At 37.5% G+C, this 72,089-nt stretch overlaps 2 protein-coding genes and 1 pseudogene across 3 annotated transcripts; 1 reads left to right on the forward strand and 2 right to left on the reverse strand.

The window, feature by feature from the left end:
• Nucleotides 1–6,638: 6,638 nt before the first annotated feature.
• Nucleotides 6,639–43,512, reverse strand: LOC108989697 (oligoribonuclease). 2 transcript variants are annotated; one of them, XM_018963404.2, is made up of 9 exons: nucleotides 43,196–43,512; nucleotides 38,169–38,384; nucleotides 35,919–36,053; nucleotides 23,675–23,751; nucleotides 22,585–22,666; nucleotides 22,380–22,435; nucleotides 16,310–16,396; nucleotides 9,046–9,136; nucleotides 6,639–7,034 (listed from the first exon to the last, which is right to left on the reverse strand). In XM_018963404.2, the coding sequence occupies exons 1-9, from the start codon at nucleotides 43,326–43,328 to the stop codon at nucleotides 6,913–6,915; spliced, it is 999 nt and encodes a 332-aa protein (XP_018818949.1). In that variant the 5' UTR covers nucleotides 43,329–43,512; the 3' UTR covers nucleotides 6,639–6,912. The 2 variants fall into 2 exon arrangements, with proteins under 2 accessions (XP_018818949.1, XP_018818950.1); XM_018963405.2 differs by lacking the exon at nucleotides 38,169–38,384 and having other exon boundaries at nucleotides 43,196–43,508.
• A 12,005-nt stretch (nucleotides 43,513–55,517) lies between these two features.
• LOC108989676 lies at nucleotides 55,518–55,997 on the forward strand. Its single transcript, XM_018963373.1, has one exon. It carries the CDS (start codon nucleotides 55,518–55,520, stop codon nucleotides 55,995–55,997), a length of 480 nt encoding a protein of 159 aa, XP_018818918.1.
• Nucleotides 55,998–68,173: 12,176 nt separating this feature from the next.
• Nucleotides 68,174–69,639, reverse strand: LOC108989677 (annotated as a pseudogene).
• Between the last annotated feature and the right edge of the window lie 2,450 nt (nucleotides 69,640–72,089).

Genomic DNA, 72,089 nt, shown 5'->3' on the forward strand with positions numbered 1-72,089 from the left:
CTTGATTACTCAAGGATTAGACTTCATAATGTCCCTAAAGACGTTGGTGATCATTAGTGATTGAATAAAATCTCATATGCATGCATTCATAGGGATCAATAGTTGAAAATACACATAGGCATCAACTAGGATGCATGCTACGGGTTGGGACTAATTGGACATGTTCCACTTTGAATTTTGAAAATCTAAGGGCATAGATGGTTTTAGAATGCCAAAAATATGAAGTCCATGAAATTTGGTTAAATTGGGAGTTTGTTTGCAATTAGTGAAAATTTAGAGCCTAAATGGTAATTTTTAAAGTCTAGGGGTATTTTTGTGAATAACCAATTTTTTTGAAACCTTTGATTTTGAATCTATCCATAAGAGTATTAACTCTAACTTAGTATACACACAATTTACGCAGCTACGACGCTAATTTCTAAATTTCCTAGAAATTTGTAAGTTGGCCTCTAACTTACACCTTGATAAATTTCTTATGAATTATTGATAAATGCTTCATTTATTCTTCAATTATCATTTTGGGCATAATTTATCTAGTTATATGACACATTGAGTGCATACTTATATAACATATGATGACATTTTCACCATTTTTGCATATTACATTCGTAAAAGTCATTTTTTTTTTGTATGAAATTACTTACTGAGTAAAAACTGGCATCTTTATTTTTTTTAAATATGTTATGGAATCTGGATGGGAGACATGTATACTAATTTTCTGCATCTTATGCATCACATATTTATCATTTTTCCTGATTGATTTATCTTTGTGTCAGTTTGTTGTTTAACTTACTGAGATTTCGAGTAAATCTCACCATTTTATGGGACCACTATCATTCCACTCGGAATGATAGAAGTTGTGTTAAGAATTGACCAGGATGAGATTGATGGAGCACTAGATTCGCATGATTGAGGAGGAGTCAGATTTGGAGAGGAAGCTGGACTTAATTTTGATGTTCATAGCCCAAGTCCTTTATGCTTTAGATCGCATTAAGAGAATGATATGACTTTGTATATAAGTCTATGCTACTTTCGTATTTCAAACATGATGATTATCTAATGAAGTTGGGATATTTTAGTTATTCTGGCATATTTTTCACCTTAACATTTTATTTCCGCTGCGATAATTGCATACTTCTAATTACATACTAGGATGCATTGCATATTAACTATCATGAACGGGGGTATGTAACCTAGTGTTGCATGTCCCGACGCTCTAAGTCTCTGTTCCATCCCAAGCGGGGATTGGGGGTGTCTCAATGAGTTTCAAACTAACCTACTGATTTATAAAACGTTAGTTACTAACCACAATTCTAGAAGTACTCAAGATGCGGGTTCCTTTGCACTCTATTCTCACAAAAAGAAAAATGGCCCTTACAAGCCTCAATGCCATAATGGTCATCCAAAACAACAGTACTCACAACAAACTAGCCACCCTACCAAGACCACTGCATCTTCAGGTGACAAGCACTCAAATAATATATTTTATGCTGGCTACCGTGCTCCCTACCAATTTGTGGCAAAAGTGGACATCATGCCTTAGATTGTTTCGATTGCATGAACTTCTCATACTAAGGACGTCACGATCCATCAAAGCTTGTTTCTATGGCCACCAAACAATCTAGTTTAGATGAAAAACAAATTTGGTTTGCAGAAAGTGGTGATAATGCAAGCAGCATTGCAAATCTCAACAACGTTACCATCACCGAACCTTATAATGGAGGTGAAGAATTTGTCATTAAGAATGGTTCTAGTTTGTATATCACATCCACTAGTTCCATTTAAATGATATCCTACACTGCCCTAATTTGCTGTGAATTTTTTATTCATTTGCGTTTCTTGTGAGGATTATGATGTTGGTTTGCACTCACATCCAAGTTTTTTTCTTGTGAATGACAATCTCACGAGGCGGATTCATTTACAAGGGCCTAGTAAAAATGGTATCTATCCCATCAAGTTTGCAAATTCTGCTACTAAAACTGTTATTCTGCCTTCCTTTGAGTCTCCGCTGATTCTTTACTTGGCACCATCAGCTTGATCTTCGAGCTGCTGATATCCTACAAATGTTGAAGGTGTCTTATCTCCATGTGTCATTTGTATGTGAGTCTTGCCAATTAGCCAAAAGCAAGACTCTCCCTTTCTCTAGTTCCTCTTGGATGTCTACAATTCCTCTTGATGTAATACATTCAGATGTTTGGTGTTCTCCCATTCAATCAAAAAGTGGTCCAAGTTCTATGTTACATTTATTGATTACTTTTCTAGGTTCACACAGATGTTTCCCTTATATGCCAAATCTGGTATCTTTAAGTATTTCTTAAAATTCAAATGTTTTGCTAAACAAAAGTTTGGCAAATCCATTAAAGCTTTACAAACTAATGGTGGTGATGGATTTGTGGCGCCCCTGGCCCCCTGAATGTGGTTTGGCAAGGAATCGCAATGTCTAGAATGCATGCTAAAAGGCTACATCCCTTATGTTCGTGGGGATCTTGTGTGCTCGTATGCTAATCACACATCTATATCAATGTCACAGCGAAATACAATAAGGCCATCAAGAAGACTAATATTAATTGTACTAGAGATTTGTAAACTGCTCTCCCATTAATATAAATATCCTCAAGTTACTACCACTTCATCCATAATATAAATAGAAACCAATAGTTGTTCATTGCCCAACTCATATAAAAATACACCGTAAATTCTTCGTCGCCCAAATACAATAAATATCCTAAACTTAATGGGATCAGGCCCCCATGGCTATTCCTCGGGCGGCACTGGTCCCTCCTACTCAAAGCCTCCTAAACTTCATCTTCGTCAAAATCTACGGTTTAGAGGGACAAAACTATAGTGGGACTACTACCACGACGAGATTGCAATGAAACCTTAGTAAGTTGAAACCTAGAACAATACTAACAATATAATACAATATAAATATATAAAGTTTTGGTACATAAAAGTTGAAATCATATATATCAAAAGTATACTGAGGAACAAATTCTCCAAGTAAAACAACATAGCCACGAATCATTGTAAATCTTAACAAGCATTTAGTGCCCAAATACACGGTAAACATCTCATCTCATATCATATCATTTCCCGGATCTCAGATCCAATTCAACACGTGGAGTCTTTCCACGACATCAACGTGGGGAGTTTCTCAACCCGAGTCAACACGTGAAATCTCTCCACCAAAACAATACAGAGAATCGCTCTACCCAATATGGGGAACCTCTCAACCCAAGTCAACACGTGGAATCACTCCACCACATCAACATAGGGAGTCTCTCAACCTGAGTCAACACATGGAATCTCTCCACCAAGACAATACATGGAATCACTCTACAAAATCAACATGGGGAATCTCTGAACCTGAGTCAACACGTGGAATCTCTCCACCGCTGACACCCATTTTTGGTTTATTAAAACATGTCACTACAGCCCCCCAACAAAGTTTGTGCACACATCTGGCTCATTTCGCTACACCATGGGTAACAATCACGTGAGTGACTTCATAACAAGTGATGCTCAATTTTGCATCTAGCGCGTTCATGACCTACCATCCTCTAGCCTCCACAAGTAGAGAGACAACAACGTCGACCTAAGAGCGTTTCCATCTTGCCTGATCTCATTGTCACCTGACGACAACTCAAGGGATCTTAACTCAAATCTTAAGCGCACCTGAGTAACCAGAGAAGCTCCATCGAGATAATGCTCCATTCCAGCTTGGGGGTTCTTGATACACACTTGACCTATAAATCCTTTTCAAACTAATACATTAAGTACTTTTTAATCACATCATCAAAGTAATCCATTTTCATAATGAGAAAATGTACCCTTTCATGAGAGAAAAAGACTCAAAAGTAGACAATGAATGCCCTGAACATACCCATAGACATTTACCCCACATTACTACCTTCATCGTAGAAGTGAACCTACCCAAACAATGAATTAACACTAACCATTGCACTGAAGTCGTTTGACTCTTAGTCACTAAAGACCTTGAGCTTAACCTCCTTTTTGAAGTCCTGAACATAAGAAAGAGAGAAAATGTATCGAAATACTTAGAGATCTCGGAAGTGAGATGGGGACTGATGACGAAATGTCTCTCATATGTGCAGCGCTATTAGTCATGGTCCTGACAACTCTCATCTTTGATTGGTTAAGGATTAATTGTGAATCTCGGTCGTCGTCCATGCGTACGCTGGATTGAAGAATGGTAGGACCGAATAGAGGGGACAAGACTCATATGTCCCTACAGCTTGCCTAAAAAACATATGCACAGTCTACTTGTGAGGGTCGCGCCAACGCATTTGGAGAGACCACCAATGGAGTTGAGTGGAAGGAAAGATGACAAACCATTTCATTGGTTATGTGAAATATAGTCGCAGGTGCTGCGAATTGTCGATATCCTACATATGGGTAGGCAACATTATGTAGAAAGCCTAACTGACACGTCATGGCGAGGGCTGATAAGGGACTTTTCACCTTATAGTAGGCGAGCTAGAAAATCCGTCTAACGTACAAAGGTGAAGAACGAGCTTAAAGCGAGTAACTATTAAGGAGAATACCCTTCTTGACACGTGTACCAGCTTTCCAGGGCTACACAGGAACACTCAAATGGTGGCAGTGTTGTACGCAAAAGCCCATACTCCATATAAAGAGTCACATCAGGAGTGGGTCTGTTAAAAGGATTATGACTCGACATATCATATCATCTGAGCCCAGAGGTATGGTCTACCACCGCATGGGAGACCCCCGATCGGAGAGAGACTAAGCATTGAACATAAGGCAAGCCGAAAGGACATGTGGATCATGCCCTGCCACTCTGTCTTTGTCGTCCTGCACTAGGAAGATCAACACTAAAGGACTCCTATTCAATCACATCTAGAGTTAGAAGGACACCTAACGAACCTATGCTATATAAGGCTTAAGGCAAAAGCCAAAGTCTCACTTTTGAGATCATAAACATATGAGAGCCCTTGGAGTTAGATTCTTTAGAGAAAGCAAGTGACTAAGGAGACAAAGAAATGAGCATTACAGCGTCGTCGTAACTCTAAGATAGTGAGGTAGGTTAGCTTCTAAGACAGTGTAGAGGAATGGGGGGTAAATGTTGTGTGAGGATGTTATGGAATTTTGTCTCATGTATACTCTGTAATCTCCCCCCTTTCAAAGAATGAAATAATAAATGTTTTGTCCTTATGTATACGAATATTTTTACTTCGTGTTTTATGAGATTTGAATGCATTTACTTTCGGTGCTATATCTTTGTGTGCGTAATCGTATCGCGTGTCAATCATCACGGGAAGAGATGAAGAATTTCTGAAACCAATCCTGCGAAACTTCGCCACGAGATTCATACAAGTAGAGAGAGTCCCCATGAATTATTGGGGTGGGGTAGTGTTGGACTAACTGCATTTTTCATGTCCCGCTACTGCTTTCCCTAGACCACAGAGTATTTCTCATCTTTTGTCTTCCACTCAACTCCAAGAATGGTCTATTCCCTTTCACGTCAAACGGTTCCTCACATTAGCGGTCTTGTCATAGCTGCCTAACCTGCTTACAGTTTTGTTATCAAAACCGTAAACTTTGGTGCAGAGGTAGATCCAAGAGTGATACTCGAGGAGGAAGAGCCAACCTAACCCAAGCAATAGACGAATAGGCCTATTTCATGTTGTAAACCTGTCCATTCATGTAAGCTATATTTGTAAATATTAGACAAGCCACCTTAAGTATTCGGTTAGCCTTACTTTGGAAATACAAATCAAATAGCTGGACATGTGTATAGCTATTTAAGGAATGAAATGGCTTGTAGATATTGTGAAAGGGTAATGATAGCCTTACGTTTCCTTTATTATTGTTTTAGTACTCAACTATTTTTTTCTTTTTGCTCTTTGACCATCAATTTTTAAAATGACCATCAATTTTTATAAAATTGAATTGATTTTTAATTAAATTACATTATTACGTTGATTGATTGAATTTTTTTTCTTTTAGATTATACAAGAAAGTCATGTTTTGAGATTTTTAATCCAGATTCATAAAACAAAGAAGAAAAAAAAATAACTGGATAGTAAATCAATAGTAAATGAGGTATAGGTGTATTATATTACCCATTGTGAAAATGTATTAATGTAAGCATGGTGTTTTACACTTACGGTGCCATCACGTTTAGCCTTCTAACTAAATCTTTACTAATCTGTTGCAACCCGATTCAAACCTTGTGAGTCGTATTCCCTTTACGGTATTTTTTGTATCCTCCGTTTAAGTAGCAGTTGAAGTTTCTTTTATTTAACGTGCAACCTTAATTTAATGTAGTCGTATTATTCTTACTTAAATCCACTCCGAGGAGATAAAAAAATAAATACTAGAATTTCACTGGGACTCGGACCTCATATGCATCGCATATTGTGCAGTTTGATAGGTTATCCATGAAATTGAGTGCTTTTGAAAGATTGATATGTCGTTGAATGTCCAATAACACCAAAATTTATTTACTCAACCAACAGCAAAGTAACCTGAGAATGCATTCACGTAGACATTTATGATCACTTGCAAGATATTTAAATATAGAAGAGAGAAGAGAATCTGCCTATTTAGGACTAGCGTGGGAAAGAAGAATAGTGAGTATTACTGCCAGCAAGTAGGAATTAAAAACTTCCAATGTTAAAGCATTAATCATATAAATCAAAATACAGCCCATGAAATGGCCGTAGCTTTGCATAAATTATCATGGAACTGCCATATGTCTGGTTCAAATCCAAAATCAATTTAGAATCTGAGATTGTAAAAGCAACAATCAGCCGAAGAATTTACACCTGACTGGAACCCTTCTTGAGAAAAGTTAGTGATGATGAAGGAATTTGAAATTGAAACTTTCCATAAAAAGAATCCAGCTGCAGCAATTTCCCGTTTGCATCACTTCCTAGATTTGGATGCTTTGAAAATATTCTCCTTGTAGTATTTAAGCTCCATTATGCTTTCTCTGATATCATCCATGGCTCTATGTTTATTTTCCTTTGAAGGGGCTTTCTTCTGATCTGAGAAAATATTGATAACTAAATGAACACACCGCTTTACCAAGCTTAAAGTATGGACATGGCTGAAGAACCCCAATGACGAATGCCCGCCCAGTTGTGCCCATACGCTAATTAAAACTAATGGGAAGGGAGGAGGAGAATGACTGACCAGTCACCCATGATACTAACCAACCCAAAATAGAAAAGATTAGAAGGCAGCAGAAATTACAAAGTATAAATCAACTTTTGGTCAAAACAGCAACATCCTGTCAAGGAATCATGTATATCAAACAAGATATCAAATTAGGATTCGTCAGTCAAGTGACCCTTTCTCCCGTAGGGTCTGAATCCAGACACCATAAGAACTAGGATTCACTAGTCAAGTGACCCTCTCAAATATTTGTAGAATCCAGAAAGGGGAAATTACGACATCGACCCTCGCAAATATCTGTTTTCCACTTTGCTAATTAAACCTCCATAGTATCCAACATCTTAATGCAGAATGCATCATAGCCAGATAATATGTTATCGTGTGATAAAAACTGAAGTAGACCAATTACCATTGGCTTACATCCACCAATTTTAGTAGAAAAAGGGATAGGAAGCAAGACCAATTGAACAGCTCAAAAATGCTAGTCAATTGTAAGACATCAGAGTCGAGAGAATCCATTGAATACTGTATAATGAAGATGCTTACTGAGTATCAAACTCATGTTTTGTTTTTAACATGTTAACAGTATCAGGTGATAATCATGTGAGGATGAGCCCAGCCTATGGGGAGGGATGAAAGATGTGTTCAAATTTCATCTGGTAAAATAGGCCACAATTTGTTCCCAAATTTCAGGAGGAGATTTCAGTTTCCGAAATTTACAGGCTTTTTAACAAGGCATTGTTGGGCAAATGGCTATGGAGATATATCCCATAGAACATGGAGCTTTGTGTAGAACAGTTTTGGACTCAAAGTATGGTAGAGCATGGGGAGATTGGTGCTCGAACGAGATGAGTGGATCAAATGGGATGGGGCTCTGAAAGCACATCAGAAGAGGATGGACTATATTTTCTAGTTTTACCCGTTTTGAGGCAGGTGATGGGTTCCGAATCATATTCAGGCATGACATATGGTGTGGTGAAAGGGCACTTAAGGAATCCTATCCAGACTTCTTTGGTATAGCAAGAATAAAGGAAACCTCGATTGTGGACCTCCTTGACCAATATAACGGCAATCTCCAATGGAATGTCACATTTTTTAGAACTGTCCATGATTAGAGTACTTCATCTCTGAATTTTACAACCTACTCTATTCAGTTCCTATGAGGGGGGAGGTGAAGACAAGTATTTTTGGTGCCCCTCGCCCTCTGTGAAAGGGAAGTTCACAATACACTCCTACCAATCCATCTATAAGCATAATGCAAATCCATTCCCGTGGAAGAGTATTTGGAAGACAAAGGCCTCCTTAAAGGCATCATTTTCTGTATGGACAGCTTCTTTTAAGAAGATTCTCATTGTCAACAACCTAAGGAAACACTGAATCATAGTCATGGATTGGTGCTGTTTGTGTAAAAAGAGCGGAGAATTCATCAATCATCTACTAATACATTATGAGATTGCCACGACTTTGTGGAATGACTTTTTTACTATCGTGGGTGTAACTTGGGTGATGCCAAGGGTGATCGACCTCTTATTTTCATGGAGAGGTCTCCAAGGCACTTCTCATATTGTCACAATTTGGAAGATGATTCCAATTTGCCTATGGTGGTGTCTTTGGAGGGAAAGGAACGAGAGAAGCTTCAAAGAGAGAAGCTTCGAAGATTGTGAGCGGCCATTGGATGAACTTATAACTTTCTTTTTAACATGGTTCCAATAGTCGATTGTAATTGCTTTTAATGGCTTGTACTACTAGACCATCACTCCCAGCTGTGGCTCTTGTATATGATCCATGTACTTTGGCTTTTGCCGATTTTTCTATCAATAAAATCTTATTTACCAATAAATAAATAAAATTCCAATAATCGAGGTAGCATAAGATTTTCACCTCTAGGATACCACCGCATGCATAAAGCTTTCACACTGCTAACATCGACAAGTACATGAGAGAAAAGAGCAGCCAAATCTGGCATGTATTTCTGCAAAGGCACGTAGATAGGATTAGAAAGAATGCAACATGCAGTAGGTACACACCACAAGTTAATATAGGAAAAGCATCCACAGGTACCAAGCAAATAGCACGAAACCATGCTATAAAATAGTGTTCTCAATACTCATTAGAAATAGAAGACAATACAAGAAGACTCCACTGATATCAGGATCGGCAAGTAATAGTTAATATTATAAGGTCCAACTCACATTCTTTATAGAGTGCATGTAAATCAATGAGATAGCAACATTGAAAGGTAAGAAGACAAACATGCTGAAAACTAAACACTATATTGATACTAACATGGTGTCGGTAGGGGTCAGTATGAACCATTTTTTAAGTTAAACCAAAATACAATGCAATGGCCTTTTCAATTCTTTCATTTTCTCTTTATGCTATAGTTGAAGTAATAACATGCCTTGGGTATTACTGATGACAATGACAATATACATTATCAAGTGATGGTTAATTAAATTTAAGGGAGGTTTTGCAACTGAGGATGAACAGAAAAAAAGGAAAACATTGCACTTCTCCACCCTAAATTATGCATACATTTGCACCGTTTCTTTGTAAACGGAGAATAAGGAAACGAGAGAATTATGGGATAGAAACTTCTCTACCGATCAACTTGCCACAACGTGGCAATCTACTCAATATTCTTAGTTCGTTGATGAAAAGCTAGATTTGTGGCTATGTAGATTACTTCTGGATTATCATAAAAGAGTTTGAGAGGTGTATCCACAGTGCAATCCACTTCCCAAAGAAAAATTATTAACCATGTAATCTGACGTGATGTGTGGGACATAACTCAATATTATGATTTGGTGCTAGATCTTTTTTTGATAAGTAATTGAAAATTTTATTTATTTTATTTTCTAAGAAAAGGCAACTTCAGCACTAGATCTTGCAGCTGTTTGTTTCTAGAGTTAATCTTTAACACCGGTCAAACTGTTTTTCCCCCATCAACAGCCCTCCAATGTGTGACTACCATGTGCCTCAACCCCACGGTATGACGCACGATTTCCCTCTATCCATTCTCTCCCCATGGACTCAACCCAAAATCGGTTCCATTCCCTCCCACGGAACCGTCTCCGCCATTAACTCCGTCGATCTGAAATTCATCCCCTCACCCCCTCTTGCACGAAAAATGATACTTTCTGAGATGGCAATATCTCATTTTTCTTCATCCCTCGACCCCTCTCGCACGGCCCTCTCCCAGAGATCTTCGCCTCCTCCCTCGCGATGGTGGCAAGAAAACCTATAGACCTCTCCGCCCATCCTCTCCCAAGACCAGACCAGAAACCTTGAAGCCCCCCCCAGTCGTGACCCTCCCCTGTCTCTCTCGACCAGATCCAGAAACCCAAGCAGCGGTGTTTGAATTTGTAGATTCGCTACCAGCCGCCGCCGCCGACAACGTAACCCTTGAAGCCGTGACACTTCGAGGACGGATTTGGTGTCGTTAGCCCTCTAGCAGCTACGAATTCCCCCAAATATTGTACTGACCTACGAATTCTTCTGCAATTTTTGCTTTTATTTCCAAATTAATCTGATTCTGCTTCTTTAGTGGTAATATGGCTATATATTTTGACGTGAGATTGTGGTGTGAGGTTTACAAGAGGAGGCCACTTGGAAACGTTGGTTCTATGTTGGCGTGAGATTGTTGTACGAGGAACATAAATGGTGTGTAGAAATGTGGGTTTTGTTTGCTTCTGTACGAGGATCATTTTCATTTTCTTTTTCTGGAGTGTTTTTCTTATATCTACTCGAAATTACTGGTGGGCAACAGATATGGTGTTTGAAATTACTTGTGGGTGAAGGACAGGTGGCGACGAAACTAGTTGGTAATGGAACATGTGTCATGCGGCGGTGGGAGACGAAGATGGTGTTCTTCGGTGGTCTGAAATTCTGACTGAGACTCAAACTATCGATTATCCTGTGTTGTGACCCTATTGTGATTTGTGTGTAATTGCTGACATGACGGACTACTATTGGGGGCTGTTAAAGCCTTACTAACGGATGGACCGGTGCAAAGCGGCTCTCTTGTTTCTACTACTCCATGCCACTAAATTACATCCCAAGGTCAACTAGAACAGCCTACACTTGGATGTCCTTCAATATGCAATCCCTTATGATACGCCAAATCCGGCTTGGTTATTGATAGTGAAATCACTCGCCTCTCTGAAAAGAACTAGAACAGCCTGCACCTGAATGTCCTTCAATTCGCAAATGGCAACTAGATTTATGTATTAATCCACATCCTAGAGACCCTTTTTTAGATACCTAAGAGTACCGTATTGAAACCCTAATATGACACCCTCAACATCTCCAAAACGGTCTAACCACATTTACAGAATAAGACATGTCAATTAGGTATTAAGAGTAGGGAAATGCTATGCATCAGCCCCACACCAGCACACACTTCACATCACTTTTTTTTTTTTTTTTTTTACACTCAATAGGTTGAGTGTGTGCTGGTGTGGGGCTGATGCAAATATTTTTCCTTAAGAGTAAGATAATTAAAACTCCCACCAGCCTCCTATACTTATTTGGATCATCCATAAGCTCTCCCAGATGAACTATTAATTTATGGTTCAGAATCTTGGAGTATCAATTAGCTTGGATCCTAATAGACTTGTATCTAGCAAAAGATCAAAAGTATACTTCCTTCAGAAAGATTGGTAGCACTAACCAGACCAAACAAAGCTAGGCCAAGAAAATATCTAAATTTGCACCGATCCAAAGAATGAAACCCAGACTGTAGAAACTGCTTCAACTCTTACAACTTTTTTGGTATCATTACCAGTCCAAACAATATTGTCAACATATACTACCGTAACACAAGCTAGAGATAGAATGACTAATGAAATTGCACAACAAGAGATAGAACATAGAAGCTTCAGCCACCAGAGAAAACGTTTATTCAAAATCCACACCATAAGTATGTGCCTATCCTGTTGCAACTGATCAGGCTTCCAGACGTTTGGCTTGTCCATCAAGTCAGTATTTGAAGCTATACATCTATTCACATCCAATTATTTTTTTAGCAGGGGCAATGGAACCAGATCCCTCCCATGTACCATTTCAATTCAAAGCAGTCATTTCCTCCATAGATTTCTTCCAACCCATCCAAGTGAACGCCTAAGAGAAGTAGGAATAGAAATGGAAGACATCCCAGCAGTAGAACAAGAAAAGGGAGTAGACAACGCATGAAAGAAAGTGAGGAAAATGTTTAGCAACAGAGGTTAAGCAGAAAATGGTACTTTTATTTCCCAACAAAAATATGTTCTCAATCTACTCAAAGAAACAGGGATGCTAGGAGAAGGTGATTTTAACAATTCTAGAAAAGTCCAAGCCATATGGGGGCCTATACACAAAACAAATTAGTCAAGGTTACAATTGAAGCTCCTCAAAATCATTATAAAGACTGAACTTCACCTTCCCAAGCAATGTAGGATCTAATTCACCACTTCCCAATCTCCCCCCTTAAACTATCTCACGTTGTTAGGCCATTTCATGATAGGTGACACAGTTCATGTCCCACACTTCTAGTTGAGTTTGACCTGATGCCATTTGTAACAACCCAAGGAAAACCTAAATCATATATGGATATACTCCAAAACAACTACTCAATGTTACAATTGTAGCTCCTTGAAATCATTATAAAGAGCAAAAACTTCTCATTCTCAAATCATATGGGATCCCATTCACCACTTTCCTCAATCCAGTGTACTACAATTATGGGAGTCATATGATGGATAAAGGCATACAACAATTGGTTGGAAGACTAATTTATCTGGCCCGCACTCATCCAAGCATTGCCAATTAGTTAATATAGTGAGCTAGTTCATGCAATCTCCAAAAGAGTTCATACACTCACCACACCATAACTATGGGTGTATCCTTCAGTTACAGATTGGAGATCTACTTCAAAGAATTGTACCTTTGTGGGAAGTAACTTGTTACCTGACATGGGGAAAAAAAAGCAAGTACGCACTAGATCAAGTGTAGAAGCTGAATTTTCGAGCCATGGCATGCGGAATAGGTAAACCATTATGGCTAAAAACACCATTTAAGGGACTTGAATAGATTTAAAGATCAAATGAGGTTGTCATGTGACAATAAAGTTGCGATGAACATTTCAAATAATCCACTCCAACTTGATCAAACCAGACACGTCAAAGTTGAGAAACATTTAACAGGAGACATTGCATGCAGAATTATTTTTACAACAGTATTGACTAGTCGGTCGGGTCTTTCACACAACTTTACACAAGTTAAGCATTCAAAAAATCTTTGCCTCAGCTTGAGGAAGAGTGTTGATAAATTAATATTTTTATAACTAAGGGCAATTATGTAATTGTAATATTGGTGATGTTAGGGGCATGCTGCTTTCTGCAACAGTTTCCTCTCCGTACGAAGCCGTAACCTGTGTGAACAGTGAGTTGAGAGAAATCCTAACCCTACTTCCCGCCGCCACCCCCACCCACCATCGATCAAAGAGGGACGCCGCAGTCACAGACGAGGCCGACGTGCCCCGGCATCCTTGCTGAGGGCCGTCGGCGTCGGTTCCTCGCCGGCAAACTCTTTCTGTGTGTTTCTTTGACGGCGTCGGCCACCGAGCACTTTGATTCCGTCACAGAGTTGATCGACTGACCCAGACGACTCCATTGTGGGTCTCCGACGTCAGTGCTTCTCCGACGACTGGGATTTTGCTGCTACTCTTCCGTTACCTCCTCCTGCAAAACTGTGATTTAAGCCTTTCCACTAGCCACCGATACAGATTGCTTCGACGGACTCCGGCGACCATCTTGTGGGCCTTCGGCGTAGGTCATCCTCCGGCGACTGGTAGTTTTCTCCAATAACTCAGGGATTTTTGGCAAAAAATCCATTAACTCAGGGCCTCCTTCAAATCTTTTTTTTTTTTTTTTTAACCTTAAGAGGATGAAGCGGGAACAATAGAAAGCAGTGGGAACAGATTTGCAGTGGGTTTGACAATGACGATGAAGCACGATGCGGTTTCGTCCCAATTGGAATGAGAGAGTTGGTTGAAAGTTGAATAAAAAACTTTCGTTTTTACGAAAGAGGGAGGTAATATTTTTCGTATTTCTGAATGTAGCAAAAGGATAGCTAAGTTCATGTATCTAGGGGGGGACGACAGCTTCGTGGGTGGCTAAAGGGATTGATGATTGTTTAAAACTTAACTGCCATGAAGGTTTCTTCAAAGAGTTAAGGATGGTTAATGGAGTTTTTAGCATTCAACATCATGTTAATGCAAGGGGTAGTTTTCTGCAACTCTCTGAATTCCGAAATGGAAGGAGGAAAGGTTTGTTGGTAATTCCGGAGGGCGCAAATGGCATTGGATGGAAAGGTTTTCTGCAATCCATTCTAAGTGTCACTGATTCCAAAGCCACTACTAGAAGTGGGGAGTTTGTTGATAGAAAAACAGTGGGAAGGCCTTCCTCAATCAAAGGTGCTTCGTACGCAGCGGTGTTGAGGTCACTAGTGGGTAGTCAGGCCGAGATCAGCTCAACTGTAGAAAGAAAGGGCAATGCACTTGTACGAGACAAAAAGATCTAAGGTGACATTGGGTGAGTTGGAGGGAGTCTTGTGGGATGTCAAATCCCAATTGAAGGGAGTTATGGATTATGTAAGAGATCTAATGATTAAAGTGGATCAATGACCGAAGGTACAAGTGTGCCGGAAAGTGTGCAGGCAAAGGGTGTGTCGAAGATTGGATCGTTGGACGCTGGCATCTTTGTTCATGCCAATGTCACTATGCCTTCTGAGGGAGCTGTAGGGTCTCAGGCACCAGTTGCAGATGAAGTTGGTCCTTTTGTCCAGGGTTCATTTGTAGTTGAAGACGGGGGTCCCTCCAAGGTCTCGAGTATTTTGGAAGATACAGTCGAGCCTCTTTTAGAAGATGCAAACGGGGCAACAGAAGGTAGTGCTTCCCCTCTTGAGGAAGCAGCACGGCAAGGATCGTCGAGGGGTGGAGCTAATACACACAATGTTGATGGAGGGGAGGAATTTGCAATGGTAACAAATGGAGGGGACAACCATACAGATGTTGAGCAACCATTGGGCGGGAAGGATTTGTCATTGGTGCCTCGTGTGGGGGAAGGTTCAGAATTGGCGTTGGTGCCCCGTGTGGGGGAAGATTTAGAGTCGAGGGCACAGTCGAGTATTGTGGCTGGGGATAATGTCGTTCCCCTGGTTTCTCTTCCTCCAATCAACGATGTAGCGGGTTCAACATTCTGAATAAAGATAACGGGTTTCTAATTGTCATAATGTCGAGTATGACATGGTTAAACACCTAAATTTCTAATTCAACCCTCCTAAGGTAACTGAAGTGCACATCCTAGTCCAGTTGACAAGATGATTCTTGGCAATATCTGCAATATTGCTCCACAAGAAATCCCATCGAAACATCTCAATACTATTTGCTGTGCTATCTGGGATAGGGAACAATGACAAGTACTATGTTGGTGGGGAGTAGATATAGTGCTTTTGATTAAAGTTAGCCAGTAACCTTTTCACAGGTAGAGTTGCTTCCACCCATCCAGTCTACGCTTCACTTACTTAGCACTGCCCCCGAAGGCAGTGCTAAGTATTTCAATATTAAGGCTGCCATTCTACACCCATAAACGCTAGCTGGGTCACCGTTAAATGATTCCCCTTCTTTCTTTCGGCTGCTACAAGAATGGAATATTCCAAAGCATTTGCTTTTGAAAGAATTTGAACTAATTGTGCCATATTCAGAGGTGCAAAAGAAAACAAAAGAATATTTATCGGACATTGTGGCTCATCAAGTCTTTTAGATTCTGCACATGTTTTATATATTTGACATCATTAGCCTTTTCACTGCTAGTTATATGAAAGGAAAGTTGTATCACTTTCCCCACATATTACTTCACTTATCAACAACTAAACATTGGCATTCATTCAAGCTTCAATCATACTAACAAACTTTTTTTTTATAAGTATCATACAAAGAAATTTTGATGTCCATCACAATGTGTGTGCAGCCCGCATGACTTGAGTGAAAATAACTATGCTTTATAAATGTATTTTTTTTAATTAAACTTTATAAATGTATTTCAAATGGCCAAACAGCTGGTAAACGAAAAAAAAATAGTAAAAGACTGTAATATGTAAGATGTACCTTGAGAAATAGAAAATCCACATAAATTGAATTTCCTGCCAAAAGGGGTGTGTATGTACCAACATTTCTCTTTACAAATTCCATAACCTGCGATGTTCAAGTATATTATCACAATAACTAAAGGACCAAAACAGAAAATGAACAGCTCAACTAGAGTTTTAAGATTTTGAAGTTTCATTTACACCATAATAGAAGGCCTAGTAAAGCATGAAAACTCAAACCTACAAAATCTGATTCTAGATGAAGCCAGAATGGAAAGAGAAAAAGGGATGTAATTATCAACAATACGTACAAACGAGAAATGTTTTAATAATGAGCGCACTATGGATGAAATCTGGAAATTCTTTGTGTTTTCTTTATTTCAATGGTTTTCAGCTTTAGTGCTTAATGGAGATTCAGCTCATGATTTTCTGTTTTCGTTTCCTTCTTTATAGAATGTAATTAGGTGTTTTCTTTTGTATACTTCCTGTATGCATGGGCTGCGCCTATTTCATTCGATGAATAAAATTCTTTCTTACTTATAAAAAAAAAAATATGTACAAACACAAACATGTAGAATATTAAAAAATATATAGTGATTAATCCTGTTGATACAAGATTGGCACCATCAGGTTCCTTTGTGACCAAAAACTACGACCATTCACCAGATAACCTACACAACAAAGCACACTGATTTTGCTTCTGTTAAGTGGTAGGTTGTCCAGATTGATGCGGTTCATGGGCCCATAAGTATGAATGCATTTTTTTAAAGGCAATTGAACATTATATCGAATAGCAAAAAGGCTTATCTCGAGTACACAAGATGTTTACAAGGAAAACACCTAGGAATAGAAAAACATACAAGAAATCGTGAAGACTCGGCACATTAAAATCAATAACAGATGCCAACAGAAACAAAGTATTGAAGAAGGTTTTAAGTTCTTCCATTGTCTGCTCATGGTCTTGTCCTCGATATGCATGATCTCAATAGAGGAGTATCTTTATTCCGGGCCCAAGATACGGCTTCTATTGACAGAGCAAAAATAGGGAATCTGCATAAAATATTTGAAATATTTAAAAAGCCATGGACCCCACATCCTATATTTTTATCAGTTTCGAGTAGAATATTGTCAATAGGGGATTTCTTGCTCAGATTTTGATTTCTGCAAACTGGACCAGTTTGTGATCCAGGTCATCCAAGAGCCCTCAAAAGTTCTATCATTCTTTTCCCTCCAAATACACCACACTAAGCAGATAAGAGCCATCTTCGACACTCTTGCAATTTGGGGAATGCCGTATAACTCTCTCCAGTTTCTAAAGAGGTCTACTATCCTTCTAGGCATAATCCATGACAACCCAACTCTACCACAGAAGTTGTTCCATAAGGCTCTGGCAACCTCACAGTGTAGTAAAAGGTGGACTACATATTATCTCCTCTTTCTGCATATACAGCACAAAACAGGTACAATGATATGACATATCTTTACGTTATTGATGGCAAAGATCTTCCCTATGGAAGCTGTTGAAACAAAAAAAAAAAAAAAGATGCTCTTAGAGGTGCTTTTATCCACGAAACACTCATCCAAGGAAATAACAAGAACTCCAATCCCAAGGTACAAGAACCAGATAGAATGATCAGACGATAAACTTTCCTTTCTTAGGTGTCCATAGAGTCTCATCTACACGACCAAGACATAATCTAGAAAGTACAAGTGATTAAAAATTTTGTGACGGCTTCAGCTTCCCAATAATGAGCTATCTGAAAGGACTGATATTCCACTAAAAAGAGCCATAGGAATATTCCAATAATTCAGCCACTAAAGTCTGCTACACACTTGTGATACCATATGCCTCTGTGAAAGCTCCCTTGAATGCCCAGTCTCCGCATCATAAATCATGACAACTTATCCCAGAGTCATCACCCACCAATCTGATGTGGCTGCATACAGTCCACATTACCTTTCCATATTTGTTCACCACCCCACCCCATGCAACCCATATTTGTTAAGACAATGGAAGGTGAACATCATTTGTTAGATGGAGACTAAATTGAAGCTTATCACAAGTATTATCCGGAGCATTTGGGGCTGTCAGTACGTAGCCTGGTCATATTTAGATTTGAACGGGGCATCGGGTGGAGTCTTGGTAATGTGGGATAAAAGGGTAGTGGAGAATCTCAATGAGTTTGTTGGGGAATACTCGGTGGGGTGTTCGTTTAAAAATTTTGAAGATCGTTTTTTGTGGGCATTTGCTAGGGTTTATGGTCCTAATTTGGATACCGAGAGGCAGTTATTATGGGAAGAGCTTGCAGGGTTGTGTACTTGGTGGGATGCCCCATGATGTACTGGTGGGGATTTCAATGTAACAAGGTTCCCAAGTGAGAGATCAGGGGCGACAAAACCATGCAATGGTTGAATTCTTTGATTTCATATTCGACATGGATCTTATGGACATCCCTCTTATTGGGGGTACATCTACATGGTCTAATAATCATGCCTGGTCTAGATTGGATACTATCCCTAGTTTGGGAGATGCATTTTCCAGATGTATGCCAGAAAAGACTACCACAATTATATTCATATCACTTTCCTATATTGTTGGATTATGGAGGCATCCAAGGGGGACAAAGGCCCTTTAAATTCGAGATCATGAAGCTAAAAACTGATGGGTTTGTGGAATTGATTAGAAAATGGTGGATACTATCCCTAGCTTGGGAGATGCATTTTCCAGATGTATGCCAGAAAAAACTACCACAATTATGTTCATATCACTTTCCTATATTGTTGGATTATGGAGGCATCCAAGGGGGGACAAAGGCCCTTTAAATTCGAGAACATGAAGCTAAAAACTGATGGGTTTGTGGAATTGATTAGAAAATGGTGGAGCTCATATCAGTCACAGGGTACTCCGAGCGTCATATTTGCCGGTAAATTGAAAGTTTTGACGAAGGATTTGAAGTTGTGGAATGAACATGTATTTGGCAATTTCAAACATCAAAAGAAGACCCTACTCGAAGAGTTACAAAGATTGGAGGGTGAAGAAGAAGAGAACACCCACAAAAGCCATGTCATTTCAGAATTAGAAAGGGTGATCCTAATAGAGGAGATTTCTTAGAGGCAAAAGTCAAGGGCCTTGTGGCTTAGGGAGGGGGACAAATACACAAAGTTTTTTCACCAGGTTGCCAACTCACATAGGAGGAATAATGCCATCAAGACCATGACCATAGATGGATGTGTATCTTTAGACCAACCAATGATCAAGAATCATAATGCTGGACATTTTGAAGAGTAGCTTTCGGAACCGTTTGATTGGAGGCCTAGATTAGATGGTCTATCTTTTGAGGCCAGTGATCAGACAAGTATGGTTTGGCTTGAGAGACCCTTTGAAGATGAAGCGGTACAACAAGTAGTTAGGAAAATGAACAGGGACAAAGCTCCGGGCCCTGATACTTTTACTATGACATTTTTCAAACTTGTTGGGAGGTGGTGAAAGAGGATGTCATGCGGGTTTGTCATGAATTTTTCACTTTTGGACAGCAGGATCAAGTCAAGAGTCCCAGGTAGTTTATGAAATTAGACATGGAGAAGGCTTATGATCACATTAATTGGGAATTCCTTTTTTATTTTTTGAGGAGATGTGGTTTTGGGGAGAGATGGAGGGTGTGGATGGGGCATTGTGTGTCAATAGTTCGTTTCTTGGTTTTGGTGAATTGTGATCACGTGGGTTTCTTTAACAGTTCCCGAGGGTAAATCTCTCTAAAACGAAGCTGGTTGCTTTGGGTTTCGTGCGCAATGTCAAGGGGCTGGCCAACATATTGAGCTGTGTGGTCTCTTCGCTGCCTATGAAGTACCTTGGCCTTCCGTTGGGAGCATCATTGGCCAAGACTATTTGGGATGAGGTGTTAGAGAAGATATGAGCGTGGGCTAGCTGGGCGGAAAAGATTGTATTTGTCTAAAGGGGGTCGGATTACATTAATAAAGAGTACCCTCTCAAACATTCTCACATATTTCTTGTCATTATTTCCTCTTCCAACTAGTGTTGCCTCTCGGATATAGAAGCTCCAATGAGATTTTTTGTGGAGTGGACTTGGCAACAAGTTTAAGTTTCATTTAGTTGGGTGGGATAAGGTGTGCTCTCCAATGAGGGGTGGTGGGTTGGTGCTCTAATGCAGTTAGAGGGGATATGGAGTGGGGCTATGGTTGTGGAGATAAAATTATTAAAGGGAAACATTATGGAAGGTGGTGATTGATACTAAGTATGGGAGTACAGGGAGGGGTTGGTGGTCTTTCTCTAGCAACACTAGGCTGTGTATGGGGGATGGCAATAGAATCAATTTTTGACATGATGTTTGGGTTGGAGATATGGCTCTTAAGGATGCCTATCGCTCTATTTTCACAATTGTACAGGAACAAGATGTTTTGGTGGCTGACTTGTGGAAAATTAGTAATGGTGGGCAGCAATGGAATGTTAGCCTCAGTAGGGAGGCACATGATTGGGAAGTAGGTGTCCTTGTTGAGTTCTTTAACTTGTTATACCCCATTGGACCTGTTGATGCATTGGTGTATAAGTTGGTGTGGAAGCCTTCCAGCAAAGGAAAATTTTCGGTACACTCTTTCTATGAGACTCTCACTACTCAAGCTAGTAATCACTTTCCTTGGAAGAGCATTTGGCGGAGTAAAGCACCTCCTAGGGCTACTTTTTTTGTTTGGACAATATCCTTACAGAAGATTATGACTATTGATAATCTATGGAAACGTGGGCTATCCTCATTGACTGGTGTTGTATGTGCAGAAATAGCAGTGAAACAGTGGATTATTTACTTCTACATTGTGAGTTTGCAAGGGCCATATGGAATTACTTTTTCAGCAAAGTGGGATTAGCATGGGTCATGCCGGGGAGGGTGGCTGATCTACTAGCTAGCTGGAGAGGGATCATGGAGACACCACAGATTGCAATTGGGTGGAAGATGGCTCCCATTTGTCTACTTTAGTGCATCTGGAGTGAAAGAAATGCTAGAAATTTCGAGGATCGTGAGCGCTCTTTGGAAGAGTTTAAGAGATTTTTCTAGAAGACTTTATTTATGTGGACCATTGCTATAGGGGTTGGCTCAAGTGGTAAAGGTCTTGGGCTTAGGGGTATGCTCCTCCTAGGTCTAAGGTTCAAATATCCTTAACGCAAACAATCTCTAAGGGCGATCGGACTGGAGGATTTTCCCATTGAATTACCCGAGGTGCACTTGCGGAAAACTCATTGCCGAGGGCCTGTGCACCCCTAGGATTAGTCGGGACGCTGTTTCGAACACCTGGTGCCAATAAAAAAAAAATGGTCTTAACTTCCATGATTTCCTTGTAACTGTTTCTAAATCCTAAATAAGTGTAGTCACATGTATACTTCATGTGTACTTGGACTATGTCTATCTCTATATCAATAAAATATCTTCTTACTTATCAAAAAAAAGAAAAAAACTTTGCCAAATATGGGGCCTATGCTCCAAAATGATCAATCAATGGTACAATGAAACCTTTTGGAATCATTGTAAAGAGCAAGAACTTCTCTCTTCCATGTAATATGCGATCTCATTCACCCACCTATACTTACTGCGGGGTATCACAAAGTGATGGAGTCTATGGGGATTATACATTGGCTTATTCCTATAGAAATGTCAAAGACAGTTTTTCTTGGGCTTTTGATGGTGTTTGCGAGCCTAATTGTGATCGCAAAAGAAGTTTTTTGTGGGACAAGTTGGCAACATTACCCTTCTTTTGTGGGACAAGTTGGCAACATTACCCACTAATTGAGTAGTTGGCAGGAAGTTCCATGATGTATTGGAGGTGATGTCAACATTACCCACTTATCTTGAGCTGGCATAAACAATTTTCTTCCAAGTAGCATAAACAACACACATTTAAAGATTCTAGACATGCATAAAAAGAACTATAATCTCAATATCTTCCATATGAAGAGAGATAACATAATCCTGTCCAGGCTATTGAACGTAGTTAAATTAAGCTCGCATGCTAGTTAAATGAATACATAATAAGAGAGAATTAAATATGAGTAACTTTCACCACTTAGTAAGATTCTAACACACCTGCTTTTCAGCTTCTTTTTCACAAGTTGTGCTGTGGAGAACTTTCTTTGTCAACCCTATATTTATTTTAAACCATTAGTTATAGTTCCCTGCATGATTAAAAAAGAAAAGAAAAAAGAAAGAAGTTCCCTGCATGATATACACAGAAAATATGGCTGATAGAAAGACAATTTACAAGTGTCAAACCAACATATGCACCACTTACCGCTAGCTGCATGATGGTTTTGACACCACTCACCCATCCTATCTAAATTCTCTTTGCTTTGATGGATGACTAAATCCGGACCCTAAAAGAAGAAAAATAATTTGAAACATAAGATAGAAGAATAATGGATGTAATGATACTTCTTAGTCAATATGTGATTGATTGATGATGATATAGTAGAGTTCTGTTTTTTTTTTTGTGACAACTATAGCACAACCAAAAGCTTTTCTCACCAAATTTTTACATGTTATCTTCACGCTCATTTTTAACTGTAATCTTCATGTGCATGCTTGCTTTAGGAGAACATGTCTATTACAAGTACAGAGGAAGTATGCAAGAGAGACACCTTAGCAGAAAAAGAAAATATGGCATAATACCTTATCCATTGTATCATCAACAGAATCAAGTTTTTCCTTCTGTTTAACCTCTTAAACTTTAGTTCGCAACAAACAATCACTGAATCTAAGGAGTGAGGTAAATAGATATAAGGCAGTTGGAATGAGGTAGAAAGAGCTGACAGGCAATTCAAAGCAAGAAATTAAGGTAGGTGCAAGTCTGCACACCAAGCAAGAAAATGGTTAGATTAATTATCTAGCTCATACACCAAAAAGCCTTCTTGTTAGTAAACTAGATTTGCAAGCTATGCAAGCCCGGCTCTCCTGGCACTATGGTAGGATGTGCATTGTATATGACATATGGCTGTAAGGACAGGTAACTATAATTTAGACCAAAATGCATAAAGCTGAGTACCCCCGACCATCGTCAAGAACCCCCATAGTTGTCAAGCTGCAAGGTAGGCTTGAAAGAAGGTTCTCAAATGGATTAGCAATTGGCTGTGGAAGTACATTTCATTACACCTTGAACAACTACAATAATCTAGTCAAAAGGAAACTAGATAACAACTTTGATATAAGGCAAGTTTATAGGGTAAGTTGAAATCGTATTGCCAAAAAAATAAGAAAACAAAAGCACATAACCACACATGTTTGAAAGAAAAATATTTTTTTCAAATAAAAATATTATAAGAATACAACAAGAACAAAATAAAACAACAGTATGCAAGAAAATACACCTATGAATAAGAACATACCTCCAATGTCTTGGTTAGTTTTCCATCGGTAATAATGCAAGCAATCTCCAGGATTCTATCAACTTCAACATTTAAACCTGCATAGACATGGACGTACAGAAAGAAAAATGAGAAATTAAGGCTGTGTTTGTTTCAATGAAAAACGAGGAAAAACAGATAATGTATTCAGATGAAAATATTTTCTGAAAAAATTGTTGACTTTCAGATGTTTGGTTGGCATGTTGAAAATGATGTGAATAAGAATTTTCAGTGTTTGCATCTATTGAAAATCATGACTGTAATTGTATGACTTTTTTTTTTTTTTTTTGGTCGGAAAACCTCTCCAAGGCAGAGTCCTTCGGACCCACCTCTGCAGAGTAAACCCCCGTCTCGTGCACCGCGCCCTTGGAAGTTTCCTTACACAGAACTAGTTAACTCGCTGGCTTTTCACCAGGGAGTGTAGCCCCAAAGGATTGTTTGCACCCATGAAGTGTTGAACCTTGGACCTTGAAGGGAGTGATACCCCAAGATCAAGGCCTTTCCCACTTGGTCCAACCTTTGGGGTTAATTGTATGACCTTTCTTTTATTATATTTCTAAAATATATAAATATGATGAATCAAAAATATTATTTGTGAAGTCATACAATTACAGTTAATAGAAATAGAATAATCCGTTAATTTTCTCATATGTCACAGTTAACGTAAAACATGTACCCAATCATAGACTGCCAATGTCAAGTTAATTTTAAAGAAAAATAATTAAATATTTTTTAACAAATAAGAAACATATTTTTATAATAAAAAGCAAATTGTATTTTTAAAATTTATTTTTATAATAAAAAAGATGTAATTAAATTTTTAAGAAAAAAATAAAACGATATGGGGTCACATGTTTTATTTGAGCAGAAGACAACATCTATCTTTTGTCTAGATGCAGAGGAATGCGTGAAGGGGTAGAAATGACTTACGCCCTCGAGAGGGGTAACTCATTTTCCACAGAGACACAAGAGTTGCCTATTAACCCACTAGTCCTTTTTCCATTGACCTCTACTTTCCACCCATTCCAAAAAGACAGATGAAAACATTTTCCACAAAAATATCTTCAGCCAAAACAAACACAGCCTAAAAGGAACTTAAATTTTCTTTTGCATTGTCAGGTAACCACGCATTTGGCATGAAAAGTGAATGTCATAACAAACAACATCAAAATTCACTAAGAAAATAATCTTTTGCTTAGACAGATCGCCAGCAAAATGTAATACAATACAGGAGGGATGTTTCCTTTTCTTTATTCATCTATTTATTATTTTTTTGCAGGGGGGCCAGGGGGCATAGAAATATACTATGAAGTGGAAGATCTAGAGTTAAGTGAACACAACACAGGAAAATTAGATCCGAAGCCCCATCCAAAAACGGATGTTAGAGGGTCTACCCCAGGAGGGTATAAATGTCAATTGTGAGTTGAGTAATATATAGTGCAACAGTAAGGGGTAGGACAAGATTTTTTAATTACCCATTAGTTCTCTCAAGATCCTAACCTTGAGGTCTGAGGGGCTTAATGGTGAGTTTTACGGCTGAACAGAGAGTTGTAGGTGAGCTAGTGTGATCATGGGGGTCCTGAAACAACTAGTTATAGAATCAAAGGTGTTTGTTCTGATGAAGGATGGAGGCTCCTTGCTCATAACAGAGAGGAGTTGGAAGATAGTGAAGGAGATGAGACTTGGAAGCACTGGTGAGCATTGGTTTATCAGAACGCTGGAGGAGGTCTGAGGGGTGGGACAAAGGACTTCTACACTACGGCTAGAGAGGGTGCTAGAAGTTTCATGGCACATAGGTGTTCAAATGCCCGTGGTAGATTCATGGCGCTAGTGGAATATAGTGGGGGTGGAGCATGAAACTTTATCTTCATACCGGAAGAAATGGAGGGGAGGGGAGGGGATGGAGGAGGATGGCTGCTACGATGAGGGAGGCCATGTCGGAGGAGGAAGTCGTGAACCATAATAGAGGTGAGATATCGTAGAGGTTGCCGATGGTGGAGGCTCAAATGTAAAATCGCTTGTACAGGAAGGCACTAGTGCAAACGCCGTCGCCAGTGCAATCTAGAGAGCACGGTGGTGGGCCAGGTCAACGCAAAACTACCGTGAGACATAACAACGGGCATACAACTAAAATGGCTCCTCAACTCAATCGTACAGTACGTACACAATGGAACGATGGCGGTGGCAAGTCCTTTGTCGGTTTTTCAGGAGGTGGCGTGCATAGTACTTTGAAAGATATGAAAGCATAACTAGCGGCACTGCAAGAACAAGTTAATATATTGATACAGTGCGTTGAGGAAGAAGAAGAGGTGGGTTTGGGCTACGCGATCCAAAAGACTATTGGGCTTGACAAGACTGGGCATGGGCAAGGGCCCCAATCCATGGGACTTAATGAAAAAAACGTGGGCCTTAAGCGTGTGGATGGGCAACAGTTAATAAATCAAATGGAAAAGGCCCGAGTCTCTACGCCTCAGCTCGTGGGGCAATCTAAGGGCAAGGCAAAGATAGGAGCCCAGCCCATGTGGCGTATCAGAGAGGGGGGCGAGGCTAGGCCTTCCACAAGTGGGAAATAGCCAATCGTGCGGGAAAACATTCCGTTACCCTTGCTCCTACCAAGAAACCTTCAACAGTGATCCAGTTGGTGGAGACGATGAAGGTAGTGTCCCGCCAGTAGCACCAGAAAGGTGTCACGTTGACGCCGCACCGTTGATTGTTGGATCTCAGGCCCAACAAGGACAGACAAGGCCGACGAACAGTGAGGAAGAGTCCTCTCTTGAGCTTCAAGTGGCATCTTCTTTGGCGAAGGGTTTCCAGCCTCTGGATGTCGACCGAGTATTATTTTCAAAGTCTAGGAGCAATGAGGGAGAGGTTTTGGGGCCACCACTAATGTTAGCCCCACATTTGACTACTCTAAGAGGTCTTCTATTGCTGAGGAGGAGACAGGGCTGCTGGTGGCCTCGCAATGGGCATCAATGGAAGGGCATGAGATGGATGGGGAGCCTATACCCCTGAAGTTTCTACCACCGTGTCAGCATACTATTCGGACTAGGTTATGAATAAGGTGCAGGAAATCCAGCGTTGTGTGGGGATTGAGTGTGAAGGTTTTGAAGAACAATTTATGGATTTGCTAACCGCCATTGAAGTAGGAAATATTTTTTTTATAGGTAAAAGTAAAATATTATTGAAATAAGGATAGTAATAGAATACACCAGAAGTATACAAGCAGGTCATGAAAATTTTACAAATAAAGGCTGAAGCCCAAGAAAATAAAGTATTGTAGAAGAATCGCTTCAACTCATCCACAGAACGCTCCATGTCTTCAAAGCACCTATTATTTCTCTATAGCCTCAAGCACCACATAATGCAATAAGGGATCATTCTCCACACAGCAGCTATTTGTGAATTCCCCCTAGTTCCATCCAACACCCCAGAATATTCCTAACTTTTCTGGGCATAACCCAAGCCAACCCTGTCCTATTAAGGATTTCATTCCATTAACACCTTGCCACCTCACAATGTAACAAGAGATGATCCACTGATTCCCTATCATTCTTGCACAAGAAGCACCAATCTGCTATGATAAGACCACGTTTTCTCAAATTATCCAACGTGAGCATCCGCCCAAGAGATGCAGTCCATACAAAGAAAGCGATCTTAGGCAGTACTTTACTTTGCCATATAGCCTTCCAAGGAAAAGTATGATCATTAGATACTCCCAAGAGGGCCTTGTAGAAAGAGCGCACCAAAAATTTGTTATTTACATTCAAAAACCAGATCATTTTATCCTCCGTCTCACTGCCCATCGATATTGCATATAGCGAGTCGAAAAAATCAGCAAGCATATCCAATTCCCAATCATGAGCAGCTCTCGAGAAACTTACATCCCAATGGACAACACCATTAGAAATTACCATTAAGTCAGCCACAACAGCCTCTTTTGTCGCTGGAAATCTGGTAAAGCATGGGAAACACCTACTTAAGGACCTGTTCACTGCACCAAGCATCATGCCAAAAGTAAACTCTATCACCTCTTCCAATTGCAAATCTAAAACACTTGGAGAATCTACCCCATCCTGCTTTAATATTTTTTCCACAAGCTCACACCATGTGACCCTCTAACTTCCTTAGAACACCATCCCCCATCATACTCCCATACTTAGCATCTATAACTTATTGCCATAGACCCTACCCTTCCTTATGGTATCTCCACAACCATTTCCCCAAAAGTGCTTTATTGAAGGACCCTCACATTGCGCACCCCCAACCCACCACATTTAATTGGTAAGAAAACTTTATCCCTCCCCGTAAGATGGAACTTAATTTCTTCCCCCATGCCTCCCCAAAGAAAGTTTCGAAAAATTTTCTCCATACAAGAAGCCACACTAGCAGGTAATGAAAAAAGGGATAAGAAATATGTAGGGAGGTTAGAAAGAGTGCTCTTGATAAGAGTCAAACGACCACCTTCGGACAAATATATCCGTTTCCACCCAGCCAATCATCTTTCAATTCTTTCTAACACACCATCCCAAATGGTTTTTGTCTTGAAAGCAGCCCCCAATAAGATGCTAAGATATTTCAAAGGCAGCGAAGCAACCTTGCAGCCCAGATATTCGCCGAGTCTTGGATATTATGTACACCACCCACGGGAACCATTTTAGACTTTGAGAGATTTACCTGCAAGCCTGACACCACTTCAAAACATAGTAGTACAGCCCTCAAATACTGCAAATTATCATTATGCGGCTCGCAAAACAAAAGTGTGTTATCAGCAAAAAAAAGGTAGAGATATAGAAACCCCACCCACTGAAAATCCAACAAGAAAACCTCCATTCATCGCCACACACAACATTCAACTTAGTACTTCCATAACAACAAAAAATAGCAAAGGGGAGAGTGGATCCCCTTGCCGTAAGCCCCTAGAGCTATTAAAGAATCCTTCCGGTGCTCCATTCAACAAAACCGAGAAGCAAACATGATATCCATCTATCCCCAAATCCACACCTCCCAAGTAAATAACACAAAAAGTCACAATTAACATGGTTAGAAGCCTTTTCCACGTCTAACTTGCACAAAAGCCCAGGTATGCCCTCCTTAATTCTACAATCCAAGCATTCGTTGGCTATCAATACCAAATCCAGAATTTGTCTCCCCTTCACAAAAGCATTTTGAGATTTTGAAATAATGTTACTAATAACTGTGTTCATGCGATTAGCGAGCACCTTTGAGATGATCTTATATACTCCATTTATAAGACTAATAGGCCGAAAGTCTTTCATATCCACAACACCAACTTTCTTAGGGATAAGAGCAATAAAAGACACATTAATACTTTTTTCAAATTTCCCAAAGGTGTATAGTTCCTGAAAAACCTACATAATATCTTCACCCACTACCTCCCAGCAATCATGATAAAAAGCCATTGAAAACCCATCCGGACCCGAGGCTTTATCCTTGGCCATCCCACAAATCACCCAAAAAACCTCCTCCGACTCGAACTCTCTCTCCAACCACGTAGAGCTTAGCTGGTCAATAGTCTCAAAAGGCATACCATCAAGTTTTGGTCTCCAAAAGGCTTTTTCCACAAGAAGATCTGTATAAAAGTTGACAATTAGGTTCTTAACAGCATCATCATCCGAGTAAACTTGGCCCTCAACCTAAATCACCTCAATAGCGCTATGGCTAATTTCCTACAGGAGTCCTTAAACGAAAGATGAACATTCAGCTCCCTTTCCTCCAAACCCCTTAGTGCCTCCATAAGAGACAGTTTTTTATCATTAATGTGTCCAAAAACTTCAATATTCCACAATTTCAAGTCCCTCTTTAATGCTTTCAGCTTACCCACCAATACGAAGCTCGGTGATCCCTCAATGGAATACAAGGACCACCATGACCTCACCTTGTCTACAAAACCCTTGGTTTTCAGCCACATATTTTTGAACTTAAAATATCTTTTTCCTTCGCTAATGCCTCCACAATCCAGTACAACAGGGTAGTGATCCAAGCATACTCTATCCAATCTCTTTTGAAGCAAGGTAGAATAATGTGCCTCCCAAGAGGGGACACCAAAAATCTATCCAAGCGAGACCAAGCCCAGTTATTAGACCAAGTACAGTGAATACACCACGACAAATTCCACCAGCTGTCCAATCCCGCTAATTTCTCCCATAACATCTTCCTAAGATTGTCCACATTTGGCCCATATAAACCAACACCGTATACACCAACAAAAGCCCAACAAAAACCATCATCTACATTTTTGAACATACACGCCACCGTATAATTCCCAACACACTCCTCAATAGATTCAACCACCCTCAAATCCCACATGACAAGGATACTCCCGGATGCTCCCTTGGATGACAAGTACACCCATCTCACATATGGACAGTCCCAAATACTAGCGATGGTGCTACGATCCATGAACTCCATTTTGGTTTCCTGCAGACACACAATGTCCAACTTTCAATCCCTGAATGTTCCAAGAGAGGATTCTAAGCTTCATGGATCGACACAGCTTTTCCCTTGATTCTACCCTTGCTAGTACTCCCCTCCCTTCCATCATAGTTAATTGAACAAGTGAAACACTTCAGTTCCCTGTTTTTCCTAAAGGCGGATGATGTAGGATAATAGTGGAATAAGAAAGAGAAACAGGACAATAGTAGAACAGAGAAGAAAAGAAGCCAGAAAATGTAAGAGAAGAAGAAGACAGAGAAAGGAGGTTGGAACAATGGCGGCTGTAACAAGTGCTCAATTGTTTAATCTCCACAAACGACTCTTCAATCTTTCATTACAAGTATTTAAATAGTAAAATAACACAAAGCCTAAATAAACCCTAGAAAGTCTATGGGCTAAAGCTCAAACCCATTAATACAAACCCAAATAAAATAAAATAAACATGAGTAAAATAACCAAAATAACAATAATAGGAGATGTCCTCATCAACTCTCCCAGGGTGGGAGAAAAACTCAACTCTGTCGAGTTGACAAATCACAATAAGCCTGCAATCAATCACCCAACCATAAGCTAAGTGGTTGAGCAAGTTTCTTCCGACACCCATACACACGTGAGTGGAGGCCTAAATCTGGTGTCTCCACCAGCAGATCTAGGAGATTGAACTTGACCCTCTTCGAAAGCAATGAGTAGTGCCCTGAATTGCTCCTCGAATCCGTCACATGAAATCCCCACATACTCCTGAATATCCTTCACTTTCTAAATCACCCAATCCGATGGCACACCCTCTGTTGTGAGCAAAGGAGAAAAAGTACAAAATAGTACAGGGTCCACCTCTACCTCCTTATTCACCACCTGGAGAGTGTAGTTCAGTTCCTCAAGCCTAGACAAGAAGTTAAGGGGCTTCACTGCCCCCTGTCGCTGCCCAGAAGCTTTCGTTGGAGTAGAAATCACCAGCACATCGTCCCCAAAACCCCTCGATCCATGGGATTTTAGCACTGTCAACGAGGAAGTAGCCTAAGACCCTTTCCCCCTACCTGGGGGCCCTATTTGTGTCGATTGTGACTGAGATTCTACTACAGCCGGTGAGAAAACACTGAGACTCATCACTGGATCTACCATCGGAACCACAGACAGCACCTTTTGGGCCACCGTCGATGGTGGATCAAACTATGAAGATACTACAAAACTTTCAGATACTATATGTCTCTTGCCATTTTACTCTCTTTTTTATTTTTCTTTTTTGGTGGATCAAACTATGAAGATACTACATTTTATCGGACATCTTTATGCTATATATTTCAGTTAACATGCATTCTCCTTTTTTTCTCTGTACTAAGTAGAATTCATTCCTTTACAACTTTCAGTCATGATTCTTTCCTAGACATGTAACTTAGTTCTTTGACTCTTGGGCAGCTCAAAGTTGCTCCATCTAGTGTTTTTTGTTTTTTAAAGATAGTCTCGGCATAGATTTATGACAACTTTTGAAGACCATGAAGTAGAACAACTTGAACTTATAAGTGTCACCCTCTCTTAGCAAAACTGTCGTAACAGGCATTTATGTAGAATTTAACTAATTTCAACATCAGAACAGGAGTCTCACCAAACATGAAAAGATTCTTGCAAGTACAAATGAAACATGAGAATGGAATGGGAAAAAAAATTAGTTATCACAAAAATAGGCAAATGGATCAGCAAAAGATGCATCGAGAATGAGAATTACCCAAATTACAACAATGGTTAAAGTTTTGATTGCCTAAATAGAAAAACTATTCCAGTCCCCATCAGATGAATGCCTTGGTGTATCACTATTTAAAACCAAAGACAACCTATAAATGCCCAAACCCCATCAGCTTGCTATTAGATACCCAATTGTTGCCTTCTCTAACAGTATGTCACTAAATGTTATATGTTAAAATTATTCGTTTTACTTTTACAGTGGGTTTCCACTTTTGGTACATCTTGCACCTTGTTACATGCAACTCTAACATTTAGTAGAAGAAAATCAACAAAAATATGTTCATGTCAAAATTCAAAAGCCGATAAAATAAAACTTCACAACATAGACAACAGAAACACAAGTAATTTCAGCTTCCTAAAAGTAGCTGCTAACTCATAACAGCAACTGGGTAATTTTTCTCTGCAGTTCTGTGATTACCTAATATTGTTTAAATGCAATTTTTTTTTTATAAGTAATAAAAATTTTTTATTGACAAGTAAATAGGCATAGCCCAAGTACACAGGACGTATACAAGAGAAAACACCTAAATACAAACTAGGAACTAGAGTGGACTAAAAGCAAATCATGAAGATTATCTCCATTCAATACAAGAGCTTTAGCCCAGATACACAAAATCGTTTAAATGCAATATTAATCTCTTTATTATCTAATTATGCCTCTATACAAATTTAACTAAGAAAAGCACGTCACCGAATTTCCAAAAGGGCAATAGAATATCAATATCATCCCTTTTCACAAACCAAAAGAGACAAGCTAGATCAGCAGAACCTTATCCCAAGTACATACATCAGTTAGAGGAAGTCATACACCATTTTTAACCAATCAGCCATGTTAAAGCCGCATTTTCTGAAAATGATAGGACATAGCTTTATGGTATTTTGACCTTACAGTGCCTTGTTTTATAAGGGTTATTCCCCCTACCAAGCATATCAATCAGCAGCATTTAAGAGGTTCCATTAAGTTCTCCAAATCTTAAAGTTACTATTATTCAGAACATCTGACGTATTTTGGTGGTTCTGCTAAACAGATACGATATTCCAAAATACTGTTTGATTCTAGGCTATATTGCACCATAACAAGTTTTTTGAATAGTACCAATGTAACATCCAGACCCCAAAAGTGTATTTTATAATTTTTATTATTATTATTATTACTATTTTATTAGATATGTTTTGAGGTAGTAATTTGTTTTGAATAGGATTTCTCTACTGTTAAACTATATGCCTCTTTTATTTTTCTGTTTGGTCTCCCAGATTAGGTAGTTTCCTGTTTAAAACTAACTTCCAACTCAAATGCTTCAAAACTCTTATATCCTCTCAGTGTTTCTTTCCTTGGGGGAGAAGTTTTCCAAAGTTTAGTCAAATTCAAACCTCTCCAGATCACTCACGATAGCTCTCTACCCCTCATCTATAAAACCCACGAGACCCTTAGCAAAAAACCATGAAACTTTCACACACTAGCCACCATAGCAGCCTTGACAGACAGATAAAACTACTTCCCAACAGCCACCGTAGCACTACTCTTCATACCAAGTCAGCCACCTTGCCGGAAACTACCATAGAGCACGCCGATGGTAAGCTCTCCTTCCTCCACGATGTGCACCGATGCCTCTAAGCTTCTTTTCTGTCGTTCTCTCTCCACCGTGAATACTAGAAACAACGGTGTTTTCTACTCAGTCCTCCGTCAACCACTAGAAGAGTATGATCACCTCACTACAGCCATAGAACCCGCCAACCAGGCACCTCCCTCCGCCTCGCACTCCTTCCGATAAGTCCATGCCAGAATCTTTCTCCCTCCTCTCTCTGTTATTCTCGGCTAGGCAGTTCTCCCTCTAACTCTCTCTCACTCATTCTCTCTCTTGTGCCGCACCACTGCCCAGAGAAGCCCAGTAAGATACCGACCACTCCTAGCCACCGTGAACCCCGACCAGCCACCACGACCCTTCGTCACAGCTGATCCCTCTCTTGGTGAGTCCCAATTGCACGACCTGTTGTCTTCCCCATAAGCTTGTGTTTTCTTTATTTCCTTTACCTTCAACCTTCTCAAAATGCCCCTGCCCAGTTATGCTTGTTTTCCCAAAATGCCCTCCTATTAAGCTGAGTCTTGTTGGACGTGTTTCATATGATATAGTAGGTTGGGCTGGGTTTATTTTCATAAAACACTCTGATACGTCGTTTTAATGGGCTTAGCTTTTAATTGAATAAATATATGAGGCATAGACTTATTTTTTACCAGAAATATTTAAGGAATTTAAAGCATAATTCTAAAGTATCTTTTTTTTAAACTATTTTTGAGCCTATTATTTAGTTAATATTCCAATTAAATTTTAACTCAATTTTTATAAAATTGTTAAGTTATATTTTTAATAGAAGTCAAGGAATAGGTTAGGAGTTTTGAATAGTATTATTATGTATTAATCTTAATGTAATTAAATTATCTTTATATATGATTTTAAGCAATTAGAATGCTACGACACATCTTTCTAGGAAAGTTAGTGAGGATTAGTGCCCCGTATAGGTCACAAGCTACGACGTGAGATTGTGGAAACAACGCTAAGAGGTAATTAGTATGATAATATAATTGCATGTGTACTGTAAATGTTCTACTTTTATATGAAAATGTGATGTTTGTCTATTCTATGCTACAAGCTAAGTCAAGGTTAGATCCCTTTCATGATCTTCGATGAAATATAATGATATGCATGTAAGTGAGCGTATGAATGTTATGCTATTATTGATTGCAATGTGATGGATGATGTCATGAAAATCACATGTATGCCATGCAATGTAATGTCATGAAGTATTTAGATCAAATAAGTCATGTAATGTTCATGTAGTTCTCAGATCATGTATGCCATGGAATGTTTATGTTCAAATCACATTATGTCATGTCATGTTATGTTATACTATGTACAAGTATATGCCATGCAAGAAAAGTTCATGAAGTCCAACAAACTTCTCATGCATTAAGAAAGATAAGACATTAAGGATGACATGGACCTAAGCGTGTTCATCACAAGTTATGTTAAGAATGACACGGACCTAAGCGTGTTCATCACAAGTTATGTTTAAGGATGACACGGACCTAAGCGTGTTCATCACAAGTTATGTTAAGGATGACATAGACCTAAGCATGTTCATCACAAGTTATGTTAAGGGTGACACGGACCTAAGCGTATTCACCACCAGTTATGATAAGCGGTGCCACAGACCTAAGCGTGGTTCACCATATGTTAAGGGAAACACGGACTTAAGCGTGTTTACACCAATCAAATTATATGGTGCCACGAACTTAAGCGTGGTTCACCATATGTTAAGTAAAAGACAAGATAAACAAGTCATGTATGATTGTTAGAAAATGCATAAAGTCAGTCATTTATGCAATTGCGTCACATGTTTGCCATGATTATGTATGATTCCACTCATGTTAATGATGAATGGATATGCAATGTGAATCTATGATGCTATATGTATGTATGTAAAGTTTTTCAGAAATTAGCCTATGTTAAATTAAGTTATGTGTACGCTATGATTGCAAATATGTTATGATGTATGAATGTTATGAAGAGTCTTTCAAAAATTAAGTTTATGCTAGGCTAAGATGTATTTTATGGTATGAAGTACTATTTACTGAGTATTCGACCATTTTTTGGTTGTTTCTCTATTTTCTTCTATGTTTAACTGTTACAGATTATGAGTATGAGGACGCAGAGCTGGACGACCAGGAATAGATCTAGTGTAAAAACTTAGAAAGGAATTAGTGTTATTTACACAAAAATTAGTTTAGTTTATGTTTTTCCTTTATGTTTTCATTTTCGCGTTTCAAAAATAGTTATGTTAAGTTTAGTTGATGTTTCAATAAATGAGGTATTTCAGGATATGAATCTCTTCACTGGGCACTATGTTATGAATGTTAGTAATATCTCTATCCTATGGGAAGGGAGTGTTACAACCAATGACAAAATAAAATAAAATTTCAACAATCTAAATAGCTACATGCATGTATATTTTCTACAACTAAACAACATATGCCTACCAGTCATTTCCAAGTCAATCCACACAAGGGGCAACTTGTACTCTATTGAAGGAGTCACTGGATTTGATAGACACCATTTTCCATTTTCTACCAGCAATTTGTCATCAAGGCCAATAATTTTCTCCTCACTTTTACCTGTGTGAACAAAATAAATCATTAATATGACATGCCATTCCATCACTCGGCCAACTTTTCCAACATTTTGGGCTGAAAAATAAAGAGACAGAAAGCTAGATAGATAAACATGTAGACAACTATCTATCTATTTGTTTCAGAGGAGACTTGCCATATTTAACAAGAGACACTAGCAACATAAACTATATCACAATTAACCTAGTTTACAAAGAAATACATGCCATTTTTTTTTTCTTGTGTGTTAAGTAAGATAATTTTTTTTTTTTCAAGTAAAATTTTATTAATAGGAAAAGGCATAGCACAAGTACACATGGAGTATACACAGAATATGCCTCAGTACCACTAAGCACTAGTGAGACATACAAGCAAATTATGATGACCGAGACCCAAAAAAATAAAGTATTATAAAAGAATTTACTATGATTTTAGGGCTATTAGGGTTGTAGGTTTATGAAAATATAGATTATCTAAGTATTTCGGGTTTTAATTACAAAGTACGTGTTTAATTAAGAATTGAAGTAAGTTGTGTCTATTTTATAGATAATCATCAACTTCGTCCCATAAATATTGGATTAACGCTACAAAGTAATTAGCATGATCATACCCTTCCACGTATGTACGGTAAACGACATTATTTTATAAAAGTTTTATGTATATATGCCCTCTATTGGAAGCCCCTTTTTACGTATCAAGTTGTGATAAAAGTGATTTTTGAATGTTAAGTTAATATGTGTTACATGCATTGTGATATGTATTCATCCATGATTATGATAAGCTATGTCATTATGGAGAGGTTTGGATTCATAACCCACATCAACTCATCTCAACTTATCTCATCATTACAATTTTCTCAAATTCCCACACAAAATATAATAAACAATTCAACTTTTTCAAATCTCAAAACAATTTTTTCAAATTCTCACATCAAATATAATAAATAATTTAATTTTTATTCTAGTATTCACAAACCGTCTCAATCCATGTCAACTCATCTCTGAATCCAAACCTCTCCTATGTGTTCTACATACATCATGGTAAAAACGATAAAAGTAAAGTTATGAAAAAAGATTTTAAGAATGGCCATTAGAGATGGATGGTACCAATACAGTCATGGGTAGATATGCAAGCTACGGACGTAAGCATGGTCCACCACAATATGTTATGATCAGATCAACGGTTCCTTTTGTGGCCACAAGATGTGGAACCGGTGCACAAACTTGCACGTGGGATTAAGGTGTGTTGGCTAGTCAAATAATTGAGATAAGTTAGATAAGTTAAGTCAAGATCAGTTATGTTAAGAAAAGTCATGCATGTCATAAGCATTATGTTAGTATAAGTATTATGTAAGCACGTATTTTAAGAAAACCCTATATTTATTATGTTTACTGTATGATGTACTACTTATTAAGACTCATTTTGTTTTTTTACGTTTTTATGTTTTAACCACCCCATGTGAGAATATTTATAATGATGAAGCTGCAGGGCAGGACTTGATTCAAAGAGGCGTGGCAGATGCCTTAATCATGTAGAGAGCTATTAAGTTATGACTTTTATAGTACAAAGTTTCAGAAATTTCAATGTGTTTTTAGTGCTTCCACGAACTCTCTTTTAGATTTTAATGAAGTACTTTTATTTTAAATTATGGAATATTTTGTATCTGGTGCTTCGTTAAGAAGAAAAGTTTTAAGTCAAGGTCAGTACCACACCGGTCCCCTAGATTTCATAAAAATGACTCTTTTGGGGAGTGGGGTGTTACAAGCATCCCGCAACACCTTATCTAGAATCTCCTTTCCCGGCGAAAAAACCGACAGGATGACACTGGTCAAGTGATTGGAAGCAACCGTCAGCGAGTTTGTGTTAGACCCAAAGACGAGCTAGGCTTTGCTAAAGAGGAAGAGCCACTATCAAATGAAGGGCCAAGAATTTTTGACCCGCCACATGTGCCGGGAGAATTATTGACCCACCACACAGGCCGGGAATACGTCTTGGGCCTATCCCCCACTAAAACCTTTTCTTTTACACCACCCCTCTTAACAACAAGGCCCTTATCAACAAACTCCTTAACAACAAGCTCTGAATGGGAGCTCAAAGATAATGACCCAAAAGAATACGAACCCAATGAGCCCAAACACGAGTCCACTTTGGATAGAAGACAATTGATATGCTCCTTCACCTCGAGTAGCTCAGTTTTCATAGCCATTAATACACTCTTCTCATGATTCTCAAGCACAACACCCTCGGGAAGGACATCGCCGCCAACCATAGTCAGCGAACGTGCAACCTGAGTGGCTATAGGACCAGGCCCAGGACAAAACAACTCACCGCTTCTCCCTGAAAAAAAAAAATTAATAACACAAAGAAAGGATTTACCCCGGTAGATAGTAAGTACATGAGATCTTCCCATTTATAAAAAGAGACGATGACAACATACAATACATCACAATTAACAGCAACGAAAGCTAAGAAGAAAACCAAAGCAGAAAAATGTAGCATAGCATAAGGCTTGTGAACCAGAGCAAAAGTATACTACACAATAGATAATAGTGTTATCTATATCCATCATAAAGCTTCCCCTCCTCTTCCTCCTCCTCCTCTTCTTTAGTTTTGTATGTACTTTCTTAACAAATTTACTAACTTATCTATTTCTAGCTAGATGACTTTCTTATACACATCTGATAATATTTGGAATAGACCTGTTACACTTTTTAATAACTCTTATTAATTTTTTTTTTATAAGTAGTAACTCTTATTAATTACCAAAACTAACTTAACATGAAATATGACAAATTTGCTAGCAGGGAAAACTAACCAAAAGTATTGATAACTAGTAAAAGAGTCTATATGTTCTAAAAATGATGAGTAAACAAATAAAGTCACTATCTGTTCCATGCATGCAAGAAACCACGATAGGATGCATGTCATCATATTACCAAAACACAAATTGGATATGTCAAAATTGTGTTGAAGTGTGTCAAAGCCCAAAACTTGTGAAAAGTCAGATGCAAGCACAATTGTCAAAGAAAGTACTCAAAGTTCACATTAACAAACTTTTCACTATCTTCAACTTTAGGCCACCAATACAGAAATCATCTTCCCCCCATGTGTGGTCCAAGAGGAATCACCCTTGATTGCCAAAATCTCCAACACCTCTTGCTCATTACTTCCATTCTGAACTACTTTGACTCTCTAGAAGTAAGGCAGGCTTTTGACCCCCTTAAAATCCCAAGTCAATTGGTTAAAACATACAAGAGAGGAAAAAAGAACATTCTTAGGGCTGCATCCAGAGATTGCTTCAAGAATTAGGCCCCGTTTAGATTCAGAAAATGTTTCATTTCATCTCATCATTACAACTTTCTCAAATTTCCACACAAAATATAATAAATAATTCAACTTTTTCAAATCCCAAAACAATTTACACCCTAAGTTTTACCCAAGATTTAGTTCTTCATAAAAGAACTAAAAAGTAAAAATAGTATTTTTCTCTTCTCTAAAACTCTGCCTCCTCTCTTCCAAAACTCCTTAATTTCGTGCTAATGATATACATATAAAGGGAAGAAAGAAACTCTAATGTTTTTATAATTCTCGCATAAAAAATGCCTAAATTTTAGAATTCAGCTTGGCAACCACGTACGCGCTTCAAGAGTTCGAATTTAAAAATCCTTATTAGAGACAAATTTGTAGCCCTTTAAGATAGTTTTCCAACGCATCAAGAATCGCATCAATCGGATGTGTGAGTGTAAAGTTACGATCAAAACACTAAAGTATATCCAGGTCATCTCCTAGCGCGTTTTGGACTCTGACTTCTTGCAGTTTCCTTTTGTTATTTTTTTCTTTTTCTCTTGATCCAAATTACTCTCAAACTCCATCATTATCCTTATTTGAATAGTCCTACATTCGTTGAAAATTCTTAGGTTGTTCCAACATCTTACCCACTTGAAAGTCCTTTGAATTTGACTGGGCGACTTGCTCTTTTATAGACCAAAAAAAAAATATTCTAACAATATTTTATTCAATTTTCATCTTTCATCTAAAACCATCTCATCTCATCTCTGAATCTAAACCAAACCTTAATTATTATTTTTTTTAATGATGAGGAACCCCCCCCTCCAAAGAGCCCTTAGGACTCACCCATGGAACCTAAACCCTCAGGGAGAATATCACAACAACCCACCACCATGGCCTCCCACTTAAATCGCAATTTGATCCCAGGGGAAATCAAATCTATGACATGGGGCACATGCACACAAGTTCGCCCTTGCCACTTGGGCTACCCACGGGTGGGTTGCTTCAAGAATTAATTGACTCAGAGAAAGACCCTTAATTGAAAAGGCAAGCTTTTCCATTTCTTTGACGTAAGGAAAATATAGACTAGTGTTTCACATGCACATTCCCCTCAACTGTCAACAGTTGAGGCAATGCCCTGCTTTGCAGAGCATATAAAAATTAAGAAAAACATAGCACAAGTAGCTTGAGGAGCAGTGGGAGAATTTTGGAAGCTTATGGGAGCAACGTGATTCTATATCGTTGGAAGCGCACATGGAGAACAAGTTAGCATTTCGGTCAAGTGTGAGTTGTTAATTTCTTTCAAATATGTAAAGTCAGTTTATGGATAGTTTAGAAAGTAAACATGCATGAGCTAAGTAGTTGATTAGGACCAGTGTTTTAGCTATATAAATTCAGAAATTTTGTGGATTAGTTATAAAGAAAAGCCACTATTAGGAGCCCCGACTCCTTAAACCCCCCCCAAAAACCCAGGGGAGCCCCAATATCAACTTTTTGAGTATGCTGAAACAAGTTGTTAGTCTTGATGAAAAAGGAGAATTGAAGAAAAGGTGGAGTAACAAATGAAATGGAGGAAAGGGCCTAAATAGACAACAAGAAAAAGAGTACCAAGATGTGGTCATAGCTGAATCCAAGAAGAGGCGGTTCACTCTCAACAATACAGAAGACATAGCCATGAAATTGCTTAGGCCATGCTTTGATGAAAAGAATTTGAATTTGTCGTCTCTTTTTCATTTTCCATTTCAAACATTCATAGGAAATTTTTCCTAAAATCCTTTCCTATTCTATGTTTTCTCAGGGGTTGTTTGGAAATAGAGATGGATCACATCTCCTTCCCAAACATCACTCAAACACAAACATTTTTCAATTTCAAATATTCAACTTCTTCATCTAATCATTACAATTTTCCCAAACTTCAAAACTAAACACAAAAAACAATTCAATTTTTTCAAATCCCAAAAAAACAATTATATTATAACAATATGTTGACTTCATAATACTTTTATACAACTTTTTCTCTCTGTTTTCCCAAAACCTAATAAAGCATCTTAATTCAAACAATTTAACTACTTTCACAAACCATTTCACTACAATTTACAGAATTCTCATCTCATCTCATTCCCCAAGCACACCCTGAGTTTCTAAAAATGACACCTCAATAGAAAATTTTTTGTTCTCTCCTCTCCTCAATTTGCACAAAAAAATTTGCGAACCCAATTAACAAAAAGTAATGTTCCAAACAAACATGCAAATCAGTATTTATGAACAATGCCCCTGGGACAAGGCCACACCGAATGAAGTGGGGAAACCATGCCTCCCCCGCCACCCCAGAAGCAAAGGAAGGCTTCAACCAGCTCCCACAGGTGACCAGTGCATGGTGGGAGCCATAGAGACAAGCTCCAACAAGCATGACCCATCCTGCAGAGTAGAGCAGAACCTAACTCCACCACACAAAGGGCGGATACACCACCTGGTGCTAACCACCCACACAAAGGGAATCCTCCCCTTCATGTGGCCCACTTTTCTTTTCTTTCTTATATTTTATCTTTAATTGAGCTTTATTTACTTTTAGTGTTTCTATTTTTTTTTTTATTAGTTCTTTAATTTTTTAATTTTTTCTTCTCAAAATTGGGTTCCCCTTTGTTTTTAGGTCTCAAAAAATAGTTTTTAATTTGTCGTCCCAAACAAGATTTTCAACCAATCCCACAACCTTTCACAAAACCCAAAATCTCAAATTTGCTCTTAGAAAACTAAAAATGGGAACATTTTAAGTATCTAAACAAGTCCTTACTTCCTGCAAGTTTAATATCTCAAAAGGCTAACTGGAAAAAAATGTTTCAAAACGCTAAAATAGAAGGCTAGTAGCAGCACTTTTAAGTATTTATCAAGATCTGATGGTTACGTCAATGTTGTGATGAGCACCATGTTGTTCCTCTTGTCTTTATTGCGAGTGACCCTCAACCTGGCAGACAGGGTTGCTGAAAGGACGGGAATTTCTAGAGCATGTTCCCTCTCAGCTATTGGCAACAATGGAGATAGTACCCTGCCTCTTAGTGAACAGAAAAACAGGGCATAAATAGCAACAGGAGAAGTGGGGGAAGTTTGGAACTTCATGCGCGCAACGTGTTCCTACCTGGCACCAATGTGTTTCTACATCATGAGAGGCATATGTGGAGGAAGATTGAGTTAGCATTTCTCTCAGGAAAATGATACCTAAACCCCATTTGACAACCACCAACCAGATCTTTATTTTTCATTTTTTTAATTTTTTAAAATGAAAGCTTCAAAACCTTTGTCTTTTCATTTAAGAAAATTAAAAATTTTAAAAAAATGAAAAAGAGATGATTTTTTTCGATGGTCCTACGGTTGTCACAAATGGGATACTCCCTAGAAGAACTCTTTCTTCAGTATCAATCTATCGATCAGTGTGGTACCCACTTTTTTCCTAGAGTTTCGATACCTAACTTCCATCAGATAATGTTTAAAAAAGAGTATCTATTTTAGTAAGAACCAAAAGCTTGGTTCCAGGAGATGAATCCGCTTCTGCTTACTACAAACTCTTATCAAGTGATTTTCAAGACCCAATAATTGGCCTTCCACAGTAAGGAAAGGCCGGTAATTTACACGTTCTTTTAAACTCAACGAAAATCTTTAATGGTCACAGAATTTGGTAGCCCTCAAATCAATTTCAGTTTATTCTGAAACACTCGTCAGATTCAAGATAAAGGAACCTTGCATAACCCAAGATCAAAGAGCTCATCATTCAAGCAAGCAAACAGCAGCCACCGAAACCCTAACCCTATCCGGCCGGTAACCCAGAAGAAAGGAAAAAGGAAAAAGTGAGTTCAGTAAAGTAAAACCTGAAGTGGCAGTGGCAGTGGCAGTGCTACCGGACACATCGAGTCCGGAAGCAGCAGAGGCAGAGGCGGGCTGCAATTGATCATCTTCAGCATCTAGCTCTAGGACCGAAAATGCGTTGAAGAGGCTGTCCATGTTTCTCCTCTTCCTGTTCTTCAAATCGTCGCGCAGTTCAATGAAACTTGTCTGTAAAAGTCGAGCATCAAATACTGCTGCAAGCCTGCATCCCTTGCACAATAAGCGTCAGGTCTAAAACCCAAGTCCAAGAATCGACTACGACACGTTGCGCAGTGTCGTCGTGACTCCAAACGCTACCGAGTGCTGGAGTAATTACTAAGCCCCCTTTCCGAATGTTGAGGTGAGTTATAATCTGAGTTATAATGAATTGAATTTTTGTAAATAGTAATCAATGAAGATAATAGAATAAATTTTATAGGATTTATCTAATATAAATTTAAATATATATTCATGTTAAGATAAGTTTGTATTTACAGAAAGTTAAAAAAGTTTATAGGTCTCGCATATAAAGAAATATTGAATTGAAAAAAAATTGTGGATCTTACATGTAAAAAGATTTTGAGTTGAAATGAGTTTACTATGGTATATTTGGATCTCAAATCTATCTCAATTTATCTCAACTCATCATTATAAATTTTTTAAATTTCAACACAAAATATAATAAATAATTCAACTTTTTCAAATTTTAAAATAATAATAATTTTAAAAAATAATATTCTAACAATATTTTATCATCTCAATTCAATTCAACTCAACTCAATTCAACATTCAAAAGTAGAGTTGGATATTTGGATGTTAGACTCAACTTAAAATTAGACTGCAGTTCAGTTGAAATTCCAAACAAGACCTTAGGGATTTCATAATTATAATTTTCACATATTTTCATACAAAATACAATAAATAATTTAATTTTTTTAAATTTCAAAACAATAATAATTTTAAAAAATAATAATCTAATAATATTTTATTTAATTTTCAACTTTCATTTCAACTCATTTCATCATAACTCATTATCCAAACCTAAAAAAAAAAGATAATAATAGGCTTAATACTTTCTACCACTCATTTACTATACTCTATAGTGTATTTGAAACTTTTATTTTTTTATTATTTTCTTTTAAATATTTTTTAAATATCATTAATCATTAAGAAAAATTTAAAAATATATATAATTTTACTAAAATTAAAAATATATATAATTTTACTAAAATTAAAAATATATATAATTTTACTAAAATTAAAAATATATATAATTTTACTAATAGTCATTTCCTTAATCATTAAGTAAAAACAATAATCTTAAAATCTTAAAAAATAAAAGAAATAGTAAATGGATAATAGGAGGTAGTAAATATATCATCATGTAATAAAAAATTATATTTATCATTCTCTATATTACACATTAATATATAATTTATCATTTAATAAAATTATCAATCTAGTGCCATGATTGGGCTTAATTTTTTTAAAAGTACTGAGCTCAACTTTTCTTAAAAATAAAAAAATAAATAAAACATACTCTAAAATCTAAATGATGACTAGGCTCAACTTTGTTTTTTAAACGACGGTACAATGCTTTTATATTTTAAGTTGTATCTATCATTATTTCAATTAAAATTAATAATTATGTGTAAATAATCTCAATTATATGATATGTTATAATAAGACAAATAAAACACTAAATATGATCTGATAGTTTTTTATCAAAAACAACGACAAACTAGGAAGTATTGTATGGCTGTAAAAATAAACTAGAGAACCGGCCCGAATCGATCCGGGCCAGTTGGTTCAATCTGATTCTGGATTGGTTCGGTTCAGGACCAATTATTCCATTTTAAAAATCGGTCAAAATTGGTCCAATCTCGATTTTAGGTTTTTTGGGACCGAACTAAACCGGTTCGCATATTTATATATTTTTAATTAATTTTTAATATTTTATATAATATTTTTATATTATATATAATATATATAAATTATAATTATATATGAAATAATGTTATATTATAATTTATAACATAAAATTTTAATTTTAAGCATGAACATTTATTTGATTATATGTTTTAAATATAAAATATATATAGTAATTACATTTTATGGCCTTATAAATTCTCAACATATTCCTTTTGATAAATACATTAGTTATACTAATATACATTAGTATATTAATTAAATTTTATGGCCTAATACTAATACTATATTATTATTAGTAATCCACTTTAAATCTATATATAAATTATTATATAAATCACTATAGTATTTAGTTATACTAAACCATTATTAGTATATTAATTACATTTTATGTAGTTATACTAAATTAAAATCATTATAACAAATACTAATATATAGTTATAATAATCACTATAACTAAATCACTATAACATTTGATGCTAAAACATGACTGTTATAAATGAATGCGATATTTATCAATAAATTATAAATAATTATCAAAGTGTAAGTTAGATGCTAATTTATAGACTGTTGAAGATGGAAGTGAAGTAGTGCCTGTGAGATAAAAATTGTAACAAGTTAGAATCTACACTAGCTTAAGGAAAATAAGATTTTTGAGATAAAGGAGAAATTACGAAAATATCCCTAAGTTTTCAAATATTGCTACTAATGCAAATGCTTTCCAATCTTAACCAAAATTCATAATCCTCATAATCCGCATATCTAAGACTATCTACGCTTTTAGAACTTCAAAAATCAAAGTGATCTTGGCCTAATCTTACTCAATCTGTGGCATGGAAAGAAAATGATCACTATAAATCCTCAATGACACAATAAAAGCTTAACTTTGAGCAAGTCTATCCCAACATTTAATCATACCTAATAAAACTCTTAAATTCTAACTTTTTTATTTTTTGAAAGAACTCTTAAATTCTAACTAAACCTTAAGTAATGCATGACATGCTAGAATTAAATCATGCATTCTTCTTATCCTAATCACAAGTGTTTTTAAATTCTCATATTCCAAACCTAAGTAAAATAAGTCAATTTCCTCAAATGAAGCATGATTAAAAGTCAAACCATACATGCTCTGATGATAAATACAAGATAGATATTAAAACCTATTATGACATGTTTCTAACTTTAATCTAAACCTTCAAAAATTACTCTAAAACATAATCAAATCATATCATGCTTTATCAAGGCATGCTATAACTAATACTTTCACCAAAAATAATCCAAACATTAAATCCATCCATAGAGAACTCAGTTTCAAACTAAGCATGGTAACCTCTTTCTAAATTCACTCAAAATTCATACCAACACTCAAAAATACAACTTAGCATGTAAACTAAGATCTAGATAAGGAAACTTACAAAGATTTCGTGGCCTTTGAAGCATCCACTCAAAGCTCACAACTCAAGAACTTACCTAAAAATGCTCAAGAATACTTAAGAACAATGGGAAGAGAAGCTCTCAAGAACCCTCAAAGGAAACTTGGAGAAAGGGTGTGGAGGAAGTGAAGTGATGAAGGGTTTTTATAGGGCTCAAGGGCAAGAGGAGAGGCGCTAGCCATAGTGGTTTGTGATTGGGCAGTTTGAGCGGTGAGTGATGATGCCACCTATGACACCCCTTACCGTGAGTGGTTGGCTGAAATTGGTCATTATTTCATCTAGTATAAGGTTGAAATGGCTAGGGAAAGAGGGTAGAGTTGTCGTGGTGCAATGGAGAAGGGTGTGGAAATTAATTTTAGGCATGAAGCCAAGCCATCATGTCGTTGGGTATGGTGCTTTCCCAAGGCCAACTATTTTTTTCTTATTCACTTGGACTCTTCTCCATGGCTGTTATGCTTAGCATAAAAGCACTCTTAAGTGATCTACATAGGTGGTAGACGGTGGGGGATTGGTTCTCAAGTGATGATGAAATGGCAACCAAAACGATATCCCATCCTTGGGTAACTAATCCACCTTTTCAGAAGTTGTACTTGATGTGAAGGCCAAGCCACCTCACTCACAACCTCTTACACAGTAGCTATAGGCAGCAAAACCATGGGCTGGTTTTGTCCCTTGTTTTGGCTGACACAACCATCACTCAAGTGTCATTCACAGCCCTCTCACGACCCCCCTCAGGTGTGTAAGAAGGCATTCAGTCCATTTCCCTTTCATTTGATCCTTTTTTCAACAGTTTTCTTGGAGAGAAACCTAAAGGTTCTATTAGAAAAATTTTCTGAGTCACTTTGCATACCCTTTTTGAAGCTTTTGTAAATATTTTCTCATGTAGTTCCCTTCATAAAAGTTGCTCCTCTTTGGGTCTATTTTCTATGGATATATTTGATGTTGACTTTAATAGTCATTTGATTGGTCGCAAGTTATTTTAAGCTTGGAAAGGTCATTCTAAGAGGTAAACTGGATAGTGCTCGATATTTTGGAGTTTTGGACCCAGCTACTGGAAAGATCTTGGTCTAATTTTTGTATGGATTGTATTTAGCATGTTTATATGAAAGTTTGATGAGGAGTCGTTGCATGTTATAAACTTTGGTTGAAAATTTTTCTTAGATCTAAAAAGTTGGAAACTGGAAGGAGTAAAACAGTTTCTATTTTGTGAAAGTTTGGATCTTTTGTGGTAAAATCATTCTTCAATGGGTTTGATATTTTTATATGATGATTATAAGTCTTTGATCTACATATTAAAATATTAGTTTGAAGATTTTTTGCGCTGGTTTTGAAGATGTGATTTTTTATGCATGAATAGACTCGGTTAGGTCACAGATTTGAGGTTTCTGGGAATATGGATGTTTCTATGCAAATATGGCCATGTGATCTTGAGTTTAATGCTTGGATCTACTGTAGGACATGATGTTTAACCACGTGATGCTGTTGGTTTGTGAATTTTTTCATGGTATGTTTCAGATCAAAGGATTTGATCAAAAGCCAAACCTTAAGGTCTAGTTTGCTTACTGATATATCTCATATTATATAATCTTTATGTGACAAACACAGACTTTGCTAAATCCTCACCTATCTTTTGTCACCAGGTTATATTTAATATTTGGGCCATGTAGAGAGGTGTAGAGTACTTACAACAGTTGACTTCCTGCTACAAATCTAGTCAAGTGATGGAGTCTAATTTTGTGGGTTTTTCTATTGCCATCAAGCCACTATTTGAGGCTATCCATGAGGTGTCATGTCAGCCATAGGGTGGCCTTGGATGGAGGAAGAAACTTGCTCAATAAGCTTGGGCTAGGTGGTGTTTTCACTCAACCGAGTGGGCTCAAATTTGGGTTTAGATGGGGTTTCAGCTAGGGTTCTACTTGAATAAAACTTTTCTTGGTTAAATGTAATTACCAAGATGTAAGAGATTGGTTAGGCATGTATGGGTTTGTAATTGAGTGGCTAGTTGCATGAGAAAGTGATTTAACCAAATGATAAAACGTCTAATCAAAACCGAGTGGTTTAGGGTTTGGAAATCAAGTTTAGGGTTTCGATTAAAACCCTCTTTTGATTGACCAAAGAGTTTTTGGTGTAAGAGGCATGATCACATAGCTTGAAACACACTCCATTTCATCACACTTCAATGTCCATGTAACAAGTGTCCTAACACTATTCATATGAGTGGCTAAGATTGTGTAACATTTCAAAAGAAATTCCATGGATGAATTTCTTCAAACCTTTAGACCTTAGAGAAAGTCGTGAAATCCCGAAAAGATTTCACGAATCGAGCGATCGATTAGGTTCTATCAGTATAGTCGGATCTCGACCTGCTATGATGATAGAGTTGCCTTTCTATTTATTTAATGCACTTAGGAGTATAAGTTTGTGAAACAAATTGCACCATTAGTTTCGGATGATTATATAGAATTTTACGGTGTAATAATATGTTTCTCATTTCCTAGATGAATAGTAATTGAGAGTGTCTTTTTATTTAATTGAGACATCTAGGAGTTGAATTTTATGAAATAGATTGCATCACTAGAATCGTATGATTATTTTGGATTTTATGATACAACAATAGTTTCTGTAATTTTTTAGGTAAATAGTGACACACGGGATAGTGCTACGTGACACCTAGCTCAAACGATTGTCAAATCGCCATGTAGAATGACCAAAACCACTTAGACTCACTAGGATTACTCTTTGATTGGACACATGGCATAATCCTAGTCAGTCATTGGACTAGTAATAGAACACTTGGCACGTAGAGACTTAAGTGTGATAGAATAGAGGGCACATCAAGCCATGTGATCTTGTCACCTATGCAAACACTATTTTAACCTACCAAAACCCTATTTAGTCAAACAAAATAGGATTTCAACCCTAGAAAAATCCTAATCCTTTGGAATCCAGTTAAAACCCTAAACCAAATCTGTTGGCTAGAACCTTAAACTTGTTTCAAAACCCTAAAGTGGTCGGTTTTAATTATGTTTAATCACTTCAACATGCCATTAACCACTTGATTATAAACTCATACACTCTTCAACACTCTTTTATATATTTTAATTACATTGGAACAAAAAAAAATCTAATTTGGACTTGGTCCAACCGAAACTCCAAATGAAATCCTCTCCATATCCTAAACTGAGGCCCATCGGTTAGGCCCATTTTTGGCCCTCCGAAAACCATAGCTAGCTAATGCCTCTTAAGGAAGTCTCTTCCCCCTCCCAAGGCCAAGTCTATGGCTAATATCCACTCAAGTGCTAGCCTCCAATAGTCACTGGAGGGAAGTAAAAATACCTACACCGTCACTAGCCATCCACTAAGCTAGTTTTGGAAGCAGGAGGCAGCAACAATCCAGCTCCTTTGTCCCCTATCTTTGGGCTGCCATCCTGTCATCCAAGGGTCACTTAGCCACCTCATGTCAGCCCCCCCTCATGCATGTCCCACCTCCTTCATTTCTCATTTCACACTTTGCATTTTTCCTCACTTGTTTAGAGAGAAACTGAGAGAGAGCTTCAAGCATATTTTCTGGCAGTTTTTGCCTTACATTTCTAGCCCTTTGTAATTTGATTCTCATGACTCAACCTTCATGTATTTTGTTTCTTTTTTAGTCTAATTAACGTTGTTATATGTTGGATAATTTTTCATGGAGTATTGATTGGTAAAAATTTAGTTTGAATATTCAAAGGTCACAATGGAGACAATTTTAATATTTGTGTGAAACTTTGATATTTGGATGAACTTTTTGGTGAAGTCTTAAGTACAACTTGCAATGGTGAAGTGTTAATATGGGCTTTTAGATGTTTACAATCTCAAAAGTGAGATTTTGACTTTTGTCTTAAGCCCTTTGGTTCATCAGGTGTCCTTCTGACATCTTTCTGACTTCATATATGATTGGATAAGAGCCCTTTAGTCTCGATCATCTCCCTGCAGGATGACAGAGACATATGTTCGCCTAAAAATATAATCTACAAGTGTACAGAACGTAGCAAGTAGTAAAGTGTTTTAAAAAAAATGGTTATCGTACCAACAGAGAATAATTATACTGTTGAGTATTGAAATTGACTAAATTAATTACTATTTAGAAAATTAAAATTTGAATAATGGTTTATCTAAATTAAACTGAAAAAAAGAACATTAAAATTAAGGCTAAAAATAATAAGAATAGATTTAGAGCGTTTGACTTCATCTAGCAAATCCCACACAGTTTATTCTTCCTTGTTATATAATCCCAATTATCCCAAATTGATGATAAAAATCCCTTAACTATTCAATATTTTCTCTCGAACAATACCAAAATATCTCCAACTAATAACTTCATCTCTATGTAAATTTAACTAATTAGAGACTCATTAAATTCTTTGTATTTTTCTTGAAAATCACACTTGGTAAAGTATCTCTGCTTTCGCTCAACTAATAGTATTTAATCTGAGAGCTTTAATCACAAATCACCTCTCGATCTCATTGTGATTCAATAGATCGAATAATAGTTAGTTAGAAAATTGCAAGCATTAAGAATAAAGAATAAACCCTCAATCATGGAAATATTGAAAATAAAAAAAGTTGGAATATAAACTGTGTGTTCAGTGCTAGACTATATCAAAGCTCTAGAAAATAGATTTAGTTCATAATAAAATTAATAAGAAAAAGAATAAAATTGGTGTTCTTTGTTGAAATCGGTTGATGAAGCATTCGGCTTTCACCTTTGCCCTCCATTTCCGCATTCTCAAAAGAACACTTTAATAATAAAAATTGGAACTCTAAACTCCGACTCAGACTCTAAAACATAAAAATTCTTAACTATGTTTCAGAACTCCAAAACTCTATATTCATCCCACAAGTCGAGATTAAATAGATGTCGAAATCCAAGTCTGGAAACAAGATAACTGCAGCTACAATCTAACCTAAAAACTGAAAAATAATTTCTAAAGAAGATGTTAACATAAAAAAGAAATTATCCTAAGAATAACGAGATTATCTAAAATGGAAGATTCAATGATATGCGGCTTGAATTGCGAAGTTCGGGAGGATTTGGTTGCCAATAGATTGATTTTGGAACTCGGATTTTGTGGTCAGTAGCAGACTGATCCAGTTGAGAGGAATTATCCCACTGAGTAGATGTTGTGTGCGCTGAATATAACTGGTGTGGAGGTCACAGAGACCACACGACCCTCTCCTCACCTACCGAGTAGAAAGACTCTCGATCGGGATGAAAGACTCATCTCGCATTTTTCAGTTGTTGCCCATGATGTCGTTTAGGTTGGTTTTTTAAGTTGGTCATTTAGACTAATCGCCCAATCTAACCGCCTAGAGCATTGTCGCCAAGTCTTTGCACCTTTTGGTCGTGCCTTCTGGTCGCAAGTCTTCTCGCCTACCGAAGGGTAAGTCAGAAAGATCTCTTTGCTGCCCATGGGACAAGGCTCCTCGCCCAAATCTCACTGGCTCTCTTCAGTTCTTGCTGCCTCTCATCGGTCAGGATTCGTAATATCTTATTTTGTACCAAAATATTCTTTTTTTATAATAATCTTTTCATTCTTTCAAATCCAAGAAAATAAATAAAAATATGTAAAAATAAAATAAAATCAATAATATTGAAGGGAAAATGACATTTTTCATAAATTAAATAGTGATAAAAATCACATAAAAATAACACTTATCAACACACTGGCAGAGCATGGTCTGCCAGTCCTTACGGCTTGCCTTACGTCCAATCCTCAGTCACTCTTCAACTAAAGGTCTCCCACATGGTGTTAAATAATACCTCTTAGGTTTTGACAGTATGATTTGTCGAGTCGTAATCCTTTCAGCACATCCACTCTGGATGTGACTTTTCAGATGGAGTAAGGGCTTCTTCTACGTACGACACTGCCACCTTTTGAGCATTTTTATGTTGTCCTGGAAAGCTCGTACATGTCAACAAAGGTCTTGTCCTTGATCGTTGCTCGCCTTTAGCTCATTCTCGTTCTTCACCTTTGTACATTAAACGGCTTTTCTGGCTTGCTTATCATATGGTGAAAAGTCCTTTTATTACCTCGTGTCGGGACGTGTAAACTAAGCTTTCTACGTAATGTTGCTCAATCATATGCTAGACTAACAATAATTTGTAGCACCCATGGCTATTTTCACCACACCCATAAAGTGACTTCTCATATTTTCTTTTCACTCATACTTTATCGGTGGTCTTTCCCCTTACTCGGACGAGGCCTCTCCACTTAGATTATTACCTTTCTAGTACATAGGATTGCAATGTACTAGAAAGGCAATAAAGTGCTAAAACAATATTTACCCAAATATACCATATATGCTAAAAAAACATTTCATCGTTCAAAAGAGTATTAAAACCCAAAGCCATCAAACATTCATATCATAAACATTTCTACCAATCTCCTCATTTTTCTGTGTGGTGAGTGTTAAAATTGTTAGTGTACAACTTAAATTTTATAAACATATTTATAACCTTATAATTTATGAAAATTTTAATTTTAACCGGAACTTTCTATTTAATTACAGTTTTGCTACTAACTTTCTTAATTTACATTTTGGCCCCTCAACATTACTAAAATTGCATTTTAACCCCAAATATTACAATTCTTCTCATATATAGTATCTTTATATTTCTTACCTATTCGTATATATGTTTTTATTAAAAATTAAGTTTTTAACATCTTCTAAATCATATGGGCTGAATTATCCACTATATTTCTAAATTCCTATTACTTCATTTAAATTCTGGTTACACTTTGAATTCCCTAAATTTTTATTATTCATCTTAAGTTAAATTTCATTATAGTACTTATAGATTTAACTATCCATTTCATTACATCAAAAGATTTTACAAAAATTTAGTCAAAACCCTACAATTAAATCTCTAGCCAAAAAACCTAAACTTTTAAATGTCTTTAATTTCATCACAAATCAAACTTAATCTCTACAATCAACCTCTAATCCTAGAACTTTTTCACTTAATTACATGATTTATTAACTAAAATTTAAAATTCCTAAATTCGAAGTCTTGGTCAAAAGCCTATATATTTTTCCTCGTCAAAATTCATCTTTAAACCTTAATAAAACTAACCATATGCACTTCAAACAATAAAATTTTACAATCCATTACATGCTCCTTCAAAAAAATATTTCAACCCCAATATTCATAGCTAAACCGAAACCCTATATTAGATTTTCTTCAAAATTTCCTTCATCAATAATCACATATACTAAACTACAATCAAATACTAACACTACCAACTCTGAATCAAGTGTAGAACACTTGATTTTCAAGATCAATAAACCTTATTGTGGTGCTAATATTGGGTGTAGTATGGTTGTATACTCTTAGTATATGTGTTATTTGATGAAGAAATTGTGAAATTTGCAAGAGAAATGAGAGGTATGGCTTGGGGTAGCGAAGGGCTCTTCGAAATGTGTAGGAAATGGGAGGGAAATGGGTACTGGAAGAAAGAAATGAAAAGTCAAAATGCTTATCACCTTTGCCACATGTCACATTCTTAGGTGTTCTTGCTTTAATTTTATTGGAAATCTGGCTATTCAAAGACATTATGCTATTTGGTCTTTTAGTGGTAAACTATAATTAACTAACTTAAATGTGATAACCAAGAAAAAAGGTAATGCAGACCGCGCACATACAAACTTAAACATGGGAGAAAACCGAGCTAGAGAGGACTTACAAGAAATTTTATTTCAACATGGAATTTTCGAGATAAAAATAGCATAATTAAAATATATAGAATTAACTAAAAGATTGGCAGTTGACACGTGGAATACTGCACTATGACCATACCTCATTTTTTCCATTTTCACCACATACTCTCTCTCTCTCTCTCTCTCTCTCCTCTTGTTTTGGCCAAACCTTTGCTTTTTCTTTCTCACACTTCCCTTCATTTTCTCACACACCAAACACACTATGTCCACTACAACATATTTGTCCATTTCCCACAAGTTATTTTTTCAAGATCTACTATCGTGACAAATACTTAGCTATTGTCACAAAGATTGTCCGTGGACAAAAAAAAGCCTTTTACAGCGAGATCACGTCCGGTGAGCAAAATTTGTCAGTAAAAATGACTTTTTGCAGTGACTTCCTGTCGCCACAAATACTTCCGCTGGATAAGACACTAAAATTACAACCTTAGAGTATTTGCGGCAATGATGAGAGGATGGTTCCATTGAAGAAAAGAGGGACACACACATATATAATAATTAGTCTAGCATATTTTGAGATGATGGTTAAACAGACAAGAAGAGGGTTACTTAGACGAGCTACCAATTAAACATAGTTGGCTTTTGGCCCAAAAAATTTTCTTGCACTCCATTTTCAGTTTGAACTTCCTTTAAATTTTCTCCACTCCTTCATGCACTCCATTTTCTATTCACATTTTCACCTTCACTACCTCCATCTCAACTTGTGCATTTAAAAAAAATAAAAAATTATGCAAAGGAAAAGAAAACAATACCACTAGAGAAAGTCATGGCTAAACAAAATATTTTTGAAACTTAATCGACAATCAAAGTAATAAGTCAGTATCAATCTAGATATATGCACATCAAAGGTCAATGGTAAATGTTAAACTTTTGTATGTTTAACTTCATTTACAATCGATTGGATAGCACCCAGAGTTCTTTACTCATCTTGCATGTTGGTTTCTACACAATTTGTAATAGTTTACATTTTTCAGAACTTAATATGCCTGCACACTGTAACGGACAAAGCAAATCATCTAGAATAATTTCCATGATTCTAGCACTTGTATCTTGTATGGAATGTAATTATACTCTAGAGATTAGCCAGCTTGCTGTATAGCGTAATTACCTCCTTGATTTCTGTCATTGTATAGCTTATATATTGTACACATATGTAATGAAAGATATAGTGAACAATTCATCTTCTATAATGTGTGTAAACCCTTATATGGTATCACGAGCCTCCTTCTCCAGTGAGACCAACTCTGTTTCTATGGCTTCCCCTACAAAAACTCACACACAAACCCCAATCTCCATCAATGCCGCAGGACAACTACCTCATAAATTAACTGGTCCCAGCTTTCCCTCATGGAGTGCAACCCTTTCCTCTTTACTTCTCGGCTATGATCTTAATGAATTCCTGGATGGAACTTATCCATGTCCCCCTAAGCCCACTCATCCTATTGAAGATGCAAACATTGTTGCCTACTCCAAATGGTTTTGGCAAGACCAACTCATTCTCAATGTCATACTTGCCTTTGTTATTGAATCTATTACGCCACTCATCGCCTCAGCCAAGACTTCCCGTGATGCCTGGATTCGACTTAACCTCTTATATGCAAACAAGTCTCGATCCCGCGTGATGCAACTCAAGGAGCACCTCACCCTTCTTCAACGAGGTGATTGGCCGATTGTTGCTTATCTTTAAGATGTGGTGATCAATGAACTCACCATCATCGATACTCCTCTGTCCTCCGACGACATCACTCTTCATGTTCTTCGTGGACTTGGTCTAGACTATCGTGATCTGGTTGCCCCTATTCGCACACGTGAGACTCCTGAGAACATTTGAGGAATTGCATGATCTTCTGACATCCCATGAAGCCTATCTGCAGTAGCTCAACCAGACAACTCAACAACTTGTTGCAACTGCAAATCCCACCAACCGTCGAGCTTGGAATAAACCCTCCACCAATGACTGTCATTCTGACCCATCTTGGCCTGTGCAACAAAACAAACCCAATGGGTCTCGGTCCAAATACAAAGGCAAATGTCAGTTATGTGGTGAAGTTGATCACTCAGCTAGATTCTGCCCCAAACATTATGTTCAACCCAAGACTGTTACTGCCAATTGTGTTGGCACAAATCAAACTTAGTCCTCCAAATTGCTTGTTGACTCTGGGGCGTTTCATCACATCACCTTAGTTTTTTCCAACTTAACCATCAACTATGAGTATGTTGGAACTGATGAAGTTGTTATTCGCGATGGTACAAGTTTAACGGTTACACACATTGGCTCATTAACATTTCAATCGCCTCATTGTATCTTTAAAATGCATGATACTTTATGTGTTCCTCCTATACATAAAAACTTGGTATCTGCGCATCATTTTACAAAACAAAATAATGTGTTACTTGAATTCCACCCAAGTTTTTATCTTGTGAAGGATCAGACAACGGGGGCAATACTTCTTCGAGGACGATGTGAAAACGGGGTCTATCCACTTCCTCCACCATTGACCACCTCCCAATCCATTGTTGCCAATGTTGGTGAGCATACAACTGGATCTATTTGGCACAGTCGATTTGGCCATCCTAGCAATAAAATCGCCTCTCATGTTATTTCCAAATTTCATTTACCTGTTTCTACTTCACGAACACTCTCAGTTTGATCTTCTTGTCATTCTAATAAAAGCCACCAAATTCCATTTGGTACCAACTCTATTAATAGCAAATCAACACCTGAATATATATTTTTCTTATGTTTGGGGTCCCACGCAAATTTCATCAACTGAAGGCCATTGATACTGTGTCATTTTTATCGACCATTTCACAAGATATTGTTGGTTCTTTCCCATGCATAACAAATATGATGTTTTAGCCATTTTTTCCCAACTTCGCTCTATTTTAGAAAAACAATTTGGCTGTCCCATAAAAAATATATACACGGACAATGGAGGTGAATATGTTAAACTTCGTTCATATCTCGCCTCCAATGGCATCGGCCATCTTACCACTCCTCATCACACTCCACAATTAAATGGCATCTTTGAACGACGACATCATCAAATGGTATAAACAGGCATGACTTTACTCACTCAATCCCATATGCCCACAAAATATTGGTATCTAGCGTTTCAAACAGCCGCGTACCTTATGAATCAGCTCCCCACTCCCATTTTACAAAATAAATCTCCCTTTAAGAGCATATTTGGCACATCGCCAAATTATCTCAAATTATGTATTTTCAGTTGTTTGTGTTTTCCCTGGATAAAACCATACACTTCTCACAAGCTTGAACCAAAATCTTCACCTTGTTGTTTTATTGGGTACTCCACATCTCAACGTGCTTATAAGTGTCTAAATATTAACACTAATAGAACCTATGTGTCTGGTCAGGTAAAATTTGATGAAAGTCAATTTCCCTTTCACGCTCAACTTACAGCTCCACCCCTTCCCACCCAGCCCGAGACACATACACAACCCCCTCTACAAATGCAATGTCCTACCAGTCCTCCAAACTCACCTTCGGACCAACCCAATCCACCTGCTACCCCTCTATCCACAACCAATAATCCCAGCCCCGTATCACAAAGTCCTCCAGAAGTCGAACCTGCGCCTCCTCCTTCGGTCACTACAAGTGAGCACACCATTATTTCTGTTGCTCCACTCTCTGGCAGGACTCACAACATGACAACTCGAGCCATGAATGACATTCACAAGCCCAAGCAGTTCTATATGGTCACCAAGCATCCACTTCCAGAATCTATGGAGCCTCAAAATGTCACTCAGGCTCTCAAGGATCCTCAGTGGTGACGAGCCATGAGTGAGGAATTCACAGCTTTGCTACGCCACAACACATGGGAGTTAGTCCCCCCTTCCACTCACATTAAACCTGTTGGATGCAAGTGGATCTTTCGAGTCAAGTGTAAGCCTAATGGTAGTATTGATCGTTACAAAGCCCGCTTGGTGGTATTATGTTAGTATTGATCATGTTGATGATGCACTGAAAGGTTTTCAACTGTCATGTATTTTCAGGAAATTGAGAAGACAACAATATTAATTTTAATTTTTACAAACAATAAAGTCAAATTTATTGTCACACATATACCTAAATAATTACAAATATTTAAATTGGTGAAATCATTAACTGATGTGTCATGGCCGTAATCCTGAATAAAAACCTAGCACAATATATTACTTTCAGTTAAAACCTGGGTCTCAATTGCATAAACTGATTTGTTGTTAGTCATGAGTAACAACAACTTACAATTCATACTTTCTGAAACATAAATAGGCATTTCAACTAAAAGTACTCTACTATATATACACCCTGGAAATGCCATCCATAGAACAATCCATAGAAAGGTGTTCAACAGAAGTCTGCCATAGAACATGTATTTCTTCATTCACCTGAGTGATGTACTGAAGTTCTATTACATATAATAACATAATCAAAATATGCTCAAGTAGAGTAACTTAGAACTCTTCTTCACTCAAGCAATATTTTTTGGACATTTAATAAAAGACAACTATAATATGTGCTATGACCACTATGTGAATGTTGGCAGACAACATGAAGTACTGTCCTTTCTAAATGGATCCATGGTAGGATTGTGCCCCAGAATCAGATATTTTACAATCACCCATTAGCTTTCATCGAATATCACTTGAATCTGCATCCATCCAAATATTCTGACAGTTAAATAATCCAAGTAATATAAAAGGAAATCAACATGTAAAAAGGACATAAGTTTTACAAAACTACCAATGGCTCATTTAATGGCATGATTATGCTTAAAAAATAGGGATACCTTCACCCAATTGATGAATTGAACATGGCTTTTTCATTTGGAACATACAAGGGAGTTTTACTTTGGAAATATATAGTACATACATTTAATAGCATGCATATAGTTCCCCAACTTAGTCAATTTGTGGAAATCAATTCCTTATCAATTTTCCCCAAATAGAAGGTACTAACCACAAGATCATTATATATACACCATTTCAGATCAACTCCCATTCAGTTCAGTCCATCAATCTGAGGTTCGCAGATTTGATACACAAGAGACTATACTTTCCCCACATAAACTGACCAACCATTCTATTAATTGTAAACAATGAATGATAACTCCCCCCAAGCTGCATCCCCAATCCATATTGTAATGCATGTGTGCACTATGAATCTTCAATGATCAATGTATCTAAAATCAATGTCAAACTAATAAATATATTTTGGCCTTCCCATTCTGATCATAAGCCAATGGATGTACTAAAAAACCAGTGCTACTAACATTATTGTAAAGATCACAAAATATTGGACTCTACTGAATAATGGATTAAAAGTACATGCATTTAATAGCATGCATATTCCTCCCAAATCTGTGATGGAAATTACTATCATACTTGATGTTCTCATGTTTTTGGAAAATACTTGTGTAGCAGGTTGTCGCCCCCAGCACCTAAAGGCTAGCACGTATCCCAACCACAAACAACATGGGCTTTCCATTTGCGTTGGCCATTGACAACCATCACTTATCCAAGGTCCCTTCTGTCTATGGCTTGCTTATTGCTAATATGCATGATTAGCATTGCAGCTTATCTTTAAACTCTCGGCAAACACCCATCCATGATAATAGAAGAAAGCCACACACAAAATAAATCCATGTCGTTAGCCAACTATCACCCATTTCCCGTTGCCTCTCAAAATAGTCAAAAAGTCCACAAAAGTGTTTTTGAAACAACCTTAGACAGCTCTCGGAGCCTCACTTGAAGACTCTCCCTGTGGTCGCTGCTGTGATTGAGTGTATGTAAAAAGTTTATCAAACTCCGCTTGCTTTACCAAAATCTCCTGAACATTTGCCTTTAGTGCCTCAAATTGCGCCTTGTAAAGTTGCGCATCCTGAGACAATGCACCTCCATTGTCTCCACCTTGCGCTATCCCAGATGTGCCGGGCATCAACTTCTTGCCCAGACCCCTTTCATATCCTGATCTCCTCCCTAAGACCTCCCTGAACACTGCAGCTGCTGCCTCCTTGGTGCGCTCTTCTGGTTGCATCTCATTACGCTTTTCCACCATTTTCCCCTTAAAAAACAATTGCTTCATTAGGTTCAAAATAATTCATAAACCTATAATAATACCCAAGAGGCATAGATATTGTTTGTAGTGACAACAAAAAAATACTGCTACTTCCCCTAATTAGTCATGTAACTCACATATAGCTCTTCTGTCATGTCAGTCACAAACCTGTTCTTCTTCTTTGACCATCGAGTCTCTTTAAAAAAGTCCACCAAATTAGTAACACCCTCACGCTGAAACAAAAGAAATTAAAATATCAGTTTTACATTTATATATATATTATATAACCATTTATGCGTACAATATATACATTTATTTCTAATTAATTTCTATATGCAAAGTAGCACATAATACTTACCTGCTCTTCAAGTATTCGAACAAAGGATTTCCTGCCAGCAGTATGGTTGATTAGCTGCTTTTCTCTATTCACCTTGCTTTGCAATGACAAGGCCTAGTCCAAATAATGAATGCTTTGAGGTTAAAGCAATAATAATTGAAAGACATATTATTCACAAGATATCAATGTGAATGAAATTATCAGTGGCTTCTTTTCAGTATTTTTACCTTGAACTCGTTGCTACCCCAGCGCATGCATAGTTTTCTCCACACCGTTTGATCCACGAAATCGGTCTCTCTTGCTAGAGCAACTTTATGACTCTCATACCCAATGTAGATTTTGTATAAGTCATAATGGAAAGAATTGAACCTACTATTTAGTTGCTCAATAATCATCTTCCAATGGTTTTGCTTTTCCCATTGTATGATAAAGTCAACCTAAATAAGTGAAAACATAAAAACATCAACTCCCATGATGTAAAAATTACTAAGAAAAAACACATTTCCATCAATATGCGTGATACTAGATCTTCCTTACTCGGACACGATTGCACAACTCCGCTTGTTCAGCTTCTGGCACTTCATTCCAGCGTGGGTAACCCATGTCAGCATAATGCTTGATGATCCATGTCACCCGTCCACTGAATATGTTTGCATTCTCGCATGACACCTTTGTGTCCCCATCCTTGATCAACAATGAAATCGGCCCCATTTTGCGAAGCACATCAAATTTCATCATCTTTGCCTGTCCACGGCCTTGTTTCTTATTAACAGATACTAAATTGACCGAATATGTTACATAATTGAGAAATTACTATATATGTGTAAAAATAAGTGTACGTATGGACACACCAGGTAAGCATTATAGAAAATGATAATAAAAATTAAAACTACTTATAGTTTCCACCTGTTCTGGAAATTCTGTTTCAAAGACCACATCGGGTGGTTGGGTTGATTCGTCTGATGATGAGGAGTCAACATAGTCTCTCAGTGTCAGGCCATTACTTGGCGGTGACTGTGCATGTTGTATAATTGGCCTCTGCACTAAAATCCTGCTAGTGAATCCCCCCATCATCCATGTACTCTTCTTATGGCTCGCACTATATCTAGCAAACTGAGAAACTACTTTTTTGCTACATAGCAGCTTGCGAATGTAATAAAAGATTACAACTAAATTTGACTGCAGAGAATTCTATCCTGTGCTATTTATGTTAAAAAATTACCATTTCATTAGACTGACATGCAGATAAGGGTGGGGGACAGACAGTTTGATAAGTTCATGGAGGAAGATATATTTCAGCCATGTATACAAAAAGTGTGCAACCTGTATGAACCTTCCCTTAATGTTCTAACAATGCATGTAGATTAAGCCTGGAATTTCCTCCATAGTTTATAGACTTCAGATGATTTAGATTCTAATTGTGTATTTTGATTGGTTATTCTAGTTTATTTGATATGAGGTTTTTGTGATAAATGGATTTAACTATACCATCTTTTGTGAGCTACTAATGTAAATATAATGTGCTATTGCGGCTTACAAACCAAGGTATCAACGATGGTTGGCTTTCTATTGTCAGAGGGGATGGTAATGCCCTAATGACCATCCTTGAACTATAAAATAACTTATGGGCATGTAAACCTTAGCTTGTAATTCTGTGTAATGGGTTTCCCATAATCAAATCAACCCATTTGTTTGAACTAGGGTTGATTCTAGTACGCTGGACTGTTTCCACAAACAACTATAAAAAAGCACTCTGAACTAGCAGAGAAAAAAGTTTTGGACTTGCAACAAACATAGACTAAAAAGTCAATGAATGAGGAATCTAGGGACACCATGGTTAATGTCACCATTTCAAATCTTTTAAAAACATAAGAGTTTGAGTGGTGGTGTACCTCATGTGATGACCCTTCTAGCCCAAGTTTTGGTTACAATGCACCTCCAATTACCAAAACCTAAGCTATAAACCTCCAAGGTCCATGTAGACCAAAGCTATTCAAATGTGAAAATGGTGGTTTGCCCGTTGAGTTAACACTTTCTGGGTAAGGACTGATGTTACTATAAACATTAACAAAATTTTTTATGGAACTCTCGATGGAGAGGATGTTAAAGTTTCTTGCTGCAAATATGCATGGACAGAAAAATAAGGAGCTTTGAGTCGAAAGACACCATAGTAACCATCCCATCTCAGTGTGCTTTGAGAGACATGAGAGTTTAACCATAGATGTACCTTGCTTGCAGAGAATGCTGACCCAGGTTGCTATGATATTTTGCTCTACTGTTTTACGTCTTCAGTTCAAGTTCCACCAGAAGTAAGTGTTATATATTCTCTCTTAAGGAGCTCTGTGTTCCTAATACGCCAATGGAAAATCCCTGCTGTGTACTTCTTACCCATCCGAAGCCTAGTGGAACCCATTTTCCCATAAAAATTTGTACCTGAGATTACACATTTACCCTTTACACTTTCCCATCCTGCCAAAGTAAAATATATTGTCCCACCAATGAATTCATCACTCCATTCAGCTTAAACATTTAGTACAGTATTTTAGCCCACAATTTGTTTTCCTAATTGTTAAAGTATATTTCTAATGGATATTCCATATTAAACACATCGGCTAAACAAATAATGTCATCATTTTGAGAAAATCTGAAACAATTATTTTTAAATTGATGAGAATTCAATGGTGGTGAATTTTAATATAAGTGTACAATAAGTATTAATTCAAAACTCTCACTAGCCTGTTATCTTTACTCAATGTCAATTTATAAAATGCAACTCCTGTGTAATAGTTAGTTAACCCATCTTCTAACCTTTATGAACGATAAAAAACATATTCGATTATCTATATTTCAATTTGAGTAGTTTTTAATAATTTTGTGATCATTATATGCAATGTCACATAAAAAGTATAGGTGGATTCAACAATAGACATGTCATGGCTCCACTTCGACTGTTGAAGATGTTTAAGGGTGGAGTACATGGTCTCATTTCACACGTAAAATTACACAAAATGCCCACAAACTCAGCCATTGAAATGCTTATACATTAGGGGCTCAACAGGCTCTCTAAAATGCAACATAAGAGTTTGTAATGGGTTTGCCCCCCAGTTGCTTCATGAACTCATCTGAAGTTCCATCTATGGCCATCATCGAAGCCCTTAAACCAGCAGTCCTCCCAACCATGTGAAAAAATCTTCACAATAACCTCTTACATATAGCAGGATATTCTGCATTAAGGCAAAGGGTAAAAAAATTATTATTCATACATTTATCCACATTGTATGCATGGCATATCAGAATGTGATAGCATTATACTACAACACATATAATGCATAGGGGAAGTGTTTTCAACTGTCATGCACAATTTCTACTCCATGATGCTATCATATATGCGAGGTATTATTTTTACTAGTTTACTTGGTGATAAATTCACACCTAGTCCAAAAGTTTGTTGTCTAAGTTTTTCTAAACTTAGACATGCAACAAACATAAATTTGTAAGTGGATACTACTGTGTTTAGTTGCTAATTAAGATTTTTACTCTTTCCTCCTTCCCTATACAGAAATACAATACTAACTCCCCCCAAGCCCACCACATGATAAGTTACTGTACAAGATTAATAATTTTAGGAAAGAGAAATTCGGCTTTTAATATACCTGGTAGTTTGTGATCTCTTTTTATCCTCTGACCCTAAGCAACCATTTACACAACCTGAGCCAAACAATAAATTACCAATTCTCAGTGCCATCCAATAAATGCTATGATCATGTCTCAATTGGAGACTATAAGATCAATAAAGTGGTGAGTTGGAAGTAGGACCTTAGTTCGAATCCCATCCTAGACTAGTGTCATCTGATGGAGAGGATGCACCATCAGTCTCTTCATCGGTCTCAGCAAGTAAGTCCTCCTCATTTGATCCATTGGACATGGTATCATTGGAATAATATTTTGACTTCTCATTCATGTCGTTCATATTTTGCAACTCGTTCAAAATGCCAGTACTTCCCCTAGCTAATGCAGTGGTGGATACCATGTCCGACTGAACATCTGGCCTTACCCGTATGGACTAATGGACACTGTGGTCAATCTCCACATCTACATAATCATCATCTTCACAACATGCATATTCTTCACAACATGCATATTCACAACATATTTACAATATATTCTTATTAAATCACAATCAATTATCTAACAACATATTCATATATTCAAATATATTCACAATCAATTATCTAACAACATATTCACAATCAATTATCTAATAACATATTCACAATATCCAAACATATTCACAATCAATTATATAACAACATATTCACATAGTCACAACAATATTCCCAAAAATTCGCAACATATTCCTATCAAAGTTTAGAAATATACCTAACAGTATCCCTTTACAAATGACAAGCTTCAAAAATCTCCAACAAATAATCTTTCAAACAAAAAACACAATACTAGTTAGTTCAAACTAAATAATACATAGAAAAATCACAATATAAATAAAAAAAAGGAAAAAAATACAATACTAACCTCTTTTCAAGAAAAAAATCAAATTAGCTCTCTCACTCAATTAAGCTCTCTCTCACTCTCTCTAACATTTTCTCTCTATTAGGCACGGGTTGAAGACAAATGGGATGAATTGCTTTTAACTCGGTCTTTATTTTTTTTTTCAAATTTTTTTGACTTATTGCACTTGGTCACTGCAATAAATCTAAATTACAAGAACGACGACATTTTAATATGTCAATCGAGTTATTGCAGCGATATTTTAAATGAAAAGTCGCTGCATCAAAATAACGGTCCGTTTGAACGTCACAATATACATTAGCACGTTATGTGAAATTTTGGATTCCCGTTGAAAGAACTGCCTAATTTTTAACACTCATTAACATTTGAATGTACAATAGTTCACATGCAAATGTTAATAATCCCCACAACAAACACAGATCATGTGGATTAAGTTTGAATGTATCATTAAAAATGTTCGCACATTTAGTTGATGATTTCACAGGTGAGGTGACCTATAATTCATGTGGGAAAGATCTCGCCAATTTTTCCATTCACGTTCGTACATCCAGGTTTAACGTTCAAACGTCAAGGTGTGACGTTAGAACATTACGTTGTACACATTCAAACGTAAATATCTCAGGTTCCACATATATTGTCTAACAATTAACGCGGGAAAAGTCCCGCCAAATTTTTAAACATGTTCGCATGTCAGCACAACACATGTGAACGTAGATTTGTATTGTTTGAACGTGATTCGCATGATCCCTTTTCACCACTATCACTTCCACCACTTCATATTCTGTCAAGCTCGCTAATGGGGAATTAGCCCCTGTAACTCACATCAGCACAGTCAACATAACCACCTCCATAATTTTACATAATGTTATTTGCGTCCCATCCTTTGCTTTTAATTTGCTGTCTACCTCTAAACTTGCTCAGCAGTTAAATTGTTGCCTCTTTTTTTTCTCTAATTCTTGTTTTATATAGGGCCTTTCTCCTTGGACAACGATTGGGAAGGGTAGCATGGTGCATGGGCTCTACCACCTCCAACAAGAAACCGTTGATCCCCAAGCTTTAGACATTACTTTATCACATAATTTCCATTCTCAAAATTTCATTTATGCAGCTGTACAACCCACTGATTGTGCTATTGACTTATGGCACTGTCAGTTGGGTCATCCATCCCATTCCCGAATGCAACTCGTCCATGATTCCAATGTAATTTCTCAAATGAATACAAAGAATACTTTACCATGTTTTATTTGTCCCCTTGCCAAACAGACTCGCTTACCTTTTTCCCTTAGCAATCATAACACAAATGCTTGTTTTGAGATCATACATTGTAACTTATGGGGACCTCACTCAATTACTGCACATGATGGTAGTCGTTTTTTTCTCACCATTGTCGATGACTACTCACACTGCACTTGGGTTTATCTTTTGAAAAATAAATCTGATGCACGTCCATGTCTTAAATCTTTTTGTCACTTAGTTGCTACCCAATTTATTTCTCGGGTAAAAGTCTTGCGCAGTGACAATGGTGTTGAGTTTTCAATGTCTAATTTTTATTCCGATCAAGGTATCATCCATAAAAAATCATGTGTCGAAACACCACAACAGAATGGATTAGTTGAGTGTAAGCATCACCACCTTCTCCAAGTTACCCGTGCACTTCGTTTCCAATCCAGCATTCCACTGAAATTTTGGCCTGAATGTATACTTACGGCCACATATTTAATTAACCGAATACCCACCCCCTACTTCACAACAAAACACCCTTTGAAATTCTCTTCCACAAACCCCCTTCTTACTCCCATCTCTCAACATCGCCAAAAATTTGATCCTTGTAGTCGTCGTTGTGCTTTTCTTGGATATCCATTTGGCGTCAAAGGTTATAAATTACTCGACCTTGATACTCACAAATTTTTTCTTTCTCGTGATGTTATCTTCCACGAATCATTGTTTCCTTTCCACACTCCTTCACTCCTTCCCTCTTCTACAATATCTTCAACCCCACAAGACACAAATCTGCACTTACCCGACCCTGATGCTCATTCCCCATACACACATAATTCTGCCCCTCCTTCCATAGAGACACAACCCCATCCAACAGTCATACCTGCACCATCTCAACCACCATCTCAACCTCCACCACAACCTCGACGCTCCGCTCGCACCCAACGCCCCCTGCTTACCTTAACCAATATATTTGTCCCTCCCTTCTCACAGCACCTCCACCTCAAACCATGACTTCTAACTCCTTGCAAGTTTCCCGTGATTCTCATACTTCCTCCTCATTTTTGTCCAAGGATACTCGATGCCCATCAGGTAAACCATTCCCTCTTTCTTCCACTTTTTCATTTCATAAATTGTCACAATCTTATCATGCATTTACTTCCGCATTTCCTCATCCATTGAACCATCATCCTATGGTGAAGCTATTAAAAATTCTGACCGGTGCAAGGCTATGCAATCTGAAATTGCTACTCTTGAACTCAACAATACTTGGACTATGGTTGAATTACCACCTGGCAAACGTGATATCAGCTGCAAGTGGATCTACAAAATTAAACATCACTCCGATGGCAGTATAGAGAGATACAAAGCGTGCTTGGTAGCCAAAGGTTTCACACAACAAGAGGGCATTGATTACAACGAAACCTTCTCACCCATGGCAAAATTGGTGACTGTTCGCACCATACTCGCCGCTGCTTCCATCCAAGGCTGGTTCATCAAACAATTTGATGTTCAAAATGCCTTCCTCCATAGGGACTTTGTGGAGGAAGTTTTCATGTGCAAACCTCCTGGCTACTCCGAAGGTCCATCTTCTCATGTTTGTCGACTCAACAAAAGTCTCTACGGCTTGAAACAAGCCTCGCGGCAATGGTATGAAAAAGTTTCTAATGCTTTGCTCACTTTTGGTTTTTAGCAATCGAAGGCGGATTAGTCTTTTCACTCATACAACAAACTTCACAGCATTGCTTTTGTACGTTGATGACATCATTGTGGCTAGTTCTACATTGCTTTTCTGATCACCAATGATTTTTTCACTAGATTCTAATTTGGTGATCAATGATCCTGCCACTGACATTGCGAGATCATACATGAGGTCATGCATTTTACTCGTAATCACGTTTCCCAGATCATCCATTACAACTTCTTGAAAGAATGATCTCCAAAGTAAATCCATGAAATATTCATGACCAACATCTTCAAGACATTCATTTTGATTGGATAGCTTGATAAACCCCTGTGCTATCCAGAGATTTATCAATTTTGATTTTTTCATCACATAATCCTTGGGAAATATACTACAATAAGCAAAACATTGTTTCAAATGTGATGGAAGTTGATCATAACTCAGCTTAAGAATGGGTAAGATGTCATTTTCTTTTATTTTGGGTAGTTTATTGTTGTTAAAAGAAATCCACTCTACTTCAGAATTTTCAAAGAACAGTAACCTTCCAATTGTTTTGATGACAAGGGGGACACCAGAACACTTTTCTACAATCTCCTTTCCAACTGCCACGATTCTGGAACTCATTGGCTCTTGTCCTTTCTCAAATGCCACTTGCTTAAATAAAGACCATGACTTCTGGCTGTCTAAAACCTGTAAGGCATATGGTTCAATTGTTTGGGTAATTCTCGCAACTTTTGCACTACGTGTAGTTACCAGTATTCTACTCCCACTTGCACCACTCATCAATAGTTTTTTCAATTCATCCCATTTTCCAACCTCCTCATTCCAAACATCATCCAACACAAGTAAGTATTTCTTTCCATTAATTTCATTTTGAAGACCATGCACCAATGTATCCATTTCAACACTGCCTGGTTTCTATTTTCTTGCCGATTCTAGGATTTTTTCAACAATTTTCTAACATCGAAATTATTAGAGACGCACACCCACATTTTTAGCTGAAAATGTTTATCTACTTTCAAATCATTAAATATAAATTGAGCTAGTGTGGTCTTTCCTAATCCTCCGATGCCAGTAATCGGAAGGATTCCTACATTCTCTTTAACATTGGAATCAGAAAGAAGTGTATCTATGATCTCCTTCTTGGCATCCTCCCTACCAATAAGTACTTCTGCCTTGGATAGAAAGGAATGACTATCTTCCCTCTTCCCAGCCCTGACTTCTATCTTTACAGGGCGTTCCTTGAAGTGGAATTTCGTCCTGTCATCTGCGATGTCATCTAACTTCTTTCTAATCGCTTTAATCTAGGGCCCATTTTTAGATCATAGACAAGCGGGTTTGATTTGGAGAAGAAGATTCGTACCTTTTTTGCAATCTTATCCCGAGTCATCATCTCTCGCAACAGACATTCAGTGGAGAAATACTGGGCACAACTGACGTCCAAGAACGCTCCAAGAATTTGAGAAGTTGCCGAGAGCTTCGGGCCTCCCGAAGGGGGCCATGGCGGCCAAGGATTCTAGTCGACGTTCCTTTGCTGATCTGGTATCTGTGGTTCCGCAACCACTTCCAGAATTATTGGTGCCTCATCGTGGGCCAAAGTATGTGGATGGAGAAATGTGTTTTCAGTTCACCAAGGAGGAAGTCGCTCGATCTGTGGAACCTTTTCGGTTCTCTATTGTGCTGAAGTTTATTAGACAGAGACCTTCGTTGGATGTGATTCGGTCGTTTATACATCTCTGCCGGGGATTATCTTGCATGCCGATGGTTACAGCTATGCGGAGATCAAGAAATGTAGAGGAGATAAAAGATGAAGAAACAAAGGGATTAAAAATGAATGAATTGGTGAATCTGGCAGGGGAGGGGTCGATGGAAGAGAGGTTTGCTGGGGTTGTTAAAACAGAAAATTTGGATAGTAATTTGATTTTTGAAAAGGAATTAGAGCCGATAGTTTCTGATTCGGAGCTAGGAAAAATACCTGAGGAGAATACTGAATGTATAGAGGATACAGTTTCTGAACCAGATACAGAGCTAAACGTGGAACATTTCTCGAAACAAAAAGATTATGCTTCGGATAATGAGGGTGCGAATGTTAAGCGAAAAGGAACGAGGAAAATATTTCAAAAAGTTCGAAGTTCGAATCGGGTAAGTTCTCGGCCAAATAAATTTTCTTTATGATTGGTCCAATTTTATCATGGAATATTAGAGGATTTCGAACGTCTAGAGGTTGTTTAAAAAGTTTGGCTAGGAAATTAAATCCGAAAATTGTTGCGTTAATGGAACCTTTTGCTTCCTCGGATAAGGTGCAGGAGGTCGCTCAGTTTCTTCATATGGATAAGTTTATTATAAATGATGGGGAATCTGGTAAGATTTGGGTGTTTTGGCATGATGATATTTCAGTTCAGCCGATTATTTGCAAAGAACAATATATTTTAATTCGTGTTGGAGTGGGAAATAACGCTGTCATTTGTTGTTTTGTTTATGCAAAATGTAATTTGGGTGAGAGGAGAGAATTGTGGGAGTCTCTCAATGGACACCTAATTGGTAATGAACCTTGTATTGTTGTAGGGGATTTTAATATTATAAGGGAAGACTCGGAGCTTAGAGGTGGTAGACCACGTCCAAGAATGGCTATGGAGGATTTTAATAATTGGATTGATAATTGTGGTTTAATGGACATGAAGTCGTCGGGAAGAAGATTTTCTTGGTGTAATGGCCAAAGAGGGTTAGCACGTAGTTGGGCAAAATTGGATAGAGGTTTAGTTAATGCCAGTTGCTTGACTAGATTTCCAAATATGAATAATTGTTATTTATCGAGATCAACTTCTGATCATTCGCCTATGTTTATTCAATTTCAGTCTGATCTTTTTAAGTATGGACATTCTCCATTTCGGTTTCAGCAGATGTGGATAGAGCATCCAGATTTTCATCAGTTTGTGGGTAGAATTTGGTCTGAGGAGGTGGGTGGTTTTGGTCTTCTGAAGCTGGCTTTTAAGCTTAAAAAATTAAGAGGTTCTTTACGTGAATGGAATAAGTGTATTTTTGGTAGAATTGAAGTTCATATTCAGGGGTTAGAAAATAAAATTGAGGAATTGGAATCTGAACTACAACAACATTGGAATCCGGCGATTGAACAGGATCTTGTGAGTAAAAATATGGAGTTAGCTAGTTGGCGTAGACGGGAAGAAATTAGATTGGCTCAATTGGCTAAAATGAAATGGCGGGCGGAAGGGGACCAAAATTCATCTTTCTTTCATGCGATTTTGTCTTTTAAACGGAAACAAAGAGTTTTGGACATGAGATTACATGATGGTACTTATTTGGGATCTCCTGAGGAGATTCATTTAAGTGCTGTCAATTATTTTTCACATTTTTTACAAACTGAAAGTCATGATAGTTTACCGGATTTATCTCATATTATTTCGGATGTTATTTCTTTGGAGGATAATGAGAATATTGGGGCTATTCCTTCGATTAATGAAGTGAAAAATGCTCTGGATTCCATTCCTTCTAATAGTGCGCCAGGGCCGGATGGTTTTGGTTCGGGTTTTTTTAAGAGTGTCTGGGATATTATTAAGATGGATATTATGGCAGCGGTGGAAGAGTTTTTTAGAGGTGGTAAATGGTCGAGATTTTATACGTCGTCTTGTGTGGTCTTAATTCCTAAGATGGATAAGCCTAATGGGTTTGATAAATTTAGACCAATAAGTCTTTGTTCGGTGTTTTATAAAATTTGCTCTAAGGTGCTTGTAAATCATTTGGTTGTTTTGCTTCCTAAAATTATTTCTGTTGAACAAGGTGCGTTTATTCCTGGAAGAAGTATTTTTGAGAACATTAGTCTAATACAAGAAATGGTCCATTCTATTAATAAAAAAATTCATGGGGGTAACGTGGTATTGAAGCTTGATATGGCCAAGGCTTATGATCGTGTTGAGTGGGATTTTCTATTGAAGGT

This window comes from Juglans regia, chromosome 14, assembly GCF_001411555.2.
Source record: "Juglans regia cultivar Chandler chromosome 14, Walnut 2.0, whole genome shotgun sequence".
NCBI classification, from domain to species: Eukaryota; Viridiplantae; Streptophyta; class Magnoliopsida; order Fagales; family Juglandaceae; genus Juglans; species Juglans regia.

Excerpts from the sequence above, each read along its gene's own strand:
- LOC108989697 (XM_018963404.2), bottom strand. The coding sequence starts at position 43,328 with ATGGACAGCCTCTTCAACGCATTTTCGGTCCTAGAGCTAGATGCTGAA. Across the intron at positions 36,054-38,168 it reads CTCGTGTTTGGGCTCATTGG|GTAAAAGTGAGGAGAAAATT; the intron begins GTTCGTATTCTT and ends TTGTTCACACAG. Across the intron at positions 7,035-9,045 it reads CATGCGGTGGTATCCTAGAG|ATCAGAAGAAAGCCCCTTCA; the intron begins GTGAAAATCTTA and ends ATATTTTCTCAG.
- LOC108989676 (XM_018963373.1), top strand. The coding sequence starts at position 55,518 with ATGGTATCACGAGCCTCCTTCTCCAGTGAGACCAACTCTGTTTCTATG.